Source organism: Eublepharis macularius, chromosome 14 (assembly GCF_028583425.1).
Source record: "Eublepharis macularius isolate TG4126 chromosome 14, MPM_Emac_v1.0, whole genome shotgun sequence".
Classification (NCBI taxonomy): domain Eukaryota; kingdom Metazoa; phylum Chordata; class Lepidosauria; order Squamata; family Eublepharidae; genus Eublepharis; species Eublepharis macularius.
The window spans coordinates 43,343,450-43,395,773 of NC_072803.1; the positions used below are offsets into that span (position 1 = coordinate 43,343,450).

The window sequence follows — 52,324 nt, forward strand, 5'->3', positions numbered from 1 at the left end:
ACCCAGAAGTGGCAACGCTAGCAGAAACATGGACTCTTGCCAGCCAGAACTCACCCTGTCCTTATTATACATCACATGCTTCCCCCAACTGGAACAGAGCCAAAAACCAGAAGCGCAAAGGAAAGCTGTAGTTTAAAAGGATCAGTATGTCCAAGAACAACCTGCAGGCACAGAGAGGGGTATCTGAGAGTGAATGAGCCCACCCCAACCCCATTGCCTGGACTTGCCTGGGAGCTACAAGATGGTCACTCAGAGACCCACAGGATGTGAGAGCAGAGAAACCTGCCATGGTGATGGTGGCAGCCAAGAGGATTGCTACAAGAGCAGCAACAGAGTTTGGACCCTTTAAGGTCTGAATGCCGCTGCTGCCAATAGCTGTCAGTGGTTTTGCTGAACCAGAGCAATGGGAGGCTGCACCCAGGGGAGAGGAGGAGAAACCAAGTGCTGCGAACGTCCAGTTGTGCAAGATTTGGGTTCAGTAGCACTTTAAAGATCAACTAGATTTCCGGGACGTGAGCTTTCAAGAGTCAAAGCTACCTTCACCTGACACAAGGAGTGGAAAAAGGAAGGAGTGCTTATAATCCAGGCAGAGGGTGGGAGAGGAATCATAAATTAGTGTCAGATAGCTAGCAATAATTCATGTTGTAAATAGCTTGATAGAGCATAGGTACAAAGTGCAGAAAATTAGCATCTGTAATGTGAGAAAAATCCTATGTCCCTATTCAACCGAGGGACCCACTGTTTCAAATTTGCAAATAAACTCAATTTCAGCAATCTTGCATTGTAATTTTCTTTTGAAGCTTCTGCTTGAGAACTACTGCTCTTAGGTCAGCACTAGAATGTTCTGGCAGATTAAAATGTTCTCCCACTGGCTTTTGGATGTTGTGATTTTTGATATCAGATTTATATCCATTTACTCTTTTGAGAAGGGACTGACTTGTTTGTCCAAATAAAAAGAGATGAAGGGCATTACTGACACTTGAGGCTTCGTGAGCCTCAAGGGAAGAAAGGGGAACAATGAACAAGAGAGCTTCTTAGGGCAGGGGCATGGACACCCCTGATCCCCAGCATCAGTTTAAGGAGTCCAGGTGCTCAGCAGCTGCTGGTGCCAAAAACAATAAGCTTTGCTACCGGCACCTGTATAAGTCAAGAAACAAGTTTGTTCTCCAAAGGCATCGCCCTGGCTCCTGAGATGTGCAGTTTTTGCATTCCTGGGCATCAAATTTCTTCAGAGGGACCAAATCCTGTAACTTAAAAAAAAAAAAGAAGCCACACCTTCCTGCATTGCATTCTCAGAATGCTACAGAGGAGGGGGAGAAGTCTTCCAAAGAAGAGACACTGAGGCCATTTACCCTAGCAGGAAGGCTGAATTCTGAGCTCACGTGGACTATCTGCAATTGCTCTGTGGTGAAAAGGGCACTCTGGCTACTGTAGGGTATTTTTCATTATGAGACATACCTTTGTCTTGAATCCTTTCAAGAAAGAGCATCACTGGTACACATTTTATTAGAATAGTTTGGGCAGGAGGAAAAATCCTGAGAGAATTGGGCATGTAAGAGAGAAGGAAGCAAATTTATCCTGGTGTGGCGAGGGGTGGGGTGGACAGACACAGGATTAGCATCTAGGACTGCCATGGCTGGGCATTTGCCCAAGTCTTTGGCCTGACTGAGGACCTGCTACCCACTAGGGATGCTGGGTCATCTCCTGTTGCCCAGCACAAGCAGGGTCTGGCAGAATCAGAGGGTAAGAGAGTCAAGCTCTACTGCTTTCTCTAGGCACTCTTCCCCAGCACCCAGAGGCCCTGTCACATTGCAGGGCAAGCTCCCATTTCTTGCAGGGAAATGTGCTGCAGAGCAAGCATTCCTTTGTGGTTTCTTTTAAATTTGCCACTTGAGTAAAGGGTCATGGGGTTGTTCCCTCCAGAATAATCACAGTTAGGAGGAAATTGGATGTAACTGGGGGGGGGCGGGGAGCTGAGATTAAGGGGTACAAGAACAGCACCTCACGAATCACTGCCAGCCAGGGTGTAAGAACCTTGGCCGGAAAAAAGTTCCTCTAACATCTCATATTTATTGGTGTCCTCTCCCCCCGCACCTCTACCACGCTCAGTCAGGACTACAGCTCGACAGTACTGGTACCATTGTAGCTGTGCCTTGACCAACAACCTTTAGCAAGGAGCACATTCTTCTCTTCATGGTGTGAACAGCTTCAGCCTGCTGGTTTCTTTGTACAAAGAGGCCTAGGAGCCGGCCCGGCTCTCTCTTCACTTGGTCAGTTAGCAACCCTACTTTTGCTTCTTGGTATCACTAGATTGGATTGAGTTTTTTCTTTTTTAGGGGTGATGAAAGATGGGTAGGGAAGCAGTCTACGCTCCAGGTGGTTGAATTTTCATACCACATCATTTCCTGTTGCCAGGGCTGGCATTCCAGTAAGTGAGGGCTTGTTTGGTACAAGAGCGCTCCCCTAGGCAGCAATCCCCAGCGGAATCAGTTGCGGCACAGCGAGCAGTTAGAAACAACAGCCAGAGAGTCTCCGTTATATGCTTGCACTGTGGCTGCAGAGCAGAAATCAGATTTATTAAGCCGTGCGCATACTGTGCACCGACCATTCCTAATTGCCCCTTACTAGATTACAAGCAAAGATTTTATGATTCTGCACAGGGGAAAACACAAATATGCTTCTCAAAAACATTATACAGATTCTATAATTTGTGCAAATATTGTGAGGCAGGGTAGTGTATATCTCATGCTCACTACACATTGTGGTAGAGAACATTCTCTGCCGTCCCCCATCCCCAAGCTACAGCACCATCACAGGTGCCTACTATAGTGTTCAGCTTCTCAAGGACCAACCCTGCAGCATTAAGGATTTTAAGCAGCTCAGACCAAGCTCCATCTTGCATTTGTTTACCAACAATGGAAGCTCAGAGACAGAATGGCTCTGTGTGAGGAAGCTCCATTTGGCTGTCACGGCTAATAGACAAGACTAATAGAATTGCTTTGCTTACAGCAGCTTAGAGCACTGGTCTTCCTAGCCCAGTACTATATACTCTGCCAAGCAGTGACTTTCCAGAGCATTGGGCACAGAGGGAACCCAAGATCCATTGAGAGGGAAAAGCCGTGGATCAAACAATGGATGGAACCCTCTACCCTCGAGGCACGTGCTCTAACTATGGACCCAATCCATAATAAGCAGCTGCCTAATATCATGCTTCTGCCTAGCTTTGTATTGTTCCAGGGTCCCTGCTGGGGCATTTTTTCCACATTATCTGTTGTCTTTTAAACTGGAGATGCCAGGGCTTGAACCCAGGCCCTTCTAGTGGCAAGGCATGTGGTTCTGCCTCTGAGCTACTGACCACTTCTATGCAGATTCCCTTAGAACCATCTGGGTATGATCCTGCTATCAATGCACTCCTCTGGCTGAGGATTGGGCAGGAAGAGCAGCGGTGGGTGAAGGAGATTCTTCTATGCCTCGTTGCACAGGCCTGCTTGATGCAACTATTTCTTGTACTGCCAAATGCCACCCTTCATTTCATGATCCTGCCCAGAATCTGAGCCACATTTGTTGATACAAAGCCAGGCAACCTGGAAAGGTAACGGCAGCACCAGCTTCAACTGACTGCAAGATTCACACCTCTGTGCTGAGTCACCCTTTCCTCTTGAAGCCACTGAGGTTGGGTTTGTTATTTGAAAATGGGACCAGTATTACATATTTGAATTTTAAAATTATTGGAATTGATTTAAAAGGAAACAGGTCAACTAAAAATTCTTCATCCAGGCAACTGTCCTAGAACTGATGTAGAGTATTCCTCAACACGAGCTATTGCTTTGCCCAGCAGTGTCAGAATTACAGGACAAGACTTCTGATTTTGGGGGAGGGGGTATCACTTGGCACCCCAGCACGTCCTGGTTAAAAGGTATTGGAGACTCCCTCAATTCACTGGGGCTTAGGGTGGCACTCTCGCTTGCTCTGTTTGGGGGTTATTCGTTACCACAAGGCAAATCACTCTCTCAGGCTAAGACATCTGGTTTTGGTAACATGCCAGTCCGTTTCTCGATGCCTATAGCCTGTTTCAAACATTCTAACTTTAGATACACACTTTCACATAGGGTGGAATGTTTCTTTTGTATAGAAACTGCCCCCCCAGGTTCTTTGGGGAGGGGGGGTCTGATATTTTACAAATCCAGAATTATCTTTATTACATCTACACACAAAAAAACTTCAAGGTCTAGAAATTCTGGAACCAAAGTTACGTGAGATAGCTCCCATTTAATTGACAAATATCCAGCATAAAAGTTGTCTGAAAGTAGTGTCAAGAGACAAAGATACATTTTTTTAAGGATTAGAGATTCATAGAGTAGAAATCTAGCCTCAGTCATGAGAGCTCAGCAGCCCTCCATGTTCAGAAGCAGTCTACCTGCATACCAGACACTAGTGACAAATAGGGAGGGCAGTCACCTTTATGTGCAGCTTAAAAGCTCTTCCAATATACAGCAAGTTGCTGCTAGGAATGGGATGTGGAACTAAATAGACCTTTGGTCTAATGGAGCAAGGCCATGCTTATAGTATTTCAGGGGTTATCCATTGTTACACAATTTAGTCAGCTGCTAAACGCAGCTTGTACTTCCTCCCATTCTGATCCGTGTTTGTGGTGGGGTGCCCCCACCCAGGTATCTGTCCCCTTCCTTTCTGCCACCTCCCTGTGGAGCAGTGCAAGAGAGATGCCTAGTTGAAACATACACACCTGCCTATCACGTTGCCACAGCAACCCTGCTCAGTGGTGGGTGGGAGTGTGTGGGTGGCAAGGGAAGCCTGGCATGCACACTTCAAACACAGCCCTGCTCTGCAATCGCCGCCCCCCCCCCCGCCACAATCTCCCATTTCAACTCAGACACAATGCCCAGGTCTTAGCCTGAATTCAAACAGAGAAAAGGACAATTAAAAAGATGCAGAAGCTGGAGCGCCTTCCTTAGGACGAAAGTGTATAGCAGGCCGAAGCATGGGTATTTACAGAGAAGACAACTGGGGAGGGGAGACATAGGTTTGTAAAGACTGCATGAAATGCTTTAGGAGATCATGGCACTGTAAAGCAAAGAAGAGGATGCAGCTGTTTCTCCCTACACAAATACTGTATTTACTACAATGCAAGACTCGTTTTTGTTCGAAAAAAGAGGTCATCTTATATTCACATAGAAGTCACAGTTTTGTTCAGTACAAAATCCTCCTCGTGTATAAAATTTTTTATGAGGGTCATCTAAAATGCAGAGTTGCCTTTCTTCTGATAAATATGGTAGCATGTCCTTTGAATTCGTAGGAAAATGTATATAAAACATTAAGGTCCTGTTAGCATTGATACATTTTTAGCTTTTAAGCTATACAAGCTCACAAGAACTGCGCAGAGTAATAAACAGGTCACATAACTGCATTGTTAAAGGGGAGGGGGGAATTTCCAGCTCTAATGAGGGGTCTTAAACATGTAAAATATACACTTCCATTACAATGCACTGTAGGAGCTCATGATTCAGAAAGGAGGGAGCTGTCAGTCTGTTGCAGCAGCCACAAACCATTTTTACTTCGGCATAGGTTTTTGCGGACAATAGCTCACTTATGCTACAAGAAAATCTTAGCAGTCTTTTAATGTGCTGTTAGAAACATGGCATGTTGCTATTCCCCATGTTTATCAATAAAGGGAGTAAGGGCAGATACATTTTGAGGTCAGCTACCCACCAGCTTTGCTTCAGGCTGCGTGGCAAAGTGAAGCCAGATTGCAGCAGGGTCTTTTTTTATGGAGGCTGTTGTGAAAACGGCCTTGACCCTTTTCAATCATCCCCCACCCACCTGAAAAGTTTATTATTTAGGAAAACTTCCCAACAGGTATCTTTTAGGTTCTGATTGCCTAGACTTTTAAATTGCTGCTGCTAACACTTAGTACTTACTTTAGCTGTTCATACATAACAATGTTTGCTAAATACAAGGTTTTGAAAATGGGGTGAAAATAAGTAGCTCAGAGAGAATACTGCTAGAATATGGGTACCAGCCAAATGGTAGTCACTTTTAAGTACTTGCCACCTGCGCATTTTGTTTCTGAAGGCTCTGTGTTTTTTTAAATTGTGCAGCCTGCAATTTAAGGTGACACCAAGGTTCTAAAACCAATTCAATATTGCAACCCTCTCCTCTGTCCCCATTTGGTCCTGTAGAAAGGCCCTATTTGTGCAGATGCTGTAAAGCCCAATACAGGGTAATGACACCAGATAAACTAGCAAAGCACAATGTTAAGATAGGCCCTGCTCTAGATATCACATTGTAACATATTTTACACGTTTTACCCCACGCCTGCACTGTGAGCAAACACAGTGTCATGGTTAATGCTGGACTGGGCTCTGGGAGACCCACCTGTGAATCCCAGCTCAGCCATAGCAGCTCACTTGTCACTCTTGCAGCTTAACCTATCTCACAGGGTTGTTGTTATGAGGATAAAATAAAGGAGGGAGAATGATGCTGTAAGTCACTATGCAGAAAACCAGGGTATAAAGATCTAACTATATAATATAAAAACAAGGGGGCTAGCCAAGCTGCATTTGAAGTTCAAAGATCAATTAAAATATTGAGTTTTCTTAAAGTACCTTAGTGCTTAAAGGGAAGACGGTGGATTGGAGTGAATGGTAGATGGATTCCAGCCACCTCGGAAGCATGTGGCATGGATGGCATTAAATTGAGATCTGAGCTTGAGATACAGAATTCTGTTCCCATCACGTGTTCCAAATTCCATTTGGACATCTCAATGTTCAAGTGAGTGATTTTGACAGAGAGTGACTGAACTTGCTTGTTGGGGATGTGATTTCCTTGTAACCCCTTCCTTAAGACATCTATATATTTTTTTTAGTCATGCAAGAAATGGCACATGCTGCAATCGCTCACCCAGCAGACACACACAGCAGACAAAGCAAGGGCATAAAACAGACTGCCCACCTGTCCCGCCCCATACTGAAGCCCCTCCTGAACAGAAAATGCATTACAGAACAAGACAGCCTGCCCCGCTGCTCCAAGTTCTCCCTCTTTCTTCCTAGAATAGGCTGGAAGACAAAAAGAAGCCAGTTCTAAAAACCCCATCCCAAAAGCACAGCCATGGCCAGGGCAACTTGCCAACCTATGTCAATGACCAGTTTTTAATCCATTATAAATTATTGCAAATTCTAGTCACCTAAAGCCGGCAATAAATTGAGGCTTTTGCAACTAGAATTAAGTCCATTGTCTATTAAATGCAAAATTCAGATTCAGCCAGAAGAGAAATTTTGGTCTGTAAATTCAGTTAGGCATCAAGCAAAACAAATCAATTAAGCACATTTCAGTAACTGTGCCTTCTTTATTCTGCTTCAAGCTTGATGCAGAGAAAGGGAAGGCAGACCATGCCCCACCTGGCCACTAGTTGCCTTCCTCCATCTGAAAATATACTTCCCTTCGGCCTCCCCCCCGCCCAAGTTTAAAGAAAACTGGTGCTTTCTTAGCACCCCACTTTTCCCCCTCTTGACAGGCTCACATTGCTAAGCCCTCAAAAGCAAGAACGAGACATCATGGTAGTGGTGAGTGTTGAACTCGGATGAGAGAGCCAGGTTCGAATTCCACTTTGCCATACCTTCCTGGGTAACCTTGGGCTAGTCACACTCTCACTTTAACCTCACAGGCAGTGCTATTGTGAGGGAAGAAAAATGTTGTAAGCCACTCTGGGTCATCACTGGAGAGAAAAGTAGTATATAAGTAGCTAAATAAATCAGGTCCGCCCCAAACTCCAGAAAACTCTGCCCTGGTACATATTCAGAACACCGCTCTCAGCATCCCTGCTAGATGCAGCGCATCAGACAACTGACTTAGGAAAGCACCATGTTCATGGAGAAGAGGCCCATCAATGGCTATTAGCCAGGACAGATCAGCAAAACATACCTCAGTTGCTGTGAGGTCACAGGATGATGGTCCTGCTATTTCGGTCCTGGATCCAACATGGTGGAATGCTCTCTCCAACGAGATCAGGGCCCAGCAGGATCTGTTCTCCTTCTGCCGGGCCTGTAAGACGGAGCTGTTCTGCCAGGCGTGTGGTTGAGGCGGAGCTGGGCCCCCACCAGCCAAACAGAGGTGAACGCCCTCCCTACCAGAGGCATCCACCACCAAACTTTTTAACCAACCACTCAAGTAATTTTAATACGGTGGAGTAGGTGGCAGACTGATTAACTGACTATTCCTGCACCGCTTTCTTGTACCTTTTAAATATTTATATTGCACTGTTTTATATGGCTGTTTTAAATTGTAAACTATAAGTTTTTTAGTGTGTTGTTTTGCAGAGTGTAATCCGCCCTGAGCCTGCTAGTTCAGGGAGGGTGGAATAGAAATTGAAATAAATAAAATATTTTAAGTCCTGGGTTTCTTGGCGGTATCTGATTGACCATATTGGAAAACAGGATGCTGGTTTGACCTTGTATGGTTTGTTCTGTACAGCACTTGTGCCTTTCTTAAGGTCAGCCAGCGGTATGGCTTCCCAGAGCTTCATCCAGTGTGAACTTCATCCAGGCAGTCTCACAGAACTCAGTCGCCTAGCATCCCAGAGCCAGGATCCCATCCCTAGAAAAATCTGTCACCTCTCTGGCTTTAGAAATTCCAGCTGCATTGTGGGCACACTGCTGCTCTTCTCCCCTGCAGCCAACAGGGATAAAGGTTCCCCCTCTATTTTTACAAAACACAAAATCTAAGACCATCGTAATACCTAACTGTGCACTCAAGCCTGGCTTGTAGCTTGGCCAGGATGGAGCCACGTTAAAATCAAGACAGAACAGGAGAAAGGGGCCGAGACTCCCACAACCAAAATGCACAAACTACACACAGACATAGTCGTTCAACTGAGAGCTTTATAGGTTTGGAATGGAGTGCACCATTGGGGTTTCCCCCCAAACAAACAAAAAAAGGAACATGACCAAGACACTCTTATGGAACTCAGTCAGGCTCAGGTATGAGTTTCTAGATAAGGGGGGCTTACAGAAACGGTTAGAAGGGACCCTGGCAGGCTTCTCCTCCCAGGGGTGGGGATGATTGAAGATATTTTGATGCACAGTCTCCCTCTGCTCCCCACCCCCCACCCCCGCTACAACAAGCACCTCATGTATCAAGAGCTCGAGGATGGGTCAGTGAGAGAACGTTCCTGAGATGATCAGTTCATGCAGTAAGACTCGTGGCGGCTGGATTGATATGCAAACTATCACAAGGGTGTTTCTCAAAGGGAAATAAACCTCTGAAGAGGAGACTGGAGCCAAAGCAGCCGCTGGGGAATCAACTCATCTTGGACATCACCTGATTCCTCTGCAGACAGTTGGGAGGGAAGAGGGGGAATGTTAAAAATAAACCAAATCCAATCCACACACAAAAAGGCAACGGAAGGCTTAGGACCTGTCTACCAGTTTTCCTTGGGATAGGTTGGGGCAGGCAGGCTTGGGGTGTGGGAGCACAGCGACACAAAGGAGGTGTGCGGAGGGTTGCAGGAGCCACGCACTTCAACACAGAAAGGCAAGACAGGCAGGCAAACTGGTATCTGGAGCCGGCCATGACTTACACAGCCAAGAACATGCACCAGTTCAGGGGGCCAGACTTAAAAGAACCCTTCAAAAAAAAAATCACATGATGAGGTGCGCTCTGCTCTGGCAACAGGGGACGACGAGCCATGGGATCAGAGGCTCAACGCCATTAACATGGAACCAACAACAAGAAGAGTCATCCCCTCCTCTTGCTGATCTCCCCAGCTCTTTGCTAAGAGGTAGCTAACAGCTGAGGGGGCTATTTTCAAACAGCTTCCATTATACAAAAAGAAAATCTTCCCTGAAACCCTCTGGATTTCTGTTAACTCCGCTTCTGCGCTGAAGACAGTCCCTGAGAGGTACTTTCCTGGGCTGGTTTCCAAGATACGCAAAATACAACACCGAAGGGAGGCGTGGGGGCAAAGGGGGGCAGGGCTTTCTCCTAAGTTTTTAACAGGCAACTCTGCCGTTCCTTCCCAAACTGCACAGCAGCTTACAAGCAGTGTCAGGGACACCTGGGGCTGTAGAAATCAATGGGGTCCTCTGGATCCCTGCAGCAGCAGGAAAGGCTAACTGGGCTACAGAACAACATGAATGGCCTCCCATTCCCCCCCCCCCTTGCCTCCCCACTCTTGCCAAAACCCTGCAGCTTTCAGAAGCTCAACCGCATTACTCCTGCAGGCTCTCAGTCGAGCCAGTCAATAACTGCTTCTCTGGTAAAAAAATAGCACAAATCCATAATTAGATGTGGTTCTTTCCGGAGGACAAGAGCAGCACTCTGCTGCCATCCATTCCATTGCTCTGGTGAGACAAATGATGTGCGCTGGGGAGACTAGGAGAGTGTACCCCTGCTCCTCCCTTGGCCAAGCCTGACCCAGTGGTCTCTCAGGAAGGAGGCTGCAAAGCCAGGGACTTAGGAGCCTTGGGCAGCCAACAAGCCAATTCTTGGCCTGTCCCCTCCCCAAGTAACTCCAGAACTGAGCTTCACCACCATTCCTCCACCCAGGCAGTAAGCCTCTCTTGATCCAGCCAGCCTTCTGCGTTTCAAGCAGTCTTCGTGGCAGAAAGGGCCACAGCCTCACCTATCCGGCCCTCTGGCAGCCTACCATGAGGAGCGCCTGCGGAATGTGGGCGTGGCAGAATGGGGCTACAGTTCCTCATAATCTCCGCCCCCACGCAGCTTGCTGACACCCGCTCCACCCCCCAGAAAGGCCTCCAGTTCATCGATTCCACTGTCCTTCTCCCGGCCCCGCTTCTTCTTCTTCTTCTTCTCCTCCTTGCCCTCCTCCTTCTCTTTCTCCTTGACCTTCTTGTGTTTGCTTTTCTTCTTTGCCACTGATTTCTCTTCTTCCTGCATCAGGGAAGAAACAGGAAAGACAATTCATTTTAGAGGCCTGCAAAAATGTTTGGAGGGATTAGGGATCCCAAATGTCCAGTCAGTAGCTATTTCAACTACGTTAGATACAACAGTGTGGAGTAGCAGAGAGAAGCAGAAGTTGCCTGGCGCACCTCAACTGGCACTGGGAGGGTGGTTAACCCATAGCTGACTGCAGGAAAATCAGTTACAAATACCACATGCTGTGAGAAATGTAGCCAACAAGAGAAACAGAGCTCAGCACATTAAGGTGGTGAGAATTCTACTCAGCAAATAGCTCACCCTCCCCAGCAAACAAGATTATCACCATGTCTGCTGGAGGGGAGGCAAAGTCTTCTCTGAGTCTACTGCAACATGGAAAGGAATTTTTGGTTTCAGAAACGAGGATGTTAGGTTCACTGGGAACAGGTCTCTATTTTCAGGAAAACCTCCCCCCCCCCATACCTCCATTGTGCTTTGGATCAGCTTAAATCAGTCCTTATGGGTAGGTCTCAGAGAGCTGCTGTTGGAGCTCAGCCATCAGTGTGCGACCTTCTATGTGGGTTTTCACAAGACTCTGCCTTAGCCCATCCTGTTCAAATTATGTAAAACCCTTAGTGGAAGTCATTCGTGGTTTTGGAATAGGCTGTCATCAATATGCTGGTAATACCCAGTTCTTTATTCCTGTAGAGATCCTGAGCTGGTGCCTGACTGCTATGGTCACATGGCTAAACTGAAACTGAATCCTGGTAAGACAAAGGTAATGTTGGTCGGGAAGGATGAGGTCTTGGAGGACACTGTGCTTCCCACTTTTGATGGGGTTCAGCTGACCCTTGATGATTCAGTACTGAACCTTACTGCTGGAGAGGCAACTTAATGCAGCTGCAAAAATGGCATTCTTCCAGCTGTATTTAGCCCAGATGGCCCCGTCACAGTAATATGGATTAGAGCACATTATACTTAGTGACACACATGTATTCTAGTGAACTTTATAGGAACTTTGCATGAACTTTACAGTAGTTTTTTCTAACTTGTTGTATAACCACATGGTTGCTCTTTCATCTTTGACAGCTAATTAAAAATAGTGGGCAGTATTAGGATAAATATTTTCTAATCATAGAATAGACCAATGATGATCTGCTCACTTAACTTCTGTCATTTTTACTGATTTATATTTTTTATCTTGCAGCCGGATATAGTGTCACTTTTTGGCTAATTAGAATGTCACGTCTGAAAATATGAATAATTAATTAACTCTTAAACCAATCATAGTTTATCTATGCTATCACATGAAAAAGATCTTAGATTTTTGTATAAGAATAAGATAACATAAAAATGCTAACTCAGACAGCAGATGTTTGGCTGATTGAAATCTCATGAAGATAGAGGTGAGAATTTTATCATTGTAATATGTGCTATGGGGGCCTTAATGCATTTCATAGTAAACTAAACCTTTCTTAATTAACTTTAAGTTTAAAGGAAATGTTAGGAAACTTAATGATGACATTATTGCTGGGCTTGAAGAATGCTTGAGATGGACTGATCTTTCAGGAGCAGGCTGTGTTTTTTACATTTTATTATGGTTGATGTTGGTTTTATAGTTTTAAGATAACATTTTTATTACTGTTGGAAGCCTCTTTATGTGCTGAAGTGTAGATGTGCTTATAGCAGATGAGGCACTAAAAACCATTTCAGGACAATACCACATCAGACTGCTGGAAGGGAGACATCCTATGATTAAAAGGGTCCTTTTCAGGTTAAAAAGGTTTTCTGCACGAATACCTAATATGTCACCAAAAAAGATTCTAATTTCACTTCCTTCTCATTTATAGGAAATTCCTCTTTTCTGCGCAGCTCATTCAACCATAGGGTTTTCCACCTGCCACCTGAAGCGGTTCGGGTCTAACGTGGGCTCAACATCTCATGCTGCCCATCTCCGCACACAGTCCAGAGTCCTTAATCAGTAATCCAGGACCCTCTCATCAGCCACCGGGGGTTTTATCCCAGTATTCCCTTCATCAAGAGAGAAGAGTATTCTTCCCTTCACACCAACTGAAAATGAAAGGCCAAGGCTTGCCCAACAACAGAGAGGGGCAATTTGAACAGGTGACTTTCTGGAGCATGCACCCAGCTGCTCTTTTACTCCATGCTTTCCAAGTTTTCAACTTGTCTTCTGTGGGACCTCAGGACACTGAAGAACATTCCAGGATGGGTTCTAGGATCCCCACTCATGTCTCACATCCAGGGCCGGCTCCAGCGTCGCTGGCACCTGAGGCAGCTTATGGGCTGCCTCTGTGTGATGCCATCACGCAGGGGCTGGGTGCGCACATGGGGGCCTTCCAGCCCTCCCGTTCAGTTGCTCTGCGGGCCAGGCGCAGCCGGCCGCCCTGGCCACCGGCTGCACCTGGCCCGCAGAGCAACTGAACGGGAGGCTGCCTGCTCAGCTGCCCCACACTGCCACCACCAGCACGCACTCCTGGCTGGTGGCGGCGGCGGCAGCTCCGTGGTACGTGCACCTACCCAGGGCCAGCGCCCCTCCAGCGCCTTAGCACCTTGAGGCAGCTGCCTCACCGGCCTCAATGGGCAGACCGGCCCTGCTCACATCATGCTGATCAAGCCTGTTGGGCCTTGCTGGCATCTGACATGACCTGCGTTATCAACGGATGTTCCCCTGCAGCTACAAATTCCAGGGGGCACTGTCTTGCAGGAACGCTCATTCATCAATACCATTGAGAAATCCCCCCACCCCAGGGGTTCCTTGCAGCACAGGTGGAAAATCATTGCAAGCAAACCTTATTTAAAAATTCACCCTAAATTATCCCCAAGTAAAGAATATCACCATGGAATATGAGGAGCACAAGTTCTAGAGAAACAGCTTATCCTTCAACTAAGGGTGAAGTGTAACATGGCTCCTAAATGAGCTTACTGCGGCGAATTCAACAGAATGTGGGACTTAGACTGGGTGATCTGGACAAGTCACTCTTTCAAGTTTAGGGCTGTTGTGAGTATAAAAGGAGTAAGTGCCACACGAGTAGCCTTCAGTCCCTTTCAGGGAAGTGTGTGTGTCTTTAATAAAGTTAGTGGGATATATCAGCATAATCCAAATATCTTCATTTTGTGCACAGTGTTTGTGCACAGACCCTCCCCTCCTCACACTCCCCCATCACCACAGGCCTTCTGCCCAGGATAAAGAACTCGGGGTTCCTCAAGCACATCTACGAAGTATCACACGGGGTAAAATACCTCTTTGTTGCTCTTCTTCTTTTTCTTCTTTTTCTCTTTGGAGGACTGCTTCTCTTTATCTGGGTGGGGGGAGCCAACTTGTTAGTGTATTTGCAAGCAAAAACCACACAGCCAACATCACACGCTATCAAAGTGTTAACTGCATCCTAGGAAATGCCAAGATGCCCCTTATCTGGTGACCCTAGGGACGGTGCGGGGAGGGGGGACAATCTTGTGTCAGGCCGCCGGCACTCCAGACTCAGTTGCTATTGCTACTCCACACTCTCTTGCTGCAGCACAAATTACCGCCTTATAAAATGGAACTAATGGCTACCAACATCATTATCTTAACAGCTGGAATTTTATTGCAGTGGATGGGGGGGAGTTTCCTTTGCATAGAAGCACCAACCAGCCGGAGGAAGAGTAGGCTACTCTTAATCACTGCTGCAGTATTTTTGCAAACTCTGATTTAGCAGCTTTTAGACAGTGCGAGAAATAAAGAGGAAGTATCAACAACGATGGCTTGCTTTCAATTTAAGCAAACGTTCATTGTCTTGGGACAGAAAGGAGTTTTTTAAAGACGGAGTAAACCAAGCAAAAAAAGCCAAGCTCTGTCAAAGAGCTTGTGTCAGGCTGCCAGCTCTCCAGACCTAGCTGGAAGAAGAGCCCTGCATAATGCTAAAGCTTGCCCTCTGTAGTTTAAGCATTACTAGTCCAGTTCACTTGCAAAGGCACTTCTGGCCAACAGATTTGCTCAGTAGGGACAGCGATGAGCCGCGTCTCTATTCACCTTCCTCGCTGCTTTCCTTGGGACCTGGTTCATCCAGGCCCAGGCCAAAGAGATCTGAATCATTCTTCAGCTTGAAGGAATGGATCGCTGGCTTTGATGGTTGTGGGGGTTTTGAAGTTGTGTCTTCATCAGAGATGTCAGAGAGGTCTTCTCGCACAGGGAACTCGTCCTGGAGGGAAACACACACCCAGGTACATGAAAGATGCTGCTTGCAACCTTGTATTCCCTTGCAAGTTCAGGGGCAGTGATGATTCTGCTAAGACCACCCACATTCTCCTAACCCCTACTGTCTAGAGCATTAGTTACATGTTTATTCCGCTTCTGAAAATTCAGCCTATAGTTTTCATGAGGCAGAAAGAAAGGATGTGATTATTGGACATGCTGAAGCCATGGAGACAAGGAAGTTGCAACCCTGGAAGGACAGATCTGCCTCAGCAGGGAGTGGGCATGGATCGTGCAGGAAAGAGAGCACAGAGACAAACTGCGAAATTACTGCTTTAGAATGGCCCCTGCCACAGCCTTCTAAAAAAACTAGCCACTGCACCTTGTTCAGAATGACAACTAGATGCCTTTTATCTATTAGACAGTTGTTCTCCATTTGAAATCTATGTATTTATTTAAAGTATGTGTTTATTTATTTGGAAAATTTACAGACCTGTTTTCCCCCCAGAAAACCAGAACCTGAGGCAGGAAACCCAGACACACAATACATTGTGACATCTACATGCAAGCCTCAACCCCTTTCAATGTTGTCCTCTCTAACACAGCTAGAAAGGGAACTGCACTTGGTAGAAACCAGCTTGCCACAATGACTGACAGGAGGAACTGCCCACAGTTTGGCAATCTCTAGGCATAGTTACATTTTCCAGCAGGGGTTTCAACCGGTTAACCTGCATCCTTCTCAGTGGGGGCTACAGTAAAACCCACTTTCCATGCCCTCCTTCCCCCCTCTGCTTCCTTTTGGGAAGGAAGCTCCTGCTGCTTCACAGCTCGGCCAACGCATTCTGCACTACAAGCAAAGAGCTTTTACTGCCAAGAGGCATCTTGCAGAAACGCTGCAATGCAGTGCTTCTTGGACGCTCCTGCTGTTCTTCAGCATTGCCTTGGCTCCAGAGAAGGATCAGCTGCCTTGCCAGTGCCAAAAACAGCAGGCACTAGCAGGGCACAAGCGGAAGCAAGATGGGCTGGTGCTCAAGGAAGCCAAGCAAGGTGGCTCAGTCAAGATGGGAAATGCAGTATCACTGAAAAGGAGAGTGGGCCGCACTCAGAAAGGCTGCCTTCTGCAAACCTGGCATCAGCTTCCACTCAACCAAAGCCCCATTTTAATGCTCTCATTGCTCAGGAGTTCCCTTTGAAAACCTGCACAGAATTTGTGCACTTCATAATTGTAGGCAGTGGACATCTCCATCTTGGACTTTAGCCAGCAGGAGGAGTCCGTGCTTTGCATTTATTGCACTGAAGAACAGGGCCAGGCCAAAGCACTAAGTTGCATACAGGAGTTCAGAAGACAAGTTCACACCTATTATTATAGGAAAACCCAGTGCCCAGAGAACACAGTTGCCTGCAGCAAGGGAGAAGGAATTGCAAGATGTTACTCTGCAAAGCCTAAACAAAATGATACTGAAGGCAACTCAGAATATATGCTGTTTCAGTAAGCGCTCGTTGGCCAGGAAAAAAGTGACCCTTTTAAGTTGAGTGGGCTCCATTCTCGGATACTGCAAAAAGTCCCAAAAGAAAGAAAATGTTTAACTGTGTTCACTGCAGGCAGGATTTCTCCCACTGATAGAGAAATTCAGATCTTTGTTGAAATTGCTGGTCCATGTGGCTCAAAGGTATGTTGGAAAGTGAAAAATGCCAGAGATTCTTAGAACCCAAAGGACAGCTAAGTAAGATCGGTGTGCTTGCCTTAGGAAAACCAGAGTTACGTAAATATGAAGCTTTTAAGAACTGCAGAATTCTGCAGTGTAAACTTCGGACGCCAAATATATCTGTCCATCTTATGACCAATTATCCTACATGGCCTTTAATGGACTTACCACTCTCCTCTTCTGGCTGTCTGACTCTTCACTTTCAAAATCTGGATCATCCATGACGAATGAGAGCATTTGTGTAGCTATTGGTCCCTCTGGATCACTGTCTGACTCCTCTCGTTTGTCCCCTTTATGTTTAGAAGCAAAGGGCTTTGCCGGGGTGGTGGCCTTCTGAAGACGGGATGGTGCGGCTGATGCTGAGGAGGCAGCCTCTGTGCCAACAACAGCAGTGGAAAACTTGGCGCTGCAGTTTTGCTCAAACTCAAGCTGAGCAGGTAAGCCAGCAGGAACCTTCGAGTCTACTGCTTTGGTAGAAGCTACTGGTTTGTGGGGTTTCACGGGCTTTCTGGAAGACCTAAAAAAAAGAGTGAGAAGACACACTCAAGTTAACTCTCCTTTCTCAGCCTTTCAACTTTCTGTAGCTTGGTCATTGAAAAATAAAAAGTTGAGGATGTATGCCTGGTGTGATTATGCATGGGCAAAGGTGCAAGTGAGAAATGCAGTTTCCGGAAATCGCAGTGTTTGTTTTAAAGAAAGCAAATTATTAGACCTTACGACTGCATTATGCATATTTGCATAATTTATACCAGACACCAAATGTCACTTTTCTTTACCCAGAATTTGGATTGCCCAGACATATTTAAACTTTTTTCTTTGTGAAGACAAAACAGCCCTGTGCAAGGACCAAGGACATGAACTCCACAAAACCCGAGGCGATACAATTAAGCAGGATAAGTGAGAAAGATGCAGATGGGTGGTTGACCAAGGCAAGGCCTCAACTGGCCCAGGAACGGCAGAAAGGCCTGTTTATACAGAAAGGAGAGGTTGTTCGGCAAGCACCCCTTGCCCCACAGTGGTATGAACTGGCAAAGACTTTTGCCCAGGTCGTCACTGAACCAGATCAAGAGGAAGCGTATCAACAGAAATGGGCATGTCAGACGTGAAGTGAAGGTGCACGAAACTGGCAGCAGTCTTGAGATAACAGGCAGAGGATTGACTGGCCAGCCCCACAATCAAACTCACATTGCCCCTAATTGCCTATCACACTAGGCTCCAAGTCTCACTGTCCACTCACTTTACCCCCCTAAATCACAAACCCTGACTGCCTCATACCTTTTCGCCTCTTGTTCAGAGCCAATATCTTCATCAGCCATGATAGTGAATTTGGAGTGTTGTTCTTCCCTTTCCTCCTCATCACTTGACAGGGCAATGTCTTTGCTTGGTACCAGCTCTGCTGCTGGTAAGGGCTTGCTGGGTACACGGTCATCCAAGTCCAGGTCATCTTGGAAACCAGCAACCATCGGGTTCCCTCCAGGAACGTCCCTGTCACTGTAGAAATGCAAATGTCAGATGTAAAAGACAGGAGTGAAGATGCTCTCCACCTACCCTGAAAAGTGAAAAGCAACAGCCATCTCGTGGCATAAGACAGCAGCTTTCAAAGTTTCTTCCAGGAAGCCTTTCTACATTAACTAATGTGTTACACTGTGGTTAAAAAAGCTCAGCTAGCTGCCTGAATTGGCAAATCATGGTCTGCCACTAGCCTAAAAACCATAAAACGTGATTTGAAGGTGGTTTGCAAATGACACTTCATGACAACTACAGCTTTGCATGATATTTAAATGAGCAAACCATAATTACGGTCATCACTCCCAGCTCCACAAGCTGCAGCACAAAGAGTAAATGAATTGGGTGGGAAACAAAAGTGAATGAGCAGCTCCAAACTTTGGGTTGCCAGCTGTGATTTAGAAGCTCAAACCGTGGCTTGAGTTCTGAACTATGGTTTATGCAAAACCATGGTTCAGCCAGATATCCAAACAGAACTATGGAGAGTTTAACAGGCCTATTTAGATCTTGGTATGTTACAGCTGACTTGACTGAGCACCCCAATGAACATATACTTTGCTCCCTTGTGAACACATTGTGTGGACATATCAAGTTGCAATGATCCAGGAGTTATTTTCCCCAGGGAAACTCACTTTCCATTACTGATGTGATCAAGAAGCCAGTATGCTTCTGAGGAACCCCAGGGTTCTCCAGAAGACTGTGAAATTGCCCCTATCTGCAATCAGTTTACACCAAAGGCAGAATTCAGCATGCCAAAGATTCCAGCTTCTTTTGGGTTTTTAGTAAGGCAACTCTTAGCTTCTGTGTCTGCAAAAACAAGTTCAAAAAGGCTTGTTCAGTGTGCTGGCTCACAAATTGGGCCAGCATCCATGGAGAACAGAAGCTGAGACTCTCTGCTTCCCTCTAGCTTCTGCTTTGAAAAAGCAAGGAAGTGAAAGAGATGGAAGGGAGGGAGAACAAGCACAGCAGCAAACAAGATTTGACAAGACCAAATGAATACTAACTTGGGACAGAAAAATCTCAGTGGCCCACAACATGCTAAACCAAGTAGGCAAGAACAACTGGGAACCTACTAACTTGGTGACTAGAATGAGTTGGCCTCATCTTGCGGTACAGACATGCAACCAGGAAAAGATTTGAGGAAGGAGGCATGTCCTGAATATAACCTGTAACAATGAGGCCCAGTGTGCAATGGGAATTCATGTCTCCTGCTAAGAAAAGCACAAGCAATGGTGTAGAGACAATATCCCTTCTCAGAAACAAGGCTGCAATCTTGACCTTCATCCCAGCTTCAAGTTTGTAATGGAATACAAACTTTCACGCCCAGCTGTGTAGAGGAGGACAGAATCTTGGCAGCAGTCTTGTTTCCAACCACAAGAGACCCACAGCAGTGGAAGAGACTTCTCTGTTCAGATACAAGCAGCGCTGCTGTCCAAAAAGATCTCAAAGGAGAGGGGGGAAGAAATCTGAAGTCCATGATTCCTCCCTCTGGCCACATTTATATAAAATGTGCTTTAATTCCACTTCTATTCTCAAAGACAGAACTGTATCTTCAGAAATCACATGGGAGCAAACCAAAGTGCAAGTAGAGGCATGAATGAATCTTCCCACACGTTTAAAAAAACTCTGCATTTAGAAGATGAGTATACCAAGGAGACTAGGCAACTCCTTGACATACTGGTAATCAATGTGAAGAGAGTTACTGATAAAGATAAAACACGCCCCAGAAGTGATGCAATTCTAGGTGTTCTCTTTCTTGTGATTTTTCAGGACATGCAAGATAGGTCTGAGAAAGGTGCTGAAGTGAAGAGGGAGAGTATGCACCCCTAACCCTAAAGTGTTTGCTCATGTTAGTATTTTACTGATTCATGTCTCTCAAACTCTTGGCCTCCCAAGTGGCTGAGGCTGCTTACTGTGAAAGCCATCCGTAATAAAAAGAACTGTTTTCTAGCAGCATAAAAAAGCATTCAAAAGCACAATGCATAGAAGTCAGCATGAAAAGTAAAAACCATAAAGCTACCGATGAGGTACAAACAACCACCAAACTGCTGAGTAAACAAAAAATCTTGCACCTAAAACTACCCAGTTAGGTGCCCAGCTGAGGTGCCACCATACCACCCTATTTCTGTGACCGCCCACCTCACCTCTGAAGGAGATAGTGGTGGAGATCTACAGAAGATCTGGACTGATAGGCAGGGAGGTATGAGCTCTTAGTGTGATCAGGAAATGGACAGGAAATAGCTTCTAAAAGGCCATCAGTACATCAAATAGCAGGTAACTGTACAATTTAAGAACCACCAAACCAAACAATCCACCAGCCACATATGGCAGCTCAACAAGTACTTGTAAAACCTAAAACAACTGGTCTGGGATGGAAGGAAGGGGTTGTCTCACCTCACTGCTCTAGCACCTGGTAGGCCACAACGGAACTGTCTACTATATTCAAGCTTGGCAGGTTGCAAGTTGTGCAGGCCTGGAGAGAGAGTGAAGATGACCACTCCCCAGCCAGAAAGCAGAGGAGAGTTCCCAATTATCATCATGCAACTTTCCTGAAGATCATCCTTCCTTGTAAGGATCAAGTAAGGGGTGTGCTCCTATTAGCCAAGAGTGAACACTACTGAAGGGTGCTTAGTCGTGCCTGCTACTGCCCTCATTTGTGCAACTGAAGAGCATCCACTGACTGTGTGCCTCCTCACCTATCGCTGTCAGTGCGCAGCTTAGCTTGAGGTTTCCCCTTGTCTCTATGCGGGATGGGGTCATCGAGGAAGCTGCGGTCCAAGCTGTCTTCGGGAACAAAGTCCTCCACACTCTGCACTTTCAAAGGAGCATCAGGAGCAGAAGCAGCAGTTGCTGGATCTGGAGCAGGGACAAAAATGGCACTTTTTCCTATGACGATTTATGAGGCCTTTTCCCCAAGGAGCTCAGGCAACACGCTTGGCTCTTCACCTTGTATCCTCATGACAACCCCAAGAGATAAGTTACACTGATATAGTCATCAGGCCAGAGTCGCCTGGCGAGCTTTATGGCTGAGTGGGGATTTGAGCTGGTCTCGAGAGAGGCAGCATGTAAATCTTCTAAATAAATAATAATGAGCTCAGGAGTCCACAATCCTAGTCTGATGTTTTAACCATTTCACCACACCGGCAGCAGTGCCAAGCAGAAAAAGCAGTGCCAAGCTTGGGAGCCAGAAAGGTGCAGTGGTTAATGTCAGACTAGAATCTGGGAGAACCAGATTCTAATCTCCTCTCAGCCATGTAAGCTTGCTGGGTGACTCTGGCCCAGTCACATACTCTTTGCACAATTTACCTCACAGGGTTGTTGTGAGGATGAAATGGAAGAATTATGTAAGCCACCTTGGATCCCTACTGAAGAGAAAGGTAGGGTATAAAGTAAAAAGAAAGAAGAAAAACTTTGACTGGGTAAGACAGTCCTCCTCCCACTTCGACTCTTGCGCCCACATGCTCTCAGACCCACAGAAGCTCCCGTTTTTTGTTTTCCACAAGCACAGATGTGTGCACATGGCATTTTTGTAGTCACACAAAATGTGGGAACTAGACATAGATGCTGGCCTCCTCAGACTCTTTTCTTAAAAGCAAGTTTCCAGCCCTTATATGACTAATCCTAGTCTGAGAGCAATGCCTGTCGAAATCTCAGAAGCTCTAAGGAGTGGCTGAACTGAATTTCTAGTGTTTCAGGTAGGGCTCCCCCTTCCTTGAGGAACCCCTTGCCTTCAACACGCCTGGAAGAAGAATTAGGCAAAAGATCGATCATACTAAGGCACAATACAGGCTGTAGCGTTCAGATGCTGTTGGGACAGAGGACACACAACCCTGTCCACATCTCCTTGCCGAAAGGCATTGTGTATCCAGGATCCAGAGAGAAGACAGGCAGGCTTAGATTACCCTGTCTCTTGACCCATTCACATTTTTGGTACTTTTTCTTCCTCAACCCTGTCCCCCAAATAGATCATGGACAGTATCCTCATGACAACGCCAAGAAGCCAGAACAGCCACCTGGAACTTTTCCGCTAACATATCAATGATGGTGTTGGAGCTTAAGGAAAGTTCTGGCAACAGCAGCCAACTGAGTCTCTGAACACCAAACCTGGAGTTCAGTCTGAGTTCGGTATGAAATATTCAAATGTATATCCATTTTGTATGAAGCACATTCACTTAGGCCTGGAGACCCTCAGCATCTTCAGGTGGAGATGCTGCTTGCTATTAAACAAAACCCTTGTCCTCACCCACTTTAAATTGGAGGGGCCTCCATCACACCTCCTCTGTACCACTCAGCCTTCAAAGCTTCCCTTCCTACCAATAACGTATCATTATGTGGTGCTCCGGTCCTGATGGTCACATCTGAGGCTCCCTCCACCCCACCCCGTGGCACATTTTATTTCTGTGCTTCTGCTTTTTCATCTAGCTGCCTTGCCCTCTCCTTCCTTTAGCATGTCTGATTCTAGACTCCCTTGTCTTTCAGACTCACTGCTTCTTTGGGCTGCTTCCCTACCCTCAGGCCCTGCCCAGCATCCTTAGCTCTTTTATCCTTTCTTCCAACATGACATCTCATTTGCCTTGTACAACCTCCACTATATGTGGCCAGTCTGCTGCTCACTGCTTCTCCCTCAAGTTGTCAGAATGGCATCACGTCTACTGAGCCAACAGGTGATGGATTGAGCCTGGAAGATGACTCTTTTCAACCTACTATGTTGTTCCTTCAAGCAAACAAAGATATTGAGGTAGCAGAATTTCATTTGCACTATGGAAGCAAGGATGGGAACTGCTGTTGGAGAACATCTTAGCAGCGGCACACCATCCTAGCTGTCTTCTTCCTATCTGCAGGTATGAGGGCTTGGTGAGGCTAGAGGAAAGGGTACATGGCTCACAGACTGTACCTTCAAATGAGCCAGTCACAGTAACCAGGATTGGTCCATGACTGAAACACAGTTTGTCATTTTTCTTTGTTTATTGGTTTATTTACAGTCTGTGTTTTTCTATTGCTGTAAACAACTTGGGTCCCTTGGGGTGGGGGGGAGCGAGATATAAATATTTAAATATAAATGAACAGGTGAAGTCACCACCATACAAACTACAACACACACGAGAAGGAAAGAAACTCTGGTACCTGTTGGGCTTACCTGGTGGAGGTGGGGGCATTTCAGGAGCAGGAGATGTTCCAAAAAGCCGAGAGATGATGCTGCGCTTCTGAGGTGGGGCTGCAACTGCAGGGGTGGGGGCAGCTGTTCCTACAGGTAGCTGGGGCTCTGGCAGAAGCACCGGCACTTGGGATGTAGGCGGTTCCAGGGAAGTGGCTGGGATGGCTGGATTCTGCTGAGGGAGTGGAAGCTGCGGCTGGGGGGTGCTTGGGCTTGAACTCCCCGAAGTGTTGCCTGGTGGAACCACTGGTGACTGAGACCCTGATGAAGGGCTCTGCCCATTGGTTGCCAGAGGGGAAGCATGCCCTCGGCTGCGAGCCTCCATCATCTCAAGGAAGCTGTCGGGGGAGGGGGGGGAGAGAACAGATTCAGGAAAGTCCAAAATTAAAGGCTTCTAGCAAAAAAAAAAAACTAGAACTCTTATCTTAACCCCTTACAGTAGTACTAGCCTACGGAACTTTTTATTACCTTGCCTGACCAAATGCATCTTTCTTGGTTATCACCTGAAAGGAAGAAACAAACACCCTTTTGTAATGCTTCCCTTCCTGATCACCTGGAAGTTGATTCCCAGTTATTGCAGGACAGCAGGTGAATGGCTGTTTGCAAGCCTGAATTGCAATCAGGTCCTTTTTTCCCCACAGCGCTTAAGTCCTACGCAGCTATCCCAAACATTAATGCCACTAGGGGGAGCTCAGAAAGAAACCTCACAAGATTGCCAAGACAAGCTTTTCTCAGACTAAGGACACTTTTAAAATGCAGCTTACTGGCAAATTTATTCCAGCCTATCTCTGTCCAAAGTCATGGACTTATAAAAAGCCCTCTACTCTGAGGTATATTCACAATTTTTTTCCTGGAAAATTAACAGGGAGCCAGTTTGGTGTAGTGGTTAACAGCATGGGACTCTAATCTGGAGAGCCGGGTTTGATTCCCCACTCCTCCACTTGAAGCCAGCTGGGTGACCTTGGGCTAGTCACGGCTCTCTGGAGCTCTCTCAGCCCCACCCACCTTACAGGGTGTTTTGTTGTGGAGATGATAATGATATACTTTGTAAACCACTCTGAGTGGGCATTAAGTCATCCTGAAGGGCGGTATATAAATCGAATGTTGTTATTATTATTATTAACAGTGCAGTCTTAAGCAGAGTTACACCCTCCTAAGTCTACAGTGATCAATGGATTTAGAAGAGTATAGTATGGCACTGTAAGGATGCAATCCTAAATACATTCTCCTGGGAAGCACACCCCATTATTCTGTAAAGCATTTATTTATATTTCATAAACATACTAAATAGCATAATTTAATAAGTAAATACTATACGTATTTCAATCCCCCTTCCCCAAACTTGCATTTTTATTTAAGGGGGAAAGGGTCTTCTCTCCCATGGCTTCAAATTTTCCTGAAATTTTAAATCTCTACTCATACCAGGAAATAGGCTAAACATGCACTGTTTAAATGTGGTAGCAACTCATGGCTGAAAGAAAAATACATTAATAGTCTGCACTCACCCCTATCTGTCAATCCCCAAGAGCCTGCCAAACAGAAACATTTTGCAATGCTTTCAAAGAATGCTCCCAAGCAGAGTCACACTATAGACAAAAACACAGTCTTCCCTCTTTCCAGGAAAATCTGGGAACTGTAAGTGGGTTGTGTGGTAAAGGAACAGGAGCAAAATAAGGATCCCTAAAGGAACACTCAGCACTCTTGCTGAAATACAATTCTCATGATTCCTTGAACAGCAGTATGGTAATTAACAGGATTTAAAAAAAAAACTTGCATGAGCTAAAGTTTAGATAGGACTTCAGGTGGCATAGTTGGGGGGTGGGGGGAGATGACATAAAGTTAGAATTCTCCAAAATGGAGACGCTGTAAGAACAACTCCATACGGCACATGATGGCTTGGAAAAGACATCCTCTTGAGAATGCAACAGGGCTGTCTGGTGGTGGCCTTAGCTTTTCATATAAGCTTCAATTCTCAAAGTTAGAATTGAGCACCTATTGACTAATTTTTGTCTGTTGCATTCCCCATATCAGGACTCTTAAAATGCTGAGACACCCTGTTCAACGAAGCGTCTCTCTTTTTTAAATGCCAAGTGTTTGCTTTGCAGCTCGTGCTGCCAACTCTGAGTTGTATTATTTTATGGGAGAAATGGGATAGGAAGAAGGCCATAATGTAAAAATGTGCTATGATGGGATTCAGTTCCTGCCACCGTACTAACAAATTATGGAGAAGGAAGGGCCAGCCAGGAGAACTCAACAGACATACATTTCGTAGTTCTGATCTTCCGTCTCCTGCTGCACAGAGAGCTCCTCCAGCGTCGCGTCAATGTCGAGTTGATTTGTCTCCAGCTGTCGCAGCAATGTCTCTCTCTGAAGAAGAGGGAGATCGAGACAAGGAGCAGTTCGGATCAGGACAGGTCACCATGTAACAGATCTCTCAACGGGGCCACCTGAATGTAGCCTGATCCAGTTTCGGCACCTGGGTATCACTGCTCCTAGTAGAGGGCCATGAATTAAATAGCAGCCTTAGCCTAGGGGGAGGGAGCCAAGCAAACCAAAGGAACAAACAGCCAACAGGAGTCGTATGAGAGAGAACCTCAAAGGAGCAGTGACCTCACCTTGCCTGTGGGCACAATCAAGGGCCAGGGTGGGATGATGGTAAGAGTATCTGACTAGGACTGGGAAGACCCAGTTTCAAATCTGTACTCAACCATGAAGCTTCCTAGATGACCTTGTGCCAGTCTTAGGTTCTACCTTGCGAGAATAAACTGGAGGAGAGAAGAAATATGTATGCCACCCAGAGCTTCTTGGAGGAAGGACAAGATAAACACAACAGGCAACTCAGCAAATAAAATGGGAACACAACTTCACTCTTCATTTTGATCTGAATTGGGCCTTTTTGTTTTACTTTAAGTATAAAGCTTTCCAAGTAAAGGCCCTCCAGCAACTCAGGTTCATATAAAGGGTTTGGGAATCACTCTCCCTCATCTTTGAACATCCAACTCTGTTCTTGCCGTAACTGAACACAAGCTGCATTTGGAGCTCCTCCTCAGTTTCAAGGATGGTATGCCATACAGTGTTGCACTCTGCTGCTCAAAGGAAAAAAAACAGACAGTCTCATTTGACACTCTTCACTTTTTAAATTTTAACAATCCGTGCTTCCTTGGGACAGGCCCAAATGATGCTCTTCTTGGTGACCACAATTTTAACCTTCACAGCCCATTGCTGGGGTTTGATGCATTTACCAATCAGTTTGATGTAGTGTCTTATCCTTTTAAAATAGTTTCCAGGCATGATTTCAAGGAGAGAATGCAACCAATAAGTTGTAAAAATAAAGGTACTATGGACTTATGGTACTACTGCCACTGTTCTTTGGACACTGCTTACAGTATGCAAGATTCACAATCGCCTAGCTTAAAGAAATATTTAACACACACACACACCCCTTTGCTGACATATAAAGATGATGCTGAACCCACGCACTACTTATTCAGTGCCGCATCCTAAAACCTAAGCCTCCCTCCAACCTACCCCACAGCTTTCAAGATTATCTGGCACTGCCTATGTGTTTTGAAGCTTGAAAGCAGAGATGCCACGGCCAGGTTTCTATGCTACAATGCAAATGCTGCTGTGGTCACTGCACAGACTGCAAGCCAAAGGTTTGGCTGAAGGCACTGTTCTATGAACAAGGTTTTTAGCCGAAGCCCATCTCTGTGTGATTTTGCTCAATGTTACTCTCATTTCAGCATGCCTAGCAGCTGTCCTAAGCAAAAGGATGCTGATCAAAATTAAGGCAGTCTGTGCTGATGTTAAGCTGACATCCATTGCAGCACACACAAATACCCATTTCTCCGCACCTCCCTACTGCTCCTCCCTTTGGTTGTGCTTCTTTATGTCCAAACTCCTCTAAGTAAGGGCCTGTGTATTTGTACTCTATACAGCGCTATACACATGGATGATCAAATCATAAGACCTGATTTAGACAAGGACTGAAAAATGACAGCCCCCTTACCAAATTTTCCAATAAAAGCTGGCCATATCAGCCACAGCACACATTTCATCATACACTTTCACAATGAAACATGCACGAACATAACACGAAGACAAGAACATGCAACTCAAAACTGACACAATCACATCCACATGCCATTTAGGACACCAACAACCAAACAGAACAAAAACAATCAAGGCTATGTGGGTGTGCCGCAGACTACTAAACATGGTTATGAGTACAAAATCCAGCTTACTGAAAATCTTGGGTTTCATTAAAAAAAAAAAAGAGGCAAGTTTCCAGTCCTAAGGACTAGTGTGAGCAATACCTGCTGAAATCTCAGTACTGGTTCCCAATAGTGGGAAACAGGGTGTCTCGTCCCTCTCGTGATAAGCAAAATCACCATTACAGAACTGGAGCCACAGATTTCTTTAAAATACATCATACCTTTCTATCCCAAAGGAAAAGCGGATGCCAAGTAAAAAGATTGATCTTCTAGACTTAGTGACAGTTTGCTACAACTGCCTTTCCTAGTGCAGATCTATAATCTATGCAGCCCAACTTCCTAAGCAGCTGAAATCCCTGAAAATTATAAGAAGCACAACAATGAACCTGGGAGTTTGTCCTTGTCCTATTTTATTCACACAAGCACATTGTGAAAAGCAGAGACAAGCAGACACAGACTGAGCCAAAACATTTGAGGGGAAACTTGAATCCAGAACCTTCCCAGTCCAAGTCTCACATTCTCTGCTACATTATACTGGCTCTCAGATCAAAACTTTTTGGGTCCCTCCCAATTCAAGTAATTTCAAGTGCTACTTTCATGTTCAGACTATCCCTCTGACTGTCACATGATGGGGGAATATCAAGAGCAGCTGCATATCAGTGTCTGATCTCTTTGAGAAGCGCTCCGAGGCATCTGCCTGACCAGAGCTGGCAGGCAGAATGATGAACCACAGAAAGCATTGTTCTGACCCAATATGGCAGTCTTGTCTCCTCTTCTCCAACAGGCTGCACGGGAGCATGCCAGCTTTTTATAGCTTCTGCTCCATGAGCCGGGCCAGCTGCTCCGCATTGTGTTTGCAGCAGAAAATTCCAACTAATTCATCATTCAAAGGCACTAGCAACGAAACAGGAACACAAAGGACAGACACTCTCTGAGAACTCAAGACAGCCTGGGGGGGGGGCACTCAATGTCTCCCATGTCTCCCAAATGCAATTTCAACAAACTGCAGCTGCTTCTTTATACGCAAGGCAGGCCTGATCAAGATGGCAGAGTTGTCAGTAGCTGTTAGAAAGCATTCTGGCCACCTTGAGGTAGCAACATCCCTTGTAAAGCTCTCCCTACCATTTCTACTCATCTTCAGGAACAGCAATGACCATGCTGTAAAACAAGGCACCACAGTTACTGCAGCAGACGACTGAACAAGAGCAAGCAGGCAACACAGCAGAATTTCCTGCTCTTCAGCCTCTATTTGTGGGCTCAACTAGACTTGAGAGTGCCCCCATGCCTGTCACAGGGATGCCATCACCATTTTAAGGCTGGGATTGTCTTTTTTCAAAAATGTCACAGGAGTCCAATCCTGAAAGCCTATCTGATGGCACCCTGGATGGACAGAGACTCGTGCAGTCTTACCTTAGCAGAGGAGACTTGAAAACGGCATGGAGGAGACACACAGGAGCCGCAGCAGTAGAGATAAGGGCAGTGCTTGCTGAGCAATGGAGATGCCCTTGTCTTAACATCGGACTGCTTTTCCCCATTGCTTCCCAAGCACCATCCCTCACTGATGCTGCTGCAGCTACCATCCCCCCAGTCCCAAGTGCCATTTTCAAGCATCTCAGCCAGGGCACCATCAGGTAGGCTTTTAGGACCAGGCTCCCACCAGTGTTTTTGAAAGAAGATTCAAGCCTTAAAATGGTGGTGGCATCCCCATGGTGGACACAGGGACACCATCATATCTAGTTGAGTCTTCTGTTCCACTAGATTCAGTTAAGGTACATCAAGATAGGCACAAGAATCGCCAACATGGCTCTGGGCACAGAATTCAGCCTGCCAAGTCTTAAGTTTTAATTCAAAGCACATGACTGTCACAAATGGAGGAACAGTCAATAGTAACATGACTTGTATCAGATCGAAGATCCATTTAGTCCAATACCCTGCTTGCCTTGGTGGCCAAATGCCTCCAAGAAGCACATAAGCAGGGCAAGGTAGCACAAATCTTGGTCCACTGCTATCCTTTAGCAACCAGTGCTCAGAGGCTATTAGGTGTCATGGCTAACTGCCTATAACAGATCTATCTTCCATGAACAAGAGCGTCCTTCTTCCGTAGCAACCAAGCCCCAGCTGGAAGAAGACTCTTCCAGCAAATGGCAAAATACACAAGGCCACTGACAAGGCTTGGCCCATCAGACTATCCCACTGAGTCCTCCCCCACCCCCCAAACAAGCTGTAAGAATGAGTAGGTAAGCAGTCAGCTTAGTAAGGGCTTTAGGCATGGGGACATCTTGGCTTACAAGGATGGGAGCACTCTTACCTGCAGCTGCAAGAATGGGATGTTGAAGAATTTGTGCAGGTATTTGAGGCCGAAACTGTTCTTCATGGAAGACTCAGCATAGCGAAAGTACGAAGAGCCAGGAGGTCTGCCCAGCATGAAAGAAATGGAAAGAAGAACATTGTGCCTGAGGCGGGGAGGGGGGGGGCACAGGAAGAAGGCGGTACTCACTGAGTAAGTTGATGACAATCTCTCTAAGACTACAGATAGCCTGACAGTTTAACTTGCCAGGGGGCTTATTAAGTTTCCCGAGGGGCAAATTAACCTATCAGCTCTGCCAAAAAGCTGGCATGCAGCTGCTGAGCAGATTGCCTGGGATCTGCTCAGAGGGTAAAATGGCTTGCTCCTTGGGAGTCAAATGGAACTGGATTCTCTGAAGGCAAACAATACATAAAGGGTACAAATATGAAGGAGGGGGAATGATTGCCTGAATCCACCCACTCTGCTTTCAGTCCAGTTTTCCTCTAGCAAAGAAATGAATTCTGTGGGTTGGTGCGGCAGCCAAGGGAGTCTTATTTTTGACTGCCGCACACACAAAGCAGCATTCCAGTTCATTTATATAAGGATATTGGGTGGCTTCCTGTAAGTCTATTCAACTAAAAGTGGTGATTTCCTCTGTCTCCTTATGCCAGAGGAGAACACTGCCATTAGCAGAACAGACCCACAGGATCTACCCCATGGTATTCATTTCAACATGCTCACATTCCTAAGGGGCACCACCACATTCAGAGGACTGTGGGGCAGCAATTCAACATATGTCAGATAGTTCAACAGTGAAGTTCACTGAGCCTGCAGAGTCAGCCACACTGCTACTGCTCTCACCTGTTCAGGTTATCGATGAACTCCCGGACATCATCTGGTAGGATGACTCTATGCTCACCCATGTCCCGGTAGTTCCCAAGCACGCACACTGGAACATGAGTCGGCACTTTAGGAAGCTCCTTCAGGATGTAGTTAAAGGTCCTGGATCAAATGGAAAGAAGGCTTTAATTATGACTCCAGTAGACTGCAAGCCTGCTACCAAATTGCACCCACTCCTGAATAACGGATATGCTGTTATTCATACATATGACAACACAGCACAGAATTTATGGAACATGCATATAAAATATACACTGGACAGAACAGCAATGAGAAGGGACTGTCATTTAGCCGTGTAAGCACTTGCTTTGAGCTTGGAGAAAAGTAGTACAGATTTTTTTTAAAAAAAAACTAATTCAGACGGTTCTGGGTTCAGTTCTTAGCACCTACAGAGAGCAGATACTAGGAAACACCTTCTTTTGCCTGAGATTCTGGAAGGCACTACCAATGCAGACAGTACTGAAGAAGATGGGCCAATTGTTTGACTCTGAACAAGGCAGCCTCCTCCTAATGAACCCACTAGCTCCATGCTATAGCACACATGCATGCAGTAAGTACCAGGCTCAGTCCCCAGCATCTTAGATAGCAGGGAAGACCTTTCCCTGTCTGAGACCCTGGAGAGCTGCTCCTAGTCAGTGTAGACAATACCAAGTTAAGACAGTCTTGTTTAGCATTAAGCAGCTTCACACGCAAGTGAGTGCCAGGGGTTACATACTCCCTTCCAAGCACGCCTCAGCCCAGGCCAAGTAGCCTTCTGAGAACACTTCAGGCAGAATCCATTCAGGCAATTAGGAAGGACTGGGCTTTGATGGCACAGCAGCCTCTAGGCCATATTACACCGTGTACATGATTATGCTTTGAGGAGCCATGTAGAAGATTTCCCCTCTTCTCAGAACTTCAATGGGGTGCCGCAGGTGTCGGTGGCTTTAACCGGGTGACAGTACTAACCAAGCACATCACCCAAAAAGTAATAGCCAGTCATATGTGTGATGATTAATTAATCCAATCTGCATAAATCTGGATGTGCTATTCAGCAAACATGCTGTAGCAGGCACTCCCTTCTGTGCAAGAGCTATGGGGAATTCTCTCCTAGAACACAGTCTAATATCCGTTTCATTAACTGCATTGAAAACAGTTTAAATTTTTTAGAGACTCACTCCAAGGGCATGTTTCTAATTATCAAAAGAGTTTGATATGATTAACCTAAACCCTATACTTTACCATTTTCGCTTCAGTGTAGTAATTCGGACACTTACTCAAGCTCTGAAGAACCAAGCAGAATAAAAAAAAAGTTTCATATTTAATGAACTTTAGGATTCCGACTCAGGATTTTCTGATCTCTCCAAGAGTAGGAGAAATTCCTAGGAGCATATCCATCCCTTGCATCAAAGAATCCAAAGGACAGCCACGCACTCTCTCCAAAAGTATGCAGTACACACAGACCTGCTGGCTAGTCCAGATTGGATCTAGCTTTTCTTGGCACAAAGCCCTCATACAAAAAGTACAAAAGCGGCAGATCAAAGAGCTTATCGAATCAAAATGAGTTAAAGGCTGTTAGATTAACACTCCAGCAGCTTTTTACCATTGCTTGGTGATATCAAACATCATCACTACACCATTGCAGTTCTTATACACATCCAGGAATTCTGCATCCAAAGCCATCTCTGACTCTGCCTGGGAACAGAAGCAAAGAACAAAACAGTCTGGCTCAGAATTATAGTGGGTTCTGCCCAAAGCTCTCAACATAACCTGTTTCCCCAACAACCAAAGAACCAAAAACATCATCCTGAGTGAGCTGCAAGTTTGCGTGTCAGTCTAACAATCAAAGGTGAGGCCGACTCATGGAACTAGCTGACTGCCTTTGTTCAAGCTGCTGACCTTTCAGACATAATGACCCATCCATGCCTCCAGCTGTCATCCCTCCATTCACCACCCACTTCTAAGCAGGAGACATCACATCCAAAGGCCCTATAAGCAGTACCACTGTCACACACACTATCTGCAAGTCCTAAATGGCAAGCGAGGCTTTTTAACATTTGCTGAGAGACCTGTGAACAAAAATCTCTTGAGAGGCGCTAAGGCCCATGCCCATGACGGAACTTTGTGTCACATGCTTTCCCCTGGAATGCTTTGTTGCACAGGGAGGCTTCTCCCCTGCTCTTCTCTCAGGGAGCTTAGCACATTAAGATTGAAACTGACTAATAAACACCCACTGGGTATTTACATAGCAGTGTCACACCCTGATCCTAAGCGTATTTGCAACACTGTTATGCCACTTTTTAACTTGCTAATTTTCAAAGTAATTTACAACAACAAAAATTGAATGCTAAAAATGAATCAATCAGAATCAAAATATTGCAAGCAAATCCAGCAGCATCACTCAAGCTCCATCCCTAAATGCTCAGCAGAATGAGGAAACATTTTACCTGCCTCCAAATACAGCAAGCAGGGGGAGGAAGCTCTCACAGGGAGGCAATCATTAAAAGGCCCTGTGCTTGGTGGATGCCACCCTTTCCACCTGCGGAGGAATGCTAAGCAAGGCCTCAGTGGCACAGCCTAAAGAATAGGTTACAAGTTCACACGGAAATAGGAGATCCCAGGGATAATTTGTGCTTTAAAGGTCAAAACTAACACACACCTGGATTGTTCCCAGAGATTTATGCAGCCTATGAAGCTGTTGGAGCACCACTGTAAAGAATTCTCTTCCATTTGCTCCCGACAAATGACTCAAGGTTAAGTCACTGACTTTTTTCTCTGAATGAGCTCAAGATGAATCTTAAAACACAATCCTAAGCAATTTCACAGTTTAGGATTGAGATAATGACTGCTGTTCTCACTGAACTGAAGCTAGGGACCTGATCTACACAGTGGCAAGGGAGACATGTATTACAACGCACTTAGGATTGTACTATGTACTTATTACGCACCATCAATGTGTATGGTGCTTTACAAAGTACACTCAGGGTGGAACCACACAAGACGCACAGGCGCATGTCAGATCCTGCAAGGATCCCAGGGAAATATCCTCTGGGAGCTCAGGATGGAGTTGGGTGTGTGTGGCAGAACAACATAACAAGAGGCAGGGAAAAAGCCGAGGTATTTTGTGAGTGAGAGAGAAACCCAGTCCCTCCCATTCTTCTTCTCCCAGCAAGGGATCACAGCGCGGATTTCCCCCCACCCCCGTCCCGTCTTGGAGTGCCTGAAGGAAAACCAAAGCAAGTGGATTTTTGAAAGTGAGAATTTCTCCAGTCGAGTGGCTGTTCTTTGTAAGAAAAACCACTCAGCTCAGTTTTCCTCCAGGAGCTTGGAGAGGGGGCAGAGTAAGACTACTGCTCCCAGGGAAGCTTGCATGACTCAACCTGTGCTCTTCATGTGTAATTCGTCTCGTGTGTTTCCACTCTCAGTGCAACATAAAGGAGAGGGAACTGCACATCTCAGCACTCCCTTTCTTGTTGAAAGACAGAACATCAAGGACAGGAATTCTAGTCACCAGCCTTTTCCCCTAATGCATAGATTTTTTACTAAGTCATATTTAAATGTACTTGCATTCTGAAGTGATACAGATCCAAGGAAAACTATATACATCAAATACTTTTAATGGCTTCAGGACATGGCAGCTTATTTCTATTTCTAAAATTTATACTCTGCCTTGCCTTCATGGACAGCAAGATGCTAGTGTCTTGAAACTGGCATGATGAGTCAGTAACATGGGGGTATTCTGACACAGCAATATCTCAAAAATGTTTTACTCTCTTTTGCAAGCAGAACAGCCATCCATTCTTCTACTCAACCATACTAGACTTTCAAGTCCTTTAAGAAGAGTTCAGCCAATAACTGGTCAGAATGACCCACTGCTGGACATACAAGCCCACCCATGCCCAAACCCTCCCCACAAATCCCTGAAGCCAGAGCTTCCCAGATTTAGCAGGGATGAAGGTGCCCTCCACATTCCAACCATTTACTCTCGAGTTCCACAAACATCACAGGAAACACAGACTAGTAAGTATTGATCTGAAGTGCTCATCTCACCTCCTGAGGGTCATTTTCCAGTTTTAAACCATCCCCTCGCTTTTTGCATTTGCCTATTGAAAGAAACCAAAAATAGTCCAATTAAAAGGTTAGATTAAAAAGCACAAAGGACATAAAGGGTTTTTTAAAAAAGAACTTTCAGCACTGCACACCTTTTTTCCTTCAAGCTCAAACAGGAAGTTCACACACAGTGGCAGTAAATACTCAACAATGCAATGGGAGAGCATTACCTCTTGTTATAGCCAACAGTGTCCTCTATGCAAACCCAAGGCAGTTGCCTAGGAGAGCAATTTACGGAGTTGGTGGCAGCAGCAACAGACAAAAGGAATTTGCTATGTGGGACAGCAAAGGCTGCGTTGGCAGGAGAGCAGAAGCTGTGAGATGATGCAACTCCAACCTGTTGCTACAAGGCTGTTTCCCCAACTGTGCAACTGCTCCTTCTGGTGGTTGATGCAAACTACAGTGGCTAAGGGCAACCAGAGCCAAATAGGGGAGGAAGAGGGGGCAAGAAATGGCTAGGAAGGCTGATTACTGGGTATGCATGCATATTTGGGGCCAGGCGCAATCCAGCTATGTTCAATGTACCAGCAGCTTGTAGGAACCTACGATATTCTCTAGTATAAAGAGTCACTAGCCATATACAACAAACCAGGGAGCTAAGCAAGAGATGACTACCACCAATAGGAATGGGTGGGGTGAGGGACCAGGGCCCTGTAAATTCTGAAGATCAAGTAGGACAGAGTTAAGAGCAGAGGAGAGAAGGCACAGTCTATGATCAGGCAGAGGGGGCAGGGCCATTGGCACTGAAATGCACCCTTGCTGGGAAGCTGCCCCCTGGGACTCTTCTCAAAGGAGAGTGTGTATATCCAATTGTTCCACCTTTTGTACCATTTTGCATAACATCATATCCCAGATGTTTTTGGCACAGGCAATGCAAGCTGCCTGCACATTTAAGGAGCTCCAGATCAGTGGTGCCACCCAGCTAGCACAGAAGTAGCCAATTACAAAGCCAATTTAACTCTCCCTGGCCATGCAAAGTTCATTTCTGAAGGACTCTGATCCAGTACACCTGAGCTTAAAAGGTTGGGATGGCGGCAACTTGATGCAAAGAGTTAGACAAAACTCTTCAAGAAACTAACAAGCGAGTTCTAAGAATCATGCAACAGGGTAGTGCCAATCACCACCTTGGGGTCGGGTGGCAGTTTTCCACAGGGTGGTTTGGCTAGGGATCCTGGAGGTGTTTTGCCATCTTCTAGGCATGGAGCAGAGGTCACTGGGGCAGTCGGGGGGAGGATATTTGTGAATTTCCTGCATTGTACAGGGAGTTGGACTAGATAACCCTAGAGGTCCCTTCTAACCCTACGATTCTATGATTTTACTACTGGAACGACATTTTAAACATATGACTTTAAGGCACAGATTAGGAAGTGTGACCATTATAGAGGTGAAATTAAAACATTTCAAAAGCCATCTTGTCTCATGCACAGACTGAAACGCCAAGGAACAGGGACATGAACATGTCTCCTCAAATTCAGTCCAGAGACACTCCAATTCCTGCCATCCAGTTGGCCATCATCAAACTGCACTGTGCAAATGTTCACAAGTATCTGCTGAGAAAAAGCTGCCCAAGGTGTCCAAGCAGGTTCCTGTTCAAGCAGAAGATCTAACCTACATCTCCAAAAAGCCAAGGGCTTTTTAACATTCTCATTTTTCCTATGTTACCTATGCACCCCCCCCACCACCACCACCATGTTAAAGACATAACACAGAGGACACAGCTATGCCTTGCAGGGGAATGCCTGACTGGCCCAAATTTCCTGTAGTGTAAACAAACACTTTTCACTTAGTACCATGCAACATTCTTCTACATTTCATTGGCTCTTTAATAGGTGGACTTAGAGAATGAAAGAAAAAATGTTATGGAGTCAAGGACATTTGGATTGCAGGAAGAGGAGAAAGGTGAAGGAACTGTGCCAAGAAGAACTTCCTATTCAGATATTTTACATGCAGAAAGTCTCCAATTCTACCATCTGTATCTCTGATAGCATGACTGGGGAAAAGATCTACTTAGTATTGTGAAGAGCACTGAGACAGATACAACACTGAGATAGATGGAACAGTGTTCTTAAACAGCTTCATAGGTTCCCACCTGTGCAAAATACTGAGGGCCACCTGACTGCTTCTGCACTACCCTCTTCTGAGGTGATCCTAGGAGTTCAAAATTTCCGAAACCCAGAATCACAGGATGCAAAATCAGACATACAGCACAGCAATCTTACTAACGTAGGCAACATATACAAACAAATTTAAGTGCGATGCTTTGCATGAGACAAAGGGAGCAATCCTCCACCGTCACTGTACAGTCTCCATTCATTTAAGCAGAACTTGCACAAGAGCCCTTGAAGCAAGTGGAGGTTGCACAGCCGTAGCATGATGCACTGAGAAAAATGTGCAATTTGGCCAGTGTCTCAGTATAATCTTACAAACTTGGGAAATGCTCCATATCAGATTATGGGGGTTATCAGTTCTGATTCATTCACTTGTAAGGCAAGGAGAGAAATTTTTTAGTTCAAAAATGAACACGCAACTTTGCAATGCATGCGGTTTTTGCCGTTTCAATTTCAGCCTTGCAAAGTACAGCACACCACTCACAACTCTGCAAAGAATGCACATAAGAGAAAGAAAAGATGAAGCAAGGACTCCCAGCCTGATCAGCATTTAGCTACAGAAGGGTCAAGAGGCTTTGCTCAGGAAAGGCTGAGGGTCTAATCTAAAGTCGCTCTCACCCAAAGCTTCACGCAGTTGGATTTTTTGGCCTGAGCACATGGGGGTGGAGGAGAGAAAACAACACATAAAAACATGAGTGCAACAATGAAAGATTGCAAGATTTCAAACTTCTCCACTCTATAGATATTATATTGATAATCTGACATCAACCATAATAGATTCTTTTGATTAAGCTTAAGCAAGATGCCCCAAAATTTGAACAGAGGTTTGTTTCTCCTTCATGTAAAATCAGAAGCTCTTTACTCTTGCACCCCAAAAGACAGAATATTTGAGTGTGCAAAGTAAAAATTAAATACCCACTGAAGAGTACATTCATGCAGACTTCTGCACACGTTAATGATCCAAGTATGCTTCCTGACTGGAAGGATACAACAGAAAGCTCCTCTAAGGGTGAGCAATTCTTCTGCATCTCTGAATTAAGTATGGTTGAAGGAACTGATCACATTTGATGCAGACACACAACAGAATCCTCTGCAGACACTGACTGGACACAGGCCAGAACAAATCAGTAAATCATTCAGATATGCAGCTGGCAGCCGCCACTGTGAGAAGGTACTTTGGAGTTACAGAAGCCACTGTAAATTTCTGTATCAAACTATTTTTGAGCCACTGGGAAAAAACAAGGAGGTATCATTAGCAAGAGAAACTAGTTTCCAAATGCTGCCACATCAGTTCTAAATACTGGGACAGAAACATTGTACTATCAGAAGGGGAGAAAAAGATCACTTCACCTTTGTCCACTACATCCCAGACTTCGACTTTCACAATATCATCAGTGGCTACAAGTGAAAGATAAAATACAAAGTATAAGAACACCTGTCATAAACTTTAGCCATGACAAAAATTTATCACAACTCACCTCTTACACTTGGGGGTGGGGGGAGCGGAATACTTTGAAAAGCTTTTTTAAAACTCTCCTCTATCTTGGGCATACTCTGCAATGGCATTCTACCAAGAGGTTTTTTTTAAGCCCCCACTCACATCCTGATTTATAAAAGGCCCATAAAAATGACATCTTTGTAACCTATCCCCCCCTCCATATATAGCATAACTTCAGCATCAAGTATGTAGTTCAGTAGTAATGCACCTCCTTTGCATTCAGAATGGCCCAGGTTCAATCCTTGGGGAAGATCAATGCCCATGGCCTGAGAAAACAGAGTACACTACTGGGCTAGATAATCTGATCCAGTATAAGACAGCTTCTTTTGGGGACAGGCTGCAGCTCAGCAGCAGGGCACATACAGATGGTTCTAGATTCGGTCCTTATTATCTTCAGTTTAAAATTCTTGGACAGAGTGACTGTTTTCTCCCTGACCTTCTGAACAGATACCGACTGTCAGAAGACTATGCCTAATGGACGCAGATAAGGCAACTTAATAGGTTCATGAACTCACTTTTATAATTCCAATGGATGCTGGTGACTTGGATCTCCTGAGTAGGAATGTATTCTTCTACAAATTTCTTTCCTTGGAGTCTATGCCAAAGAGTGGTCTTCCCTGTGTTCCTGTCCCCTCGGATGACAATTTTCACTAGGCAAGGAGCAGAAGTAGAAAAAGACAAAAAAGAATATACATAAACATTTTGCTGTTTGGAATTCATTCTATCATTTGCCAGTCAACACTTGGCAACACTTCATCTTCCATTTAATACTAGGAACTTATGGAAATAGGTGATTTAATAAATAATGCAGCTATAGGCAAAAAATCTTGTTAAACCTATTAAAATATATGTAAACATTTTATTTTTCTTTGTTCTTAATTTTTTTGTTTTGTATTTGTCTTTGGGGATTTTACCTTGTTGGTTATATTTTACTAATGTATGGTTATGTGTATTTGTTGTACCACTGAATAAAATTTAAAAATAAAAAGTATACATAAACATGAAGTGAGAAGATCACTCTAAAAGTCTCAAGTATCTGCTTTGACAAGGTCAATTTACTTAAGAGTTTTAACAGATCAAACGAATAGCTGCATATCACTGCTTAGCCATCTACTCAACTAGCCTATTGTTCAAGTAGGGGAAAAACAGGCCTCAAAGAAGCATGGTGATAATGGCAAAATGTCAAGTTTAGGCTATCATGGAGTAGTTCTTTTGCTGGTAGTAACCTTTTGTTTGCATCAAATTATTAAAGACAGTTCTGAATTGTTTTTAATTAAAAAATGTATACCCCATCCTGCATCTGGCTGCATGACTCCCAGGATAGTATATGTCAAGTTAACCCAATGTACACACATCTGAACAGAACTTTTAAAACAATCAACCAAAATAAACCACTAAAACAACTCGGCTTGATCTATACTGCAACAAAGGCATGAGTAAAATAAGAATCACAATGATCGGAGGCACAGCAAATCTACAACTTAACAGCTGTTTCATAGCAACTGCTGCTTAGATAGCAAAGCCCCCCTTAAAGAAGACCATATTTAAAAGAACAGCAATAGTGATGTTGCCAGTGGATTTTCTTTGGGAAGTCAAGGTGCTGCAACTGAGAAGAACCTGTATCTTGTGTCCACCAATGGGGGCATCACCTAGACTCTTTTGATGACAATAACAGTGCCTGAATAGGCTTGTATGGAGGGATGAGATCTTTGAGCCCTGAAGGCTTCACTGGACAAATGACAGGAGAGGCCTTGATTACCAGTTGGAGGCACATGATCACTTGCCGGTTAAAATGATATGCTATCTTATTGTGCTGCTTTTTAAATTAAAAACAAGTTTTTATCCAGTTTTATCATGAGTATTTGCCTATTAATTGTTATTTGGAGATATGTTTTGATGACTGTTGTGAGCTGCCTCCAGCATTATCAATGGAAAGGGAGCTGATAAATATTAAGTATTTGACAAAAATAAAGTCTTTGCCCCAACCTTCTTGGGACTGTCACCACCATACTAGGCCCAAAATGGAGCAGGAAGAGAGACATGTGTTACTGAGCCCGATTATACGATGGGTCAAAACTGGCCAACAACTACCTCTCTGTGTGACTTAGTTGGTCAATTAAGAGCTCAGTTGGTCAAGTAAAGTCAACAGCTGCTTTTGATGGTACCACTTTTCCACCATACAAATTCATAACGTATCTAGATGACAACTCTTTCTGTAGCAGCTTCCACCCTCTGGAATCAGCTCCCCCCGCCCCCCCGCCAAAGGTCAGCAGAGCCAGTTGTCTTGCCAGTTTTGTAAAGGATACAAGGCATTTTGCTTTAAATAAATGCTTTACTGAACTACTTTTGTGTACTCAGCTGAATGACGTTTCTTTTCCAGGCCAAGGCTGTTGTGACTCTTCTGCATTATTAGGTTTTTTGTATTATTTTAAACTGCCTTGGATTATTTATAAACTGAACTTAGGACAGTACATAAAAATTTACTGAAACAAAAGATGAAACAGACAACAAACATTGAGTGGTGGGCCCAGCACTGCATGGTGTAATTGTAGTAACTTTCCATCCTGAGCATCTAAATGGCTTCTCACCTGGTAATCTATGGTGAATAAAAACAGGCTCCAGGTGACCAAGCAGAGTAGCTGGTTTTTAACGCTAGAAATGTTTGCATATACAGACTTGTGGACTTATTTTTCCTTTTTGCTGAAGGGCAGGCTTCTTTCTGCAGGTAACCTTAGCCAGTGAGGTAAAGCACCACACACAATAGGAAAAACCATGAATCCTATTTGTTAAAAAATAAAAACTGGGCTGAGGGAAGGGTTGTTCTGTTGGCCTATTCTGACTCCTCACAAAGATCAACAAAAAATACCCACACAGTACATCACAGCACAGTACAGTGCATACCAATTAACAAAACTATAGAAAAAGCGTACAAAAAATTACTCCCAGGGAATAAATAAACATTATTGATATCAAAGGCAAATTTTCAGGATTTCATTGCATATCCAGAGCACAGTGCTGCAGCTACCTTTGGGACAGCACCCTTATTAAAAAAGAAAACCAGGATGAGGAAGCAATATAGGAAACAAAGCCAACAGCATCAAGCATAATATTTCAACTATGCTTTCAGACACCAGGAAAATCTGGCAGATATTTAAGACTGCACCAAAAGGGAGTTAAAGAACTGGGGCATTTTTCCAATTGAAACACAAGGCCAGATCCCTACAGGACAAAACTGCAGCTTGTTCGTAAGTTTCTCTCCAAAACTACTATGCAAGGAGGCCATTGCTGCCAATGACTTACTATTATTTGAAAGAGGTCAATGAACAGAATTCCTTTTCCAACATATTCTTAAGATAGTATTGCTCAACACGTCTATAGTACTTTCAACTGTTCAAATCACATCATATAACATGGCAGTAATGCTTACAACAACTTACAGAGAAGTCCAGTGTTACTGTGTAACATTAGTTACAGGGGTGTGGAAAGAAATACAAGCGCACACAATGATTTAATTTGAGAACTTTCTGGTGATCAGCTGATGATCTTAACACCATTAGCACCAATTCAAGGATACCAAGACATGAGTTAGGGATCTACACACTTCTGAATAGACTATTAGCTACTAGCCTGGGTAAAAAGGTACACGTGCCATAGCATGAACAGACTATGCCTCACCATAAATCCACTACCATTACTACTGCAACAACTCTTTCCTACAGTTCAGGCATGCTATGGGCCTCACCAGAGCCCTTGAAATGTTATTATTGCTACCTCCTCTTAGGCACTTGGCACTGTTGCCAACTTAAACAATGCAGCAGAGCTACTCCAGCTATCTTCTCCAAGAACTTTTAAAGCTAGGAGAACTCTGCTGAGCTTCCAGCTAAGAGAGAAACACTGCAGTGATGGGGGGGGGGGGGTGCGCGCACACGCAGTAGCAAGGAGACTAAACAGGCCAGCAATATGTCAAACACACTAAGCCCCTTACGCAAGCTGCTGTTTCACCAATACAAAAGAAGAGTTTTAGATTCATTCGGATGACTACACTAAAGCAAACTGAATCAGAAAAGCACACACATTCTCTCAGAAGCTACCCTGAAAGCTCCCACAGCATCCAATGCTTGTAACCGATGCAACTGACACCACTCCAGCACCCATCAAATATTCAAGAGCAAGGCAACAGGTTTCATTCTGTATATGCTATTTAAAAATTAGCCACACTTCAAGGTCTTTAGGCTGCCATCAATGCTTAGCTCATGAGTGATCAGTATACAGCAATGGAATTTGCAGCACAAATGCACAGGAGGAGGACAGAACACAGACCATCGAGTTACAGCACAGAAGCACAGAAGTCAGGCCTTCTACTGAACATTTAAAGCAGACATGTAGTGTGTGGGTCTACCTAGCCCAGTACTGTTTACTTAACTGGTAGCAGCTTTCAAGCAGAAAATGTCCTTAGCTCTGCTTCCACCTCAACTTTGTGAGGGACTGATGCCAGAATCTTCTGTATGCAAAGCAAATGCTTTGTGACTGAGCTGGACCCTCCCTAAGGTGGCATTCTTGCCTGCTTCTGAACCACTATATCCAGCTAATAGCTTCCAAATCAGCCCAAGATATGGGAAACACACCCAGCATATGTACAGCAGTGAGCCCTGGAATGAAATATTCATACCTAAAATACGTCTCTCTTGCCTAAGGGCTGCCCACCACTGATTTAACTTGTCCTAAAAGCAATGACCACTGAGCCCATCACCATCAGACCCTCTTAAACCATCCTAATCCCATTTCACTCCTGTTTATATGGAAAATTCAAAGGAGGGGGATGGCTGAACTCATTCCTTAGTGCTGAATGTAAAACTAATCACTATGCAAATATTAGTCTTCACTCAAATTAAGTGCTACTTATCACCGCCTGCAGACATGTGGATAGCGCCTTCCAAACTCTGAAGTTAATTCAGAAATATCTTACATCACAAGAAAAGCAATCAATACAGGATAAGTGAAATCCAGAAATTGAATTTTTTGCCATTTAATGCCAATTCACAGGGCACAAAAGTACCAAGGCAGAGCAAAATCTCTCTTCAGCCACAAAGAATCAAGACCTGGTGGCAGGATTCAGTTTAAAACTGGAAGTTAAGGCTGTGCAAAAAATATGATTTCTCTGTGGTCAAAAAGAGTGGTTAACGTAACAGATGACACTGATTACTGTACATTCCAAGGAACAAGAAGGTGGCAAAGGGAAGTTGCAATCAAAATATATTTAAAATATTTTGAACCCATTTTCCTCCCAAATGAAATCTAGAAGCATAAAGTGAAGTCTTAAAGAGAAGGGCAGATTATAAGTGATTTAAATAAACAAGGCAAAAATATTGAGAGTGTATACGAACAGCAATGGGCAGCATGACAAGAGGCAGGAAGGATAAGGGAATCATGGTTGTTGTGGATTTTCTGGGCTGTACAATACATCGATAAGGGAATCATTGTTCCATGCGACAGAGAAGGTCTCAGTCAAACTGGACTTATTCATACTAGTAAGCAGAGTACTACGAGCCAATGGGAAACACCTAGAGACAGAGTTGCAGCTCTTTGAGAAGAAACCGTGTTGCATCTGTCTCTCTTTGTCCATTATTTAACTACCTGGAAGACAGAGCAAGAGGTGTGACTTGACAACCTTTATCCTATTTCCCAAACATCTGTCTTAGACCAAACATCTCACACCAAAACTATCTTCAAGGGCCATATACAAAAAGTGCTTCAGAAAACAAAGCTCATATGATGGACATGAATCCCCCTGAAACTTGCTTCACACTTTATCGTCTTGAAATAGTACAGAAACAGCACTAAGGGTTACTATGGAGACTAGAAAGCATTTCTCCATGGCAGTGATAGAAAGCTGCAGTTAAAAATAGTGGCTAGAACATAAGCATTGTTAAGATAAAAGCACCAAGGGAAACTCTCTCAGAGGCAATGCAGCAAAAACTATAGGTGAAGGAGATGGACATGTGCCCAGTGCACATCCGATATCCATGGTCAACACACAGCTGAAGCCTGAAACTGAGCAGCCCCCTCTAATTCATGGCACAGGCTGTGGGAAATGCAGAAGCAGCCTGGATCCTGTGCGTATGATACATACGAGATCACCAGAGGTATTTGCTGGGGAAGTGCAATGACAGGCTTGTAGAACACATACTGTAGGTTCCATGTTTAAAGATACGATGGAGCTGCTGCTAGTCAGAGCAGACAATAACCCCACCCCTCCTGAGTAGATACAAATGACCTACATCTTCTCCACACTGTGACACTGAGAGATCTCTGTCTTTTGGTGCTACACCTCTGAAGATGCCAGCCACAGCTGCTGGCGAAACGTCAGGAACTACAATGCCAAGACCACGGCAATACAGCCCGGAAAACCCACAACAGCCAATGCTATGCTTGATGGCCCAATGGCTCAACTTGGCCTAAGGCAACTTCAAAAAGTATGGGTGATGTTCCTTTTCTATTTAGTGGAGCTTCTCAAAAGTTTAGAATACTTTCAGCCCAAGACAGGAAAGTACCAAATACTTCACACTGTCAATTGCCAGGATCGACTATTACTACTATAAAGGAGCCAGCATGAGTATTTCAAATTCTAAGAGACCAGAATCAAGCTGGAACACATGCAGCTGCCTTACACTGCATCAGAAAACCAATGGTCTACCACAGTCAGTGTTATCTACACTGTTAAGCAGTTCTTCAGGGTCTGCAGCAGAGGTCTTTCATGTCATCTACCTTCTGAACCTTTTCAGCAGTGACACTCTTGAACCTGACACCTTTATGTGCAAAATGAATCCTCCATCACTGAGCCATGGGCCCTCCCCTGCCAAGCAGGCAGAGATTGCTGCTCATCAAGAACTTCTACTCCAGGAGTCTTCAGCCTTCTCAGCACCCACTTTTAGTCCCAGTGTGAAAAAGGGGACCCCACTTAACTTCTTTACTGTCTATGGCTGTCTTTAGTCTACTATTTTATCATCTATCTTCTTGCTGCCGTCCTCCCTTTCTTTGAAAAAAATCTTAAGTACAACAAAATGAGAGGTAGCACAATCTACCACGGCTCAAGGAACAAGCTAAGAGCAATGTACTCCATGGACCTTAGATGTGTTAAGCTTGCTAGATTTTGCTGGTGGAAGGGGTTGTCGAGAACTAGACAGCTGCTACAGATACATGTTGTAATAACCTCTTCTATACAGCCAACAGCCCATTATGGGCTGAAATCCTTTTATATGATTTAGACCCATAGCTTTCACCAACTAGTTTAACTGCACAATCTATAATTTTACCATCTTAAAGCACTGTTTCAAGTCCCCACCGCTCTCCCAACTTCACCCATAGACAATATAAAAGGATGTATTTCACAATGCTTCCAAAAGGTGCTTAGATCACGATGAGTTTCCAGGAGCGAAGTTCCATAATCAGGAAGCAACTGCTAGTTCGCTTTTGCTATCTGCGCCTTACAGAAAAGATGACAACATTAAAATGATGCTTGCAACTGACCTCCAAAATCATAACAAAATGCAGAAGTTTCTAAAGTATTATACATCTCAAACAGCACAATTCACTTCATCACTCAGAATACTACCACTTCGTTCTTCAGCATACATAGATCAGGCCTTGGTTCCAAGTAATTGTATGCAAGATTTGTGCCCACCCAAGCATGCTGCAGTCCTTGGCTCCCAAATTATTCATGCACATCCTTAGTCAAGATCAGAAACACAAAGATCTCCATTCATCAGCAAAGGACACCAAAAGCTACAAATTATCCTGTGCAGCTGTACTCCCTTAGTCTCAACTAAGCACGAGACAGAACACAGGCATGCAGATAATGCGAGCTATGGAAAACATTTCTGAGGAGAGGCTACGTCTCAATTGCAAAGAACATATTTTTGTGCAAAACCCCCAGGTTCAGCCTTCTACATCTCCAACTAAATGAGCTGCTAAGTATTAGGAAAGGCCTTTCCTTGTCCAAGATCCGGGGGAACCTTACCAGCCAGAGTAAACAGTACTGAGCTACATGAACCAAAAGCACAATCTGGTAAAAAAGCTACTTGATACTGAAAGCCTATATGCTGTAGTGTGTCAGACTAGGATTTAAGAGACTCAGATTCGAATCCCCACTCTGTCATGAAAGTTTGCTGGGTGGCCTTGGGCAGGTCACATACTCTCATTCTAACCTAGCTCACATGACTGCTGTTGTGAGGATAAAAAAGAGGAGAGGATAACATTGTAGGCCATTTGGGGTCCCATCTGGGGAGAAAGGCAGTGTATAAATGAAGTAAAAATAAATAAAGTTGTTTTTAATTTCCTAGGCACCAGAAGCAAACTTTCAGGAGCCAGACTGAAAGCTAGTATTTTCTTCCTGTCTTACAACAAGCAAAAACCCCACAGTTGTAAGACAGACTTCTATGTGTAATTTATAGGACAAGTCAAACTAAGTTGCTGGCCAAGAAAAAACTATTACTTGCCACACGCAAGATTATAACGCTAGATTGTTGTATAGCCACAAAGAGATGATCTCATATTCACCATGTGTGAACATGTGAAAATTCCTTTTCAGAAAGCTTGACCCTGATATGAACTCTACAAGAAGACTGTGTCCAAGATCTGAACCTGGGTTTCCAAGCTAAACATTACTGCAATTGGCTCTCAGTATCACAGGTCTTGACTGTACTCCTCTCTGTATTTAGAAGTGCTGAAGCTGGTGTCTGAAGAATCAAAGAATGCAAATGCTCCATCCCAAACCTAAGGCTAGCATCACTTACCATCATTCTTCTACTGTACGCTCATAGACATTTTCTGTTTCCATAGCTCACTGCCTCAATTCATTTGCTCCTTCCCTTCAAAATAAAGTCTACCTAATCATTCCTCCAAAGGCAAGCATTGCCTCCTTCCCCCACCCCACTCAGCATTAGTTCTCAGCGAAAGAATAGCTCCTGATTAACTTGTTGTTTTAAAACACTACTGCTACGTATTTCAGTTACATTCTGCTTTTAAGTGTATGGCAGACTCTGAATTTTCTAACACAAAAATTCCTACTCTACCCCAAGGTTGAGTACATAACCCAACTCAGCTCCCATTTTGACATATTACCTCTTTTAACTCCCATAATGTGTTCACTTGCTTAAGATGTACACTTCCTCATTTTAAAAAATAGGACAGTCCTTACTTGTGCCTTCCAGTCAATAAACCGCTTCCATATGCAGGCAATAGCCCCCACTTTTTTTATCCTCCTGCCCCCAAAAGAAAAGCAAATGCACGATTCCTGCAGAGGCTTGTTTCCCAATCATATTCCAATCCCCATTAAACCATTCTCCATCTAGCCCCCCAAACAAGGCAACACCCTCTTACTTGTATCGTAAGTCCCAACTCCTGCTCTTATTCCCTCTCCATAATGCCAGGCTTTGGTTCCCCACTTCTCTTCATCCTGCTGTTCCTTCTTTCCTTACACTCATCCTGGGTCTCCTTTAAAATCAGGTATCAGTTTCAGATACTCCTTAATCAAAAAGAGTCCAGTAGCACCTTTTGGACTCTTTTTGATTTTGCTACTACAGACTAACACGGCTAACTCCTCTGGATCTAGATACTCCTTAGACTCCCAGCTGAAGTTTGCATAACAATAGCCATATTCTTCTCTTCATCCACCCACACACTCTTCCACAAGCTGCCAAGGCCTGGTTCAGATGCAGGAAACAAGATGTGAATTAGGTGACAGATTGAACCACAGCACTTCTGACAGCCGGTGAAGAATCACATTTTGGAATGGTCCCTGGAGTAAAGTTCCCTGGAAATAGAAACCCAGTACAGCAGAGACAGAGCCCACCTCCCTGATTTAGTAGTATACAGTAGTGGTTAGTCAAACTATTACTGGGAAAACTGGATTTATATATCTGCTTAATGATTACGCTCATTAGGTGCCCTGTCTAATCTGCCTCACAACACTGCTACAGTACCATATACACCAAGCCCAAGTTCCTTGGAGAAAGCAACACAAACATGGTAGACTGATATTCATGTGAAACCCTATGCACCGAGGCAAAATGTTGTCTTAAAAGACTAAGGAAATACAATGAACATAGAGCAATATCCGGGTCCAATAGAACCTTAAAGACCAAGCAGATTTCCAAGCTATAAGCTTTGTGTCTCAAAAGCTCACATCTTGGAAATCTACTTCATCTTTAAGGCGCTACCAGACCCAATCCTGTTCTTCCTATTGCAGACCAACACGGCTACCTACCTGAAACAATGTGCAAACTGAGTTTTAGTGCACAAAAGCTTAAAATGGAATACTATTTTATTAACCTTTAAAGTTACACAGGAATCCTGTTTATTTTTGTTGCAACAGATTAACACGACTATCCCCTGTGAATTATAGCCGGAAGATCATTCAAAACTGGAGAAGCCAACAACTAATACACAATCCACTTCCTGTTACCTACGTGAAGCAGGTCTAGAACGTCTTCACCTCCCCGATCACAACCCCCTCCCCACCCCCCCACACACGTACACACACCGCACTGTACTGGGTCCCATTAGGATCCAGTACTGGGTCCGCACTGTACGACCCCAATTCTTTCTCTCCGCTTCAGCCAGTTTTTCTGTTCTCTACACCAGTTTCCAGAAACAGCAGCAGCTGCTCTGCTAGGCCCAGCCCCTCCCTACTCACTCCGTCCCGCCAACCACTTACTGTTGTATTGGACCCCCTTGGCGAAGCGCCTCTGCAGCGCCTGGTTCATGGACTGCAGCCCGGCCGGGATGGGCTTGTCCCGACCGGGGGCTTGGTCAGAGCCCACCAGCTTCTTCAGGGCCGAGAACATCCTCGCTGGCAGCCACGGGGGAGGAGAAAGCGGGAGGCGGCGGCCGCTGCTTCCGCAGCCCGGCCTGGCTCCGACGGCGCGGGTGGGGGGGCAGGGCCGCGGGGCGCCCGGGGTGATTACATGCCCGACCGCAGACGGACACGCTCCCCGACAGCTGCCAGCGCTGCCGCCGCTGCTACCTCCCCGCCCGCCATCTTGGCTCAGCCTCTTTCTCTAAGCAACCAAAAGACGAGGAGGGAGGGGTACGGGAGCAAAGGGAAATTCGGCGACGGCGCCTCGCAAGGGACACACCGGAAACTGTCGCCATACCGCTTCGAGTTTGGGCTAAGGCAACTCGCGAGCAACATGACTCGTGAGAAAACGCCCCCCCCCCCATTACAGACTAATGGAGCTCTTGAGGGGTCGTGGGAGGAAAAACGTGTCGCTTTACTGGTTCGGCCGCGGCCTACGGGAGATCTTGAATGATAATTCAGTCCCAGTGTGCATCTTTCTCAGCTATACGGATAGAGATTTTGTACACTGGAAAAATAACAGCCTATAGGAAAGCGCGGCGAACCTGTAGCAAAAAAACCGTTCCAACCGTACAGCCGCCATCTTGGCTTGGTCTCGTTTCCATAACAACCAAACCAACTAGACAGGCTTGAAACTGATACGGAGGCCTGGGTGGGACGTAAATATTGGGCAAACGCTCTCTCACCTCCTGTTATTCTCTTATATTAAAACGGAAGAAAGCCTGTCGGTGCTTAATTTCAAGAATGGGAAGTGCTGGGAGTCCGAGTTTTTGCCTCATAGGTGCTCTGCTGCGCCTAGTAAGGGGTGAGCAACCTAGTTTTGATTACTCAGCAACCAGGGAAGATCATTCTGTGCATGCTTAGGTGTGCCCTTTAACTCACATGTTATGGACAGATCTGGCGAGACCTTGGCTCCAGCCTTTTCACCATCTCAGCATTATTGATCACCATTTATTATTAGGGCTTTTTTTCTGGGAAAAGTGGTGGTGGAACTCTCAAGAGGGGAGAAACGTGGAAGAAAAGTGTTGCTGCTTTCAGATGCCCTCCTGTTTTTTTCAGCTGAGGGGGGATCCTTCTCCCATCAGCTGAAAAGCAATGGGCTTTAAAAGCAACACACTTTTCTTGATGCTTGCAAGCAGCAAGAAAAGTGTTGCTCTTTGTCCAAAGCTAAAGAGCTGGACACCTTGGGCTGCACAGGGGAGGAAAGAGGATTGGGGTGGGGCCACCAGACGCGATTATTTTCAAGAGGTGCCAGAATGCCATTCCACGATGTTCTGGCTGAAAAAAAAGCCCTGTTTATTATCTTCATTTGTAGCCTGCCTAGCTCACTGAGTTTAGCAAAATTTCTAAGCTCCTTTCTTATCTATAGTATTTTAGCTCATATTTTCCCAGGGTGCTCAAGGCAGCATGCATCGCTTTCTCCATTCCACCCTCACAACAACCTACTCCAATAGGCATGGCCTGAAAGAATGTCTTGCCAGGTCTGGGTTGCGAAATTCCTGGAGATTTCGGGGTGGAGCCTGGAGAGGGTGGAGTTTGGGGAGGGGCCTCAGTGCGGTATAATGCCATAGAGTGCAACCCTAGCAACTAGCCATGGTACCTCAGCTTCCTACTGAGCGGAGCACCAGGGTCTCCCTGGCTCCTCACTGGCTCCTGTTAACTCTTTTGACACTCTTAGTTTGAAATGGCTAGAGCTGAATAAATGTGTCAACCTGCCTTACTGAAAGCAAATATTAAAATGTGTTGGCTTCCTTGCTTTTATTCTCATTCACTTTGGACGGAGATGGATCTAGTGGTTTAAGTGACCTCTATCTGAATGTAGACAAGGCCATGCTTCTTACTGGTTTCTCCTGATCATGCCATCCTGCTGTGTTTGGAGGCAGATATGGGTATCGGGATGAGTCCTGGACTGAAACAGACCCAAACGGTTGCTGTTGGAGACCAGCTGTTTTCAGGGTGAGAATTCTCATGTGGAGTTCCATAGGGCGAAATCTTATTCCCCATGTTATTTAACTTCTATGTAAAGCCTTTAGGAGAAATCACTTGTAGCTATGGAATTGGATGTCATCAATATTTTGCTGATACCCAGTTGTGCATCTCTATCCAAATCCCCTGGTAATGCACTAGAGGTCCTAGGTCACTGCTTGGCACCAGTGGTCAGTTGGCTTAAAGCAAACAAATGAAAAATGAACACAAACAAGACAGAAGTGATACTGGTTGGGAAGATGGAGGTATTAAAGGACACTGTTCTCACCACTTTTAATGAGGTCTAGCTAACCCTTGCAGACTCGATTAAGAGCTTAGGGGTTATACTGGATCCAGCACTACTGCTAGAATAACAATTTAACGCAACTACAAAAAATGCCTTCCATAAACTCAGTCTAGCCTGAAAGATGGTGCCCTATCTTGACATGGCCAGTCTGACTACTGGATCCACATCATGGTAACATTGAGACTTGACTACTGTAATGTACTCTACATAGGTCTTCCCTCAGGTAAACTTGGATACTCCACACAGAGTGCTGCTGCTTGATAATTATCAGGAGCTGCTTGATAATTATCAGGAGCTAGGTGAAGCATGCATATTACTCCCATTCTGCATTCACAGAACTGACTACCCATCAGTTACCAGGCTCAATTCAAGGTTTTGGCTATCACATACAAAGTTCTTCAAGGCCTTGGCTCCTCATATCTGTAGTACCGCTTCTCCCCCTATAATCCACCACAGCAGTTTTGTTTATCTGACCTGGGCCTTCTGCAGATGCCACCCTGCAAATGGGCAAAATCAACAGCTGCCCATACAAGCACATTCTCTGTAGTGTACCCCGTTTTATGGAACAGCCTGCTCAAAGAGGTCAAAAAAGCTCTTGCTCTCCCAGCTTTCCATAAACTACAAAACCAAATTATTCAGAAGCATTTTGTTA

At 44.9% G+C, this 52,324-nt stretch overlaps 1 protein-coding gene across 4 annotated transcripts; it reads right to left on the reverse strand.

The window, feature by feature from the left end:
* Positions 1-8,880: 8,880 nt before the first annotated feature.
* Positions 8,881-49,589, reverse strand: RABL6 (RAB, member RAS oncogene family like 6). 4 transcript variants are annotated; one of them, XM_054997678.1, is made up of 16 exons: positions 49,260-49,589; positions 39,061-39,195; positions 38,398-38,445; positions 37,666-37,695; positions 34,880-34,932; positions 32,433-32,524; positions 30,812-30,952; positions 29,972-30,077; positions 25,713-25,816; positions 23,432-23,787; positions 20,991-21,150; positions 18,064-18,279; positions 16,957-17,305; positions 14,921-15,089; positions 14,152-14,210; positions 8,881-10,905 (listed from the first exon to the last, which is right to left on the reverse strand). In XM_054997678.1, the coding sequence occupies exons 1-16, from the start codon at positions 49,387-49,389 to the stop codon at positions 10,702-10,704; spliced, it is 2,352 nt and encodes a 783-aa protein (XP_054853653.1). In that variant the 5' UTR covers positions 49,390-49,589; the 3' UTR covers positions 8,881-10,701. The 4 variants fall into 4 exon arrangements, with proteins under 4 accessions (XP_054853653.1, XP_054853651.1, XP_054853655.1 ...); XM_054997676.1 differs by having other exon boundaries at positions 29,972-30,116; XM_054997680.1 differs by lacking the exon at positions 37,666-37,695.
* Positions 49,590-52,324: the final 2,735 nt, after the last annotated feature.

What these genes read in the sequence shown, in the direction of transcription:
- RABL6 (XM_054997676.1), bottom strand. Translation starts at nt 49,389, where the DNA reads ATGTTCTCGGCCCTGAAGAAGCTGGTGGGCTCTGACCAAGCCCCCGGT. An exon ending in AATGCCCCCACCTCCACCAG is followed by an intron (nt 21,151 to 23,431) that starts GTAAGCCCAACA and finishes TCCCTGCTCCAG; the next exon opens with ATCCAGCAACTGCTGCTTCT. An exon ending in AGAAGAAGAGCAACAAAGAG is followed by an intron (nt 10,906 to 14,151) that starts GTATTTTACCCC and finishes TCCCTGATGCAG; the next exon opens with GAAGAAGAGAAATCAGTGGC.